A 72,089-nucleotide genomic window follows, 5' to 3' on the forward strand; every position below is an offset into this window, starting at 1 on the left:
GTGTGGGCTAAAAAAAAAATTTCGAAGTTGTTTAATATTCCAAGTATCTTCTCACCCTCAAAGAATTTGTAGGTAATGGAATTTTGTCTATTTAAATATTTAAAGTAAATAAATGAACTGTATGATATACACTGCCTTGTATCCCTTAAATTGTTTAAATAAAGAATCTTTCACACATTGTTTTGTGTATGAGAAACTTTTTAACTCTTTATTTGGCAAATGGTGAAAATAAAAAAAATTAAGTGCTTATATCTATTTATTATACTTAAAGAAATACAATTCAGTCAGTTTTAGAAATTTTTGACAAAAATTATGAAAATTATGAAACGTTGCTTACAAGCAACATTGCCAGCAGTAGATCACACTTATACATATTATAGGAAAAAGGAGTTTGCCGATAACCTGAAGCAAAATGTTTGCCGTACGTGAATAATTTAATTTATAAACACATTTATGCATTCCTGCTGTGTAATAGAACTGTTTCATTTTCCCTTCTTGTTCTTCTTGCAATGGAATTTTTGGAAACAGTTCCTCTTTGGATCGAAGTACAATACTAGATTGCAATTGGAACACATGACTGTAGAATATTCAGACGGACAATAACGACAACGACCTTTGGGACCGTATACAGGCCCAATGCTCCATATTATCAAATCGGGCATCTTGTGTAACAGTCGGAGCTGTTGCCTTCCTCCTCTTCTTTTATGGTGGTGGTTTGTCTGTTGAAGGTCTTCCTACTTTACTTTTACCTGAAAATATCAAACCATTGGCAGTATCTGCCCTAAATGACTTTGATGAGGTCTTTTTGTCCAGAGATTCTCTTCGAAAAATGCAGGCAAGCATTTAAAACACTCAGATCTAGAATAAATCTAAACCATCTCATGTACCATCGCCTAGTTTTCATTGGTACTCTGTAGAGCTCTATCAGCATACCAGCAAGATCAACTCCTCCCATGTGCTTGTTGTACTGACGTACATTACTGGGACAGGGCACATCAATTCTTTTTTGATTGCTGTCCCATCGTTTTCCTGTTGAGAGTGGTTGGACACCAAAAAACGAGCTTGCAAGTGTCACGATTTTATAGCCTGCCCACCTTACTAAAATGAGGTCGGAGTGACTGTCCTTCCTGTAGTCATAGCTGACTCGTCATTCAGTAACCGCTTCTCGTCATGTAGAGGACAGTTCTTTATTCAGTTCCTCCTTATGGTGCCCATGGACTCAATGTTTTGATGTTTTTTAAGTATGTTTTAAGTTCAAGGCTGCAAAATAAATTGTCAAAATAAAAGTATTCCAATTCCATTATTTTCACGTCATCAGCAAGATCAGTTATCATCCCCTTGCCAGTATAGGGAAGAAAATCATAGACAACTCTAGACACACCAGCACGAACAAAAATCTTAAAACGCCACTTGTGTGGCTTATTTGAATATATTGGCGCAAATTACCTGCTCTTGTACCTTTATATGCAACCATCTTCTCATCTGTAGAAAATGCCGACTCTTGTTTCTGCTCACGGCAGTTCTATACAATTGACTCAAGAACAGGTCTTATTTTCAAAAGTCTTTCAGAACAGTTCACAGCATTCTCATTGCTCGTAAAATGCAGGTATCGGCGGAGTTTCTGAAAGCGCTTCAAACTGAAAATGCTGGTGAATTTTTCACAGTTCATTGACTGAGACCAATAGTCAGTCTACTAAGACATAGAAACAAGACCCATGTATATCAGAACACCGAAAAATTGTTCTATTTAATTTATATTGCTGTTTACTGACGTGTAGTTCGTTGGTCAGAGTTTAAGTTCGTTTCCTGCACAATTTTGTCAATTAGTTCTGAATCAAAGAATCTTCTGAAATAACCCAGTGGTGTATTGCCTTCATCAGAAAACACAGGAGAGAGACTTTCTGCCCTAGCAGTTGTATCTTCCTTTACCCACATGTAAGTGACTGCTTTTGTAATTTACTTTTTCACTTGACTGCCACTTGCACTAGAAGGATTCACTGCAGAAGGTCCTTGCACATGTTCAGCTTCTGAGATTTCACTTCCTAAATCAGAATCAGTGTCTGGTATAACTTGGTTATGGAACTGAGATTGACGCTCTGGAATCACTACAGCCTGCCAAAGCTTCGAGTTCAGTGTCATCAGATTCACTTAGATCAGACAAAGCCGGGTTTTCTAGTGGAACTACTATTCCTCTCGCTTTTTCAATTCCATAAAATATTCTGGAATCCATTGCTAAAAAGCCCCTAAAAATAAAAATATCTTCTCTGTCACACCGTAAACATGTGTAATATACTAATGGCACATGTCCCAACTATAGGCAATGTTGCTCACAGGCAACATAAAAGTTTTATACTACTTACGTATTTCCAAACAAAGATTGAAATATTTCTGCTGTAAACTTACCTCTGGGTATATCTTGCCAGTAATCTTAGCAGTTTTTCTTCAATCTATTTAAATCCACTCTTTTAGAACCAAAATAAGACACCTCTGTTGCTCACACGAGGAGATCTCTGTAACACCACTGCACAAACTGCTATCTCGTGTGGAAAACCTTAAGCTATTACAAAAACTGGCGTTGACAGTGTGTAAAGGAATGTTGCCTGGAGGCAGTAATGCCAGTAAAATGCACTGGGAAGAGTTTGTTGTCCCATAAGGCCAAGGTAAATGTGATGTTGCTTGAAAGCAACACTGCCAAATAAAGGGTTAAACAATATTCCATACACTGCAATCAATTTTCCACCTGCTAGCCAATCAATTGGGTCTTTTTCCAGACAAATTCCTGGAGGGGGAGGGGAGGGGAGGGGAACTGCTGGGGGTGTCCCAGATAGGGAGGGGTTAATTAATTGGTCGATTTAATTAATTAGTCAAATGGGTCCATATCATAAGTGTGCTTGTATTGCGAGACAATTTCCAGAGGGGTGGTGGAGAAGGAGGAGAAGTGGGGAGAAGGAGAGGGAAGGGAGGAGTGTGGAGGGTTTCTTGGAATGACGGATTATCCTCAGGTGGACATAATCCACTTAGCAAAATAGTAAGTTAAGGACTTGTCAATCAAAAGAGACCAATAGGTTTTCCACTGAATGTATGCTTGCTCCTGATGTAGGCAACCTGCGCTAACAAAATGTGCTGATCCTTTCCTTACCCAACTACTCCTGTTCACAGACAAATGTGAGTTCACTGGGGAGGGATTGTGTTCTGAATTCGCTAAACAGCCATGTCTGGCAGCCAAAAAGCTCCATGCGAAGCACATTCCGAGGCTTCGGTGCCTGTTGGATATTTGTTTGTTGGCAGGCATTCCAGACTGTCGTGTAACTGGGCCGTACCTCCTTCCACTCTAACTGGTCTTGCATCTCTTATGTCTCTACAAAAGATATTGGGGCCGTCCTTGAAAGCTGTGCCAGTGATTGCCCATCAGGAAATGTGGTTTCAGCATTATGATGCACCAACTCGCTTGTATCGTGCAGTTTGCAGACATCTGAACAAACGATATGGTGACAGATGGACAGGGCGAGGAGTCTTAACACAAACAAATGTGCTTAAGTGATAAACAGGTGTTCCGTTATGTTTCATTTCGAATTGTTTTGTATTGCCTTATGCGTAATTTAATCCCTCAAACAGAAGTGGATGAGTTAAAAATCGAAGTTGAAACCATTGTAGAACTGAAACGGTACATTCCTGGGCATGGGTTTGTACTCAAAATATTCTTTCCTGTCTCCCTTCTACAAGTCCTAGAAGTTTGTCCGAACACCCGGCATTCAGATTTTTAGTTCGACTATCGATCGTTTATATGCTCGGACAGCGTTTTGTGTTTGTTCTTAGTTTTGACAATTATTAGCGAAAAGTGTTTTACCGTGGAACACACTTCAGACTTTCACACTTTAATAGACCTTTACTCCATTTTGTTATTCTATTTTGAAATGACAGCATTCACTTTAGGAGTGGTGCACTTTCTTTCTGAAATTACAATTACTCCGGAAAAGTAAGATTTTTGACAAATGAGAGACTGTTCCAAGATACAACATGGTCATGTACCTAGGTACAAATATCAGTTCAAATCGTTGCAATCGAGAAAAAATTTTGTCAGTAGTGTATTTCTCTATGAGAAATGTCTTACGTTATTACTCTACTACACAAGAATAATCAGCAAGCGAAATCAATCGTTTTATCAAAAACCAGTTAGAAGTTAACAACGATCTGAAATAGAAGCTGTTGCAGCTATCACAAATTTCCCTTTTCGAGACTGGTAACTTCGTTAATACATTACATAAACATACTTCTTTTGCAAATCTCATATACTCCATGGTGCAAGGTCTTCCGTTTGAAGGTACGAGATGGTTTGTGACCCACGAACTATAACTTATTCATCCACACGTTATGTAACTAGTCAAAATTAAACAATATTTTATTCACCACAAAATTCTTTAACCATAGAACAGACAGTATCCTCCAAATATCTTTAATATATTACACAACACTAAATATGTAGAACTCGTTATATTTGCAAACCCTGCAGAAAACAAAACCTCAGGCCCCACAACAGCAGCAGTCGAAAATGCCAGGAACTACTTACCGCGTCCTCTAGTACGCGTTGCTTCATTTAGTTCTAAAATCGGTGACTAACTGAAACACCGACCAAGAAAGAAGATGTGTTTGTAGGTACACTATCCTATGCCCCCCCCCCCCCCCTATTCTCATATTGTCATAAATGGAGCACCAGAAACAGATATTGCTTACATACAGTTGTAGTCAGTTGCGTATTCTAGGATCCCAGTCACATTTCTTTAGAATAGTAAATAGCGTTTGCAGGAGCTCTTTATTTTAGTCTCTGAAAGTACCGGTTCACATGCGATTAACTTTAATCTTCAGCATATACTCGACAAATGAAGATCAAGTACTTTCAACTAAATTCAGTCCTTCATACAATAAAGGAGCCGCCACAGTGGTATGGAATCAGCCCCCGTGGTCTCACTTCACCCCAATAGACCCCGTCAGACCTTTTTCGTTTTCGATTATAGTGCTTTGCGAAACTCCGGGCCAAAGTAACTTTCACATGTTGTGTCACTGTCAAGCAAAATAGAAATAATTGCTGCTGCATGGTACAGATGGTAACAAAGCAGCATGCAATAATACGAACATAACTGACGTTTTTGTTCAAAGACAGTAGTCACATTGCAAAAGGCGGAACGTGTTCTCCATGAAGCATGTGATCACCAAACACAGCTGTGCGTGCTCTGTAACCAGCTCCCAAGCTGGGCACGAGGTTGGTAAGGAAATGTGGTAGAGCGTTCCATTCCTCAACAAGTTTGACTGAGAACTCTGGATGGTCGCTGGAACATGTAGGCGAGCTGCGGTATGCATCCCCAATGCATAACGACGTGGCCCACGGTGTTTACGTTTGCCGAACATCCACTCATTCAAAGACCTCCTACACCAGTGCTTTCGATGCGATCACGCATTGTCGTCCTTAAAAGTACAGTGAGGGTCGCATACAGCCTGAAAAGATACGCATGGGAAACGAATGCAGTGTCACAATGCCGCTGACCTGCGAGTGTACCATGATCAATTTGCCCAACCAACGGTATGCCTCTCCAAAACATAACACGTGAGCGCATCGGAACGATTATATGGACAATTCTCGTCGTACCCTCATATGGCCAGAAGTGGGAGCACGTAATGCACCCAGGAACGTCGCCGAATTTCAAGATCACTTACTGCCCTCCAGTTTTTGAGGGGCAAGACGACCCGCAAATAATAACTATAACCTCTTCTATTCGTAAGCTGTTCATCGCAAGGAGACGGTATTTGCGTTGTGCACAGCGGCCAAAATGAACGATCAGTTACTTAACACAATTCGCTCGTGTTGTATGATTATAGAGATCGTTTATTTATTGGCGAGAGATAGTGATTTCGATTTTCCCTTGGTTTGTATTGTTTCAAGATACAGAGATCACAGCTTCCGCAGCAAAAGGAGCAAAAAAGGTCATGCGGACATATGGCCAGAAATGCGTTCCCAGTGAGGTAGGCCATTTTGATGGCGAAGGTAAGAGATCATTGTCAGAGAAGGTATCAATGACACTTGAGAGCGCACCAGACGAATGGGAATGTTCTGCCTCTATCAGTGTTCCAGCTGCACACTCTAGGGGGCGCAATGTTATCCACGAGGGCGGTGCACTCGCACTTTGTTATCAGGGGCAACGGCCGTGCACCGCAAAGTTATGTGCAGACTGTGAACGTAACTATACAGCCGATTTTGGTAGGCTTTACGTTAGTCAAATATTCGAATCAGTTACATTTTCTGAAAATTTGAAGCAAGCGATGTTAATAAGCCAGTATCTTTCACTAATACCTCATTTATCGCTTTTGCCGGCCGTTGTGGCCGATCGTTTCTAGGCGCTTCAGTCCGGAACCGCGCTGCTGCTACGGTTGCAGGTTCGAATCCTGCCTCGGGCATGGATGTGTGTGCTGTCCTTAGAACTACTTAAACCTAACTACCCTAGGTATAGGGGACTGATGACCTCAGATGTTAAGTCCCATAGTACTCAGAGCCATTTGAACCATTTATCACTATCTCTGTTGGTGTCTTGTTGTTTACATTGACAATAATTCATTAAGATCATAAGAAAGAACTAATTCATTGACCAGAGACTGTTGAATGACGTAAGTCTGTCACCTGTCATAATGTTTTTATTGTACACTAGCTGACAGCCGGCACTGTCGGTCGGGGTGTTCACTTTGCTAGTTTTCCACAACGAGGAACCTTGCACGCACACCTGCCAGTAGGCTCGGCGTGGGATGATGCGCTTGGCACAGCTGCTTCGAGTATCTGCACGCCTCTGTGGCGAGGCCTACAACCGTTTGCGCCTCATAGTTGAAAGCTGCCAAAAGCGCTGCCTGGAGTCACTTCACTCGACTGCACGAGTGGCTCGGCAGTAAAGAGTCCTACAACGATGCATTCATGTAGGCGCATTCAGCGGCGTATGTCGATACCGTCAGCAAAATATGTTGCTAACAGAGTGAGCAGCAAGGATAAATATAAACATTAGGCACACTCCGGCAGTTCTTCACACATCTTGGTGTTCATGACGTCGGATCTCCCGAATCATGTGTGGCATCATGATATAGTTTTGTATGTGCCTTTCGCTGCGAATGTCTGCGAAATTTGTTACGAATAGAGTTAGTAGTACAGAAGCAAATTTCAACATCAGGCATGGTGCGGCTGATTTTCATGCATCTCATCGTTTATGATGCCGCACCTCCTGAATTATGATTGTTACCTGTCAGTAAGTGGTATGTGCACAAACTTTGGTCCATATCAGTCCAGTGGTCTAGGGGGAGATGTGCCACATACGTACATACATCAATTTTTTGTAATATGTGTGGGTTCTTTCCACGTAAACAGTGCAGTTACAATCGTCTACTGTGTGTATCTGAATAACCCAATTACTGCTGTCCTTCACTTGAGACAGTTCCACACCACCAGTCAGAGACGTTAATCACACCCACCGTTATCTAAGATTAACACAGCTATTTCATGGAGACTACGAAAATATTCAGATTTCATAAGTCCCCCAAATAAAAAATAAGAGTAGTCATAACATTTGTGAGAGAACTAGTTCTGTATTTGTTTTTCGCATTTACCACTATATATTTCCCGTGTGTCTTTCCTAAAATAAGCTCGTATAGCATATTGAAATAGTACTGTGTTTACGACACAATAAATTCTTTTAAAGCTGAGGGCCTCATGAGCTAAATGAAGAAGAGAGTTTCAACTACAGGGTGAGGCATAATAAAGAGCGATTTTTGAAAAGCTGTTAAATAAAGACACTTTTTCTATTTCATAATCTTAAAATATACGAAAAAGTGTTTTCTGTAACAGTAAAACGTCAGTTACTTTTTCACCGAGTGAGGTGGCGCAGTGGTTAGCACACTGGACTCGCATTCGTGAGGACGACGGTTCAATCCCGTCTCCGGCCGTCCTGATTTAGGTTTTCCCTGATTTCCCTAAATCGCTTCAGGCAAATGTCGGGATGGTTCCTTTGAAGGGCACGGCCGATTTCCTTCTCCATCCTTCCCTCACCCGAGCTGGCGCTCCGTCTCTAATGACCTCGTTGTCGACGGGACGTTAAACACTAATGTCCTCCTCCTCCTCCTCAGTTACTTTTTTAAGATAACTGTCTTATTATGGCGTCCGCTTAGAAGCACGCATTCCTCCAGCCAGACCTTGTACTGACTCATCACACTTCCTGTCGCGTCCACTCTTTCAGGGCTTCAGTTGTTCGAGGTGGGTTATCTTGCTAAACTTTCCGCTTCAGATAACCCCAAAGAAAAAGTCACAAACATGTGACGTCCAGTGAACAAGAGGGCCATGCAATGTACCCATTTCGGGAGGCCATATCTTTGGAAACAAACGACTGACAATATTCATGCTTACTAGCGTATCTCTGCGAAGTCACTGTTACAACTTAAAAATCGTTTGGCCTTATGATCCCTAATTGAAGACATTACGAACCACACAGTAACTTTTGCCCAGTGCAGTGGTTGCTGATGCAGTTCTCTAGTATTAACGTCACTGCAAAATCGAAAGTTCTGCTTGTTCACATAACTGGAGAGACGGAAGTGAGCTTCATCCCTCATCCACAAACGGTTTACAATGTCCTGGTCCCGAATAATCATGACCAAAACTTTTAATTAGAAGCGGCTGCGGATCACATAATCTATTCCCTTAAGGACCTGTACCGTTTAGATTTTGTAGGGGTGAAAGTGCAAATCCTGGGGTTAAATCCTTCCTACCGTTCTCTTTGAAATCCCAAGTGTAGCGCTGTGCCGGCGAACTGAGCGACGAGTGTGTCTCTCAATGGCAACTCTAAAGGCTAGGCGCAGCGCAGCGCGCGTTTTTGCAACTTCACAGGTTCAAATGGGACCGCGCAAACTGCGACGCGACGCGACTGGGACGCGACACGCGCCTGCGCCAGGTCGCGCGGCTTTGTGGTAGCGGCGCAGTTTCTCGCGCCGCGCGTCACGCGGGTACTGACGGATGTGTGAGGCGGGGAGCGGGAGGGCAGTTCTGCCATATACTCACTTCGGCATGGCGCATACGGGCAGTGGAAGTATTGTCCATCCGAAGAGTACGGCCTGTAATGTAAACTGAAGTTTTCTATCACTGAGCAGTGTTCTTTTTTTCGCTGTTTAAGCGCTCCGTCCATTTTCGTTAGCACGTAATAGTTTTCATTTACATACATATGTACAGTTCTTTTGTTTTGTTTATTCTTTGTCAAAAAACCCAATGCACAGTTCAATAACCGGTGAGCCATTAGCCACTGAAAGTATATCGTCTGCCTCCACAATTTTTTCAGAACGTAAGAAGGGACAGACGATTTACCGTGAGGGTAGTGAATAAGGAAGTAAGGAATATTATAAAATCGTGTCATCTAGAAGCAAGACAGGAAAGTAAAACAAGGTTACCTACTTGCTGCCTCTTATGCTGAAGTATCTCTGCGATCCATTACAAAAAGTCGGGAAGGCATAATTTCCACAGGTATGACCCCTTTGCGCTCCTGGTAAAAAGCGTCCGAGATAGTAAAACTTAAGTACTTCATATCATCATGTGGATATGGGTCTAATAAGAGACGTTATACTTCGTACATGTGGACGTGACATTTCCATTGCAAGCCCGAAATAGTCGAGAAGCCCTCGTAAATAACGATGTTTTAATCGGCTCGTCGTGACGAGGAAAAGTATTTCAGTGGTTGCATACACGCTATCAGCATTAATAAACTAATTACACAACAGGCTACACAAAGGAATTAGTGGTCGGTACTATTATAAAAGTAGGAATATCCTGAAAGAGTGTGGTGATATGTAGAAATGTAATGGTGACAATGTTTTCGGAACGATGTGAACTCTTCCTCTCACAAAGCATACTTTCTGGCTTCCGCATTCCTGTCGCGCGATTTATTCCCAGCTGCTGACGATACACTGGCCATTGTGTTGTGCCACGTATCAGTTGTTTACTTTTCTCAGTAACAACTATTTTATTCGCGAACCACGGACTGTCAGTTTGGCAAGGCGTTGGTGAGGAACCGGCATCAGTGGTGTGCGTGGTATCCCGCCTGAAGACCACGCTCTTCATTACTTTGCTATTGCTCAGATGAAGGAAAGGAATAAAACTCTTTGGTAAGTTTCCATTTCAGTCGCTCGGTGTTAAAAATAAAATGGGTTGTGAGATTCAACAAAAATTCCAACAGAATTAGCGATTTATTTTCGTGTGAGTTGTTAACCTCGTCTCATTCGAAGATGCAATACCATTTGCGAGTAACGGTCACACTTCTCTTGTTGAAGGGTTTGAGAGCACTTCTTTTACCAAAACACAATATGATTTGCATAAACTCATTTTTGCAGCAGTTATTGTGACACACTGTTTTAGAAATCTGTCTCATTAAACAAGTAACTGGCGACCAGAGAGCCGAATATCTTATCAAAAAACTCATTGTGACGGTTTGTGGCAACATAAGAGAAGAAATTTCATGTTTACTTTCATATTAGGACACTCTTGTCTCACTAGCTGTCGATAACTCTAAAAAAATTAGACAGTGGAATGAAAAAAAATAAATAAATAGGGAAGTGTAACTACTGATATACCGTGATAGATAAGAAAGCTCAGTGTGTTTACGACGTGGCAAAGTATGGTTCAAATGGCTCTGAACACTATGGGACTTACAATCTGAGGTCATCAGTCCCATAGAACTTAGAACTACTTAAACCTAACTAACCTAGGGGCATGACACACATCCATGCCCGAGGCAGGATTCGAACCTGTGATCGTAGCGGTCGCGCGGTTCCAGACTGAAGCGCCTAGAACCACTTGGCCACACCGGCCGGCGTGGCAAAGTACTCTCTTCCTTGTATCATTATTAACCAAAATCTTGTTTCCATGTCTCGAGCGGTTTAGGAAATACCAGTGATGTAGGAATATTTCATTCCCGTGGCGTAAGATTGGGAGTGAATGCTCTACATGGGATCCATTTTCTCGAAATCGAAGACAGATGGAGACCTCCTCCTAAGTCTAAACAAAAATTTAATATGTTAGCTGAATTTCATACTCATAAACATATGGTGTAATACGCACCAAACGCTAAATCATAGCGCCCCCTATTTTTCATTGCAAACTTTTTGAGTTTTGCGTAGTGACTTACTAAAATGTGTAGATCCCAGTAAGCATGACCATTAGCGAGATGATGGGCACTTGGCCAAGACGTTCACACATAAAGCTACAAGTACGGAAAAAAATCAAATATTTTCAGTGAATAGTTTCTGTAAATTATTAGAGAAAGATAAAAAGGTGCGCGCGCTTCGGTTCTGTCATTGCAGAGCGTCGCCATTCGGCGCGTGCTAAGTACGGTGTACGTGTCGCAATATGCACTGCAGCCGCGCGACTCGTGCGGCACGTGCGTGTCGCGCTGTAGTGTCGTGTCAAGGCACACGTGCTATACGCGTTTCATTTGGCGTACACGTTCGATGTTTTTCAGGCGAGCGCACAGTTTTTGGTTTCCCAGTTGGCGCCGTCTCCTCAATGTTCCCCAGCCACTTTTTAATCGCCCAGGCAGGTGCACCGGCCGATTTCGATTAACGCTGAAGTGGTTGCGGATTGCACGACGTGGTAGCTGGTACGAACTATCGTTTTGATAAAATGCTTTGACAGTGTACGCTCCATTATGACTAAATGCTATTTCGCGTCAAACGTAACTGAAGCTTTCCTCTCCACCTCTATCCGACGCAGCTTGATTTACTCGCTTTTTAAAATCGCTAAATATTATATCTCACTGTGCATAAAACTATAAAAAGGTAGCACGTGCAAGAATGTAATGAATCATGAAGAAATCCCAAGAAAGATCATCGAAATGCCAGCAAGATTATTACCGAAGTAGACGCCTTGTGATTAACCGAAGAACCTTAACTTGGAAGCCACGGTCACATTATTTGCTACTGGTGGATGTCTGCTCATGTCCGAGAAAAGTGAACTAATAATACAAATTAAGCCCATAATACTGAAGTAGCCAGATCAGTTATTCATGTTTTCCGGGTGAGCTACGTGGTGTGCTTACAATTTAAAGCCACAGTGGCCACAAGACGGCAGCCTTTTCTGATGAACGGAGTGCTCCAGTATTCATCTACAGACAAGAAAAGGAAGTAAACGCGCTCTCATACGGCTTGTATTTGACTTTCTCTGCAGGAAAGCCACAACAAACGACAAGACTAAAAAAATACTTGCATTAAGGTCTATGTCCATTCTGTTTGAATGTTTTTTGTTTTGTCATATTTTGCCTGATAAAGAGGTGATAGCTCGAAACGCGTTGCAATATTAAATAATTTAAGTAAGTGAACTGGTAGGAATTTCTGAAAAACCTGTTTGTAAAGTCCTGTGATAATATTCTTTTGTACTCGCTTTCGAAAGATGTATTCGAATCCAGGCGGATTGCTTCGGTTTACGCTTTCGACGACACCACCTCAGAATGGGTTTTTGATGTCGCCGTAGAGAACGTCACAACTACTTCTCACCTCAGTTGTGTACAAAACGGTGGGACCCCGAGTGAGTAAACAAAAGAGTTACTATAACGGATTCAGTTTTTAGACTACAATAACGCACCGATAACTGATTACCGCCCGAATGCACGGTTATTGGTTGCGGGACTGAATTAACGCAAAAGATAACAGCAGGAACGAATCGCCTTACGTAACAGGTTAAAGAGTGTCTGATACGGCGCACTCGGAGTGTCTCTTAAAAACAGTGTAAATTACCAGTCTGTGTGAGAGGATCTCTTGAAAAATACTCAGCCAGTAAGCAACTACGTCGTTCCACTATACGAAAGGTATCGACTGGCTTTATTACCTAATTCTGCCTCAAGTAAAACGTGTGAAAATGTAATTTTATTTACGTTTCGTACTCCTAACACAAAGTACCTCTTAGAAAGCCACCGAATGATTTTATAAAATAAGGGCAACAAAATATATTAGGAAAATACTTTAATTGGTCTTAATGATCAACTCCATTAGTCACGATACACTTCTGGCTACATTTATAAAGCTGGAACTGTTCTTCGGACAGATTGAAGCATTACCGCCACACTACTTCGGATGTCTGTTCGGATACCAACCACACAGCTACACCCAACTACCGTAAAGGCTACCTAAACCGTTCTGGATTGAACTATTAGTACTACGTTTTTTTGAGGATCAACCTCAATAGCCACGAGGCTAACGATGTAGCTTGTATTCTTATGGGAAACGATTTCGATAAGGGAGAAACCACGAATAGATCTTACATCAAACCTCCTCCAACCTTTCTGGTGCGATAGAAACGCTTGCATATAATTTTATATGCAGGGAACAAAACCAGATCTAGACGTAGGGTGGAAAAAAGTTAGCATAAATCAAGAGAACCACCCACAACGTTAATAAATATTGAAGGCATCTTATGTTCGTCACTCTTCTTTCAACCTGTAGTGCAAAGTGTCGAATATTTCGAGAGGTGGGGCTGTCCACCAAAACAAGAAAAAAAATCCATTACACGTTGTAACATTACAGGACATATTGGGACATATTGAAGTATTCGATACTGTAGACTTTTAGGGGATGTCGATACAGATATGCAAAATGTAAAGGGAAACTTTGGTGATGTATAAATATTGTACTGTGTCAATATTAGGACTTTTGCACAGAAAGAACAAAAATAGAATTAATGTAAATATATATTAGTGTTAGTAATCTATTTTCATTCAATTTTGTAATTATATTTCATTTTGTAAAAGAAAGACTCACTGTTTGCTGTAGCTCTGATTAATTGTATAAATTATCAGTTTTGAGCTAAATTATTTCGTATAATATGGAGAAGATACTTTTAAAAACTCTCCAGCTAACGAGAAAGTCTGTAAATGAACGTTTAATGCACACTTCTGGAACTTTCAATGGAGAAATTCTATATTATGATCGCAAAAATAGGAAAACTTGTGGAAACTGTTTCATAACCTAATTTCGAAAGACGATCTGTATCAAGAACTATTGCTAAAAAGATTTATTTACGTTTTGAAACACGATTTAAATCATTTTACATATAAATAGTTGTTCTAAATCACTCAAGAAATATCCAGAATCAAATGTCAAAATATTTCTGGAAACACCGGTACAAATCTGGTGAAGGTTATCCAGAAGCTGGTAGAAAAATGTTATGAAATCTATTTGTAAATAATGCTTGTAAGAATTTATATGTACTGATCCTCTTACTTACTTTAATCTGTACTAAAATTCTGTAATGTCTAATTTAGTTTTAAGTCGTGAATTGCTATCGTGTTCTAAACAAAACATTGTCAAAGACTCTCATTGTTTGGAAAGATATTAATACACCTAGGAGTTATCAGTTGCCAGTTCGGATATGCAGTGCGGTTAGCTCGGAGAGTCAGTTGTTGAGTCTGTGAAGTCTGTCAGTTCTGTTTGTATATAAAGGTCTGTAACGAAGAATTACTTGTTGTCGTCAATATGAACTCAAGACCTTTTGCACGAAGCAGACACCTCCTAATGCAACGTTTTAACTTGGTGTTGAGGAGCTGAAATGTTATAATTTGGTGCAGAAAGTCCTGGGACGTTATAATTTGGTTGAGGAAGCTGGGATGTCATAATTTGGTGGAGGCGCTGGAGCTGGGATATTTTAATTTGGTGGAGGAAGCAGACTATTTGGCGACCACCCAGTGATTCTTCTAAATAAAATACGTCTCTTCTGGGATCACAAGAAGTAAATACGTCGATTCTGGGGTCACTAGAAGAGGAGTGAATCAACCGAGTGAAACCATCCTGGAATTGAAGAAATTTCGCAAAACACGGACACCAACGACCGCCGACGGACACTAAGATAAGTAACTGCTTCCTAAAATAATGGAAAAAGACGCAGATTTCAGTACTGACAGCGGTGTAGCGAGTACACCTATTAGGGAAAGTGCTTCTGACAGTGTAGGAATGTTGGAAATGTTAAAACAAATGTTTTCAGAGTTAAACTCGAAGATGGACGATTCTCGTGCCGAATTACGTCAACAAATTGAACAGACACAACAACAGATGGACAGGTCGATTTCGAAGGCTGTGTGTGATTTAAAATCAGAAATAAACTCAAATACAGAACAGATTGCTCACACTAATCAGGTTCTCGAAGAATGGCGAATTACTTTTGAGTCAAACCAAAAAGAAGTTAGTTGTCGTGTGGACACGGTTGAGTTCAAAATTTCTGTCCTTGAAACTGATTTAAGTAACGAAATTTCAAATAACCAGTCAAATTTTAAAAAAGTTGTTGATTTTGTAAATGAGGAAAATTCTCAATTGAGAAATGAATTTGACCAGACAAAACGATTTTTTGAAAACGAAATTGAATCTTTCAAATCTGATACGGAATCTGATACGGACAAAAAGGTCACAGAAATTTGTAGTAGAGTAGGTAATGTCGAAAAAAATGTAGACAGAAAATTTGTAGAAATACAAGAAACTATGTTTCAAAAAGGTTTTAGTAATAGTTGTAATGGGATATGGGGAAATTTTCCAATTAAAACTTATCCCGGTGACAAGAATATACACCCAAAAGACTTCATGCAATTCTGCAAGGAGCAGTTCACGTCCATAATGACAGATAGTGTTAAGATAAAATTTGTAAAGAAATTACTTGATGGTGAGGCGCTTTCGTGGGCCAATCAGAATTGTTATGCGGAAATGTCCTTTGAAGATTTCGAAAAAATGTTTTCTAACCAAATTTTGGTCTGAAACTGAGCAAGCTCGAATCAAAAGTGAATTCTTGAATGGTCCTAGTTACAGAGAATCTGATGGGTCAATGAAAGCCTATTGTGAGAAACAGTTGCAAAAATTAGTGCATCTGGATAAGCCATTTGATGAGCTAACTCAAATTGATGCACTAAACCGGAGACTTCCGAAAAGAGTACAATGGGGTTTAGTATATGGTCCAGATGAGTCCATAGAACAATTCTTGAAATATGTGGACAAACTTGATAGAGCCTTTGAACAAAACAACACATTCAACGACTTTGTAGGTTCAGCACACAGAGGGTGGGAACCGAACCGTGCAAATAATAACAGTAATAGTGAACGAAGAAACTTTAACAACAACAGGGATAATTATAATAGCAATGACAGAAGAAATTTTGGTAGGAATGATCAGCACTTTAATTCAAACAGAGAATGGGAAAATCGAAACAGGTCCTGGGGTAATGACATGAGAGAAGGTAACCCGAGGCAGGGAAACGACAGACATAGGCCTTTAAACGACTAAATGCTCCACTGGGAGTCTGTCAGTTTGAGGCAAGGAATTTTCAAAATCAGGCTAATTTCACTCGGAACAGACAGCACTATAATCAGAGACCTAACCAGTATAGACAGTATGCTATGATCGATCTGTAGATAGAGGTAATGAAAAAATTAAATTTGACAGGAAATTCTGGAATGTCATCAGAGAAAATACTAGAAACAACAGTAATAGGAACCAGGCTACCGTTGATGAAGTAGGCCTAGAAGATGATATAATTGCAAATTTATATAATCAAGAAGCAGCATCTAATGCTGAAATGAAAGGTAAGAATAACTTTGATAATTTTGGATTGTACAAACGTATGTGTGGTGATGTTTTAGATGTAAGTTGTCATAATGATGTTCGTACTGAAGTTTCTGGAGAGTCTGATATTCATGTGGATGTGGTTGGTGAAGATGGTGTTGTGAGTAATGTTGGTGATACTAGTAGTGTTTGTAGTGTAAGCTCAGGCAATGATGATGATAATGTTGATGTTAAGGCTAATGGTGATTATGTACTAGAAGATTTTGATGGTGAATTGGATGGAATAGTTTATGTTGAGGTTAAGGAGGATGTTATAAGCAATAGTGTTGAGAATAGTTGTGCCAGGAACTCTAACTACATTCCACATGAGAATCAGATTGTGCCAGTTCAGCTTAGTAATACATCAGGAGACAGGGGGGTTGATTGTGCTGATGCATCTGTGATTATTTTGAAATCTGTTTGGGACAAATTTAAAGATTACAGTGATGACAATGATGTTAAGATCAAATTAAGGGAAATTTGTGAACCAGTTTCTGCTTTTAAGCCTAATGAAATCATCAAACGGGGTACTAGTCAGGATGTGAGTGAGGTAAATAGTAATCCAGACATTCCAGTAAATTCCAGTAGACCTAGAAGTTTGAAGAAAGTATTGCCTAATAAAGGAAACCTAAATATGGAACAGAGGTATGATGAGATAGCAGAAGATCTTTTGTATGAAGAACAGGAAGAAAGGGAAAACACCACTATGGGTTGTCCATACATAAAAATTAAAGCTGCAGGTTGGGAAGGGTATTGTTTGATTGACACATGGAGTCCAATTAGTGCCATTTCAAGCAAATTAAGAGATATAATTAACCATGATCCTGACTTTGTTGAATTACCTGTTGTTGGAATAAAAATTAGAGGCATTACTGGCAAACTGAGCAAAATTGTTAATAGACAGATGTTGTTGTCCTTCAGTATAAATGATGTACAGTTTACTCAAGGATGTCCTGTAATAAGTGACCTAAATGAGAATGTACTGTTGGGTATGGACTGGATATTAAAAGCTAATGCAGCATTTGATTGGGAAAAGAGTTTGTTTACCTTTATTGATCTTAAGACGAGAGTATGTTCCAGTACTGACATGTCGGTTCAAAACTGTGCTGATAAGGGAATTGAAATTAGGGACGTTACATTTTCTAAAGACAGTGGTTATTGTGTAGATGAAATTACTGAGGATTATGATGATGGAGAATATGGGGATATAGTTCAAGAAAAATTACGGGAATCAGATAATTTGAACCAAGAACAGAAGGTAGAGGTAGAAAGATTATTGTGGAATTACTGTGATGTTTTTGATGATAGACCTGGCAGAGTAAAGAATTACCAATGTAAACTCAGGTTAAAACCACATGAGCCATTCTTTATAAAACCTTATAGTGTACCCATTGCAAAGAGAAAAGATGTAGAAAAGGAACTTCAAAAGATGGAAGAGTGGGGCATCATTGAGAGAAGTAAGAGCCAATACAATAATCCTTTGGTAGTGGTTGCAAAACGTGATGGCAGTGTCAGGCTTGTACTAGATTCAAGACACCTAAATAAGTATGTGGAAAGAGAGACCGATCATCTCGAGAATATAGACGAACTACTTCATAAATTTGAAAGAATGAAATATATGACCAGTTTAGATCTCACACCAGGATTTCACCAAGTAGAATTAGAAAATGATTCCAAAAAGTATACTGCCTTTTTGTATGGGGGAAGATGTTACCAGTATTGTGTGGTACCATTTGGGCTGAATGTCTCAGTAGCCGAATTCATTAGAGCACTTGACTTTGTTTTGGGAAAAGATCTTTTATCAAAATTAACTGTGTATGTAGATGACATTTTGATCACTGGAGAAACTTGGGAAGAACATGTTAATACTTTGAGGGAGGTTTGCAATAGATTAAGGAAAGGGGGAATGTCACTTAAATTATCTAAATGTAAGTTTGGTATGAAAAAAATTGAAGTTTCTGGGGCACAGTATTTCTGAGGATGGTATTTTGCCAGATCCTGAAAAACTCAAGGCAATTGCAAAATTCCCAATTCCAAAAACCAAGAAACAACTCAAGTCAATTTTCGGGATGTGCGGTTACTACAGAAAGTTCATTAGTACCCAAGCTCTAATTGCTCCAAGTCTTAACAGATTGCTGAAGAAAAACGCAATGTGGGTTTGGGATCAGGAATGTGAAGCTGCTTTTGAAGAAATAAAAACACAGTTATGTAACAGTAAAATTTTGTACCATCCTGATTTAAGTTTACCTTTTTGCATTATGGCAGATAGTAGTGATTATGGCCTAGGTGCTCACCTTTTCCAAGAAGTAAATATAAATGGGAAAATAGAACACAGGTCTATTGCTTTTGCTAGTCAAACCTTGAAAAAACATGAGAGGCAGTACACTGTTACTGAGAAAGAGCTTTTGGCCATTTACTGGGCATTTTCTAAATTCAGAAATTGTTTATTGGGAAACCAGGTAGTTGTCTACACAGACCATAAGGCATTAATTTATATTCAAGAATGTAGGTTGCATCATGGAAGGATTACCAGGTGGGCACTCTTGTTACAACAAATTAATTACTCAATAAAATATCTTAGAGGACCCGATAATGTAGTTGCTGATGCTTTATCTAGACTACCTGTGGGGGGTGACTTTGAAGATGACAGTGGGGAATGTGAAAAAGAATTCAAAATTATGTATTTAAGAGGGGTGGACAATGAACAAGAAATCAGAGACATTTGTAATGACATCCGACGGAATCAGAACCACGATGAGAACTGTAAACTGGTCAAAAGTTATTTAGGGAAATAGGGACATGAAAAAGTGGGAGATTATTACAAAATCTACAAAGGGATTCTATTCAAGAGAAACAGTGTAGATAGCGATGTATGGAAATTATGTTGGCCTGAACAGTACATCAATGTACTCATCAAGTACATTCATGAAAGTTTTGGTCATTGTGGGATTCAAAAGTGTATCCAGAAAATCCAAGAAAATGTGTACTTTAACAACATAGCCAGGAGGGTTAGAAAAATTTTAACGGGTTGTGACAGGTGCCAAAGAGTAAAAGTATCCAACCAAACTTGTCGAGGATTGATGCAAAACATCTTACCGAAAGAACAACACGAGTTTGTCGCTGTCAAATTATATGGACCATTACCGAAGACCAGAGGAGGCTATTGCAACGTTTTTGTTATGGTTGATGTTTTTTTCAAAATTCATTAAGTCATACCCTCTTCGCAAGGCAAACAGTAAGAGCATTATTTCAAAAATCAGAGGAGACTATTTTGGCAGGGTTGGAAAACCTCAGAAAATATTATCAGACAATGGGACTCAATTTACTTCTGGAGTATGGAAAGCTTTTGTTGAAGATGAAAATATAAGTCACATTCTTATTTCAGCTTATCATCTGTCAGGAAACCCTTCGGAGAGATACATGAGGGAAATTGGGCGATTCTTTAGAACCTACTGCAATACTGATCATGCTAGTTGGATTGACTATGTTGAGAAATTCGAAGATGTTGTGAACAGCCTACAGCATTAGTGTTTTCGCCGTATGAAATACAGTATAATAGCAAACCACCACATCCAATTAGTGATTTCATTGATTTTCCAGTCTGCAAACCATTAAGTACTCAAGAGAGAGAGGAAATAGTGAGAAAGACCATGAAATCTCAAGGTGATAAGAGGGAATGTAGACGTGACAAAAGATTGGAGCCTACTCAATTTAAAATTGAAGACTTGGTCCTTGTTAAAACACAAGAGAAGTCTAAAGCCATCAGTGGTGAATTAAAAAAGTTTTTTGACATATACATTGGACCTTTCAAGATTCAGGACAATCCTCATCCGAATGCTTACCATCTAGTCTACCCAAATTCTTGGAGACTGTTTGACCTACAAAACGTGACCGAACTGAAATTGTATAAAAAAATGTAAAAAAGTGTTTTAGATAATAGATGTTTATAGACTTTTATATGTAATCTTACCAGGATATTTTTGTATACTTTGTTATGTTGTATTTATCTGATTCCTCAGGGGAGCATACATTCTTTGTGTGCTAAGTGTTTGGCGAGCACTAGGTCCCCTAGCTATGCAATTGTCATATTTCATGTCAGTATTCTGGCATTGCATCTTACACTTATTCTGTGATCCTGTATAATCAATTTTCTCCACCTGTCAGTCTATCCTCTCTTAGCTTTAAGAAATTATTTAGAGTAAATTTTCTTGAGTAATTAGACTTTAGAGAATTCAAATTTCTGTGTCCTTAAAAACCGGTGCACCGACTATTAAATGCTTTTGCTAATGTTTAACTGGGTTTGACCACTGTGTGCTGTATATTCATAGCGGACTGTGCTATTGCAGCCTGTGATTGCATGCAGTGTATATGGAAACCATACGGACTGTGAAGATGAGACTGAAATACAGTGTGCGGCATTGAGGTATACCGACCTTTAAGGAAGAAGATCACTGACCTTCAAGAAAGAAGATCACTGGTCTTCAAGAAAGAAGACACCAAAGATATGTGTAAAACTTTTCTGTTTTGCAATGTAAGGACATCAACCCTTCCGTGTTTCACGTGGAAGTGCTGATGGGGGGGTTGTGTAACATTACAGGACATATTGGGACATATTGAAGTATTCGATACTGTAGACTTTTAGGGGATGTCGATACAGATATGCAAAATGTAAAGGGAAACCTTGGTGATGTTTAAATATTGTACTGTGTCAATATTAGGACATTTTGCACAGAAAGAACAAAAATAGAATTAATGTAAATATATATTAGTGTTAGTAACCTATTTTCATTCAATTTTGTAATTATATTTCATTTTGTAAAAGAAAGACTCACTGTTTGCTGTAGCTCTGATTAATTGTATAAATTATCAGTTTTGAGCTAAATTATTTCGTATAATATGGACAAGATACACTTAAAAACTCACCAGCTAAAGAGATATTCTATATTATGATCGCAAAGATACGAAAACTTGTGAAAACTGTTTCATAACCTGATTTCGAAAGACGATTTGTATCAAGAAATATTGCTAAAAAGATTTATTTACGATTTGAAACACGATTTAAATCATTTTACATATAAACAGTTGTTCTAAATCACTCAAGAAATATCCAGAATCAAATGTCAAGATATTTCTGGAAACACCGGTACAAATCTGGTGAAGGTTATCCAGAAGCTGGTAGAAAAATGTTATAAAATCTATTTGGAAATTATGCTTGTAAGAATTTATATGTACTGATCCTTTTACTTACTTTAATCTGTACTAAAATTCTGTAATGTCTAATTTAGTTTTAAGTCGTGAATTGCTATGGTATTGTAAACAAAACATTGTCAAAGACTCTGATTGTTTGGAAAGATATTAATACACCTAGGAGTTGTCAGTTGCCAGTTCGGATATGCAGTGCGGTTAGCTCGGAGATCCAGTTATTGAATCTGTGAAGTCTGTCAGTTCTGTTTGTAAATAAACGTCTGTAATGAAGAATTACTTGTTGTCGTCAATATGAACTCAAGACCTTTTGCACGAAGCACACACCTCCTAATGCAACGTTTTAACTTGGTGTTGAGGAGCTGAAATGTTATAATTTGGTGCAGAAAGTCCTGGGACGTTATAATTTGGTTGAGGAAGCTGGGATGTTATAACGTGGATCGGGAAACGCATACTTTCTGTGATCTGTACACTTGTCCATACGAGCCGTCCATCCTGATATCCGTTAATGACATTTCTCATATGAGGTGCTCAACGTGACGTTCCTCCAATGGAAATGTATCGCTCTGATCCTCAGCTTAAGAGATCACGCACTCTCCGAAATACGCTTGCTCGTAGTTGCGTCGAAGACGCGAACCTGTAGTGTCTGGGTATCATTGACCGGCGTGGCGTCGGCTGAAATGTTACAAGCAATCTGGGTTGCTCCATCCAGTGATAAACTAACACCACCCACTCCTTATGACGGAGAAATGCTGGAAGACGATTCTCATCACTTTATTAAACTCTCATTAATATACTTGATTTTCACTATTGTGCCTGATAAAAATTCCAGAGGTTGTGTGTCTTAACTTACATCACTTCAGCTGAGAGAATTCGTGGGAACCTCGGAGTTCGTTTCCCCAAGAGTTGTAGAACGTCCGAGGCACACAACAATGGGAATAAGGGAGGGACAGCCTGCTCACCGCTCAGAGCATTGAGTCCCCGGTTATAAGTCCGGCAGGGCAGCTACATTGGGGCCCGCAGGGGTCACGCGCCGTTAGGAGGAGGGTGGGATCTTTGGTGTTGCGTGCGCTACTGGCGGCTAGCAGGTCTGAGTCTCAAGACCCGGCGTTAATTCCTTAGCTTTCTGGGATTGTGACTCGCAACGTCGCGCCAAAGGTACCCAGTGCTGCCGCTAGGTGTCACACTCAGCGAGTCGGCACCAGAGACGGAGAGAGAGAGACAGAGAGAGAGAGAGAGAGAGAGGCCAACGCCGCGACTGTGCGGCAACCGGGTTTCTCTCCAAAAATGTAGCGGAACATACGAATGGATGACAGCCAAACGCAAACTCTGTTGTTGTACCTCTGACACTGAGGCAAGAACGTAAGATCAAATTGCGGAAAATGAGGTAGTAAACGAGTTTTGAAGTATTGTACGCTTACTGAATCTATAATGCACCTCCCTAGCGCTATTTACGCTAACAGTGTATACAGTTCTGTACAGACAAAGTAAAAATGTACATACATCAAAAAAGTTTCGCATCACCTCGGCTCCAAGAGCTCCGGAACCTGTACACAAAATTGGAATTGAGATCAACATGAATATCCTTTGCACCCTTTTTATTGCTAATGAAAGTCAGGCATTGCATCTTGTACCACCATACAGGGACACCTTCGGAGGTGGTGGTCAACATTGCTGTACGCACCTCTCCCTCTAATAGCCAGTAGCACGTCCTATTGCATTGATTCGTGCCTGTATTCGTAGTGGCATTTTAGCCATAAGTTCATCAAGGCACTGTTGGTCAAGATTGTCCCACTTCTCAACGGCGATTGGGCGTAGATCCCTGAGAGGGTTGGTGCGTCACGTCTTCCATAAACAGCCCTTTTCAATCTATCCCAGACATGTTCTATAGCGTTCATGTCAGGAGAAGATGCTGGCCACCCTAGTCGAGCGATGTCGTTATCCTGAAGGAAGTCATTCAAAGGATGTGCACGATGGGGGCGCGAACTGTCGTCCATGAAGACGAATGCCTCGCCAATATGCTGCCGACATGGTTGTACTATCGGTCGGAAGGTGGTATTCACGTATCGTACAGCCGTTACGGCGCCTTCCATGACCACCAGCGGCATACGTCCGCCCTCCATAATGCCATGCCAAAAGAGAAGGGAACCTCCACCTTGCTGCACTCGCTGGACAGTGTATCTTGAGGCGTTCATCCTGACCGGGTTGCCTCCAAACACGTCTCCGACGATTGTCTGGTTGAAGGCATATGCGACACTCATCGGTGGATAGAACGTGATGCCAATCCTCAGCGGTCCATTCTGCGTGTTGTTGGGCCCACCTGTACCGAGCTGCAAAATGTCGTGGTTGCAAAGATCGACTTCGCCATGGACGTCGGAAGTGAAGTTGCGCATCATGCAGCCTGTAGCGCAAAGTTTGAGTCGTAACAAGACGTCCTGTGGCTGCACGAAAAGCATTATTCAACATGGTGGCGTTGCTGTCAGAGTTCCTCCGAGCCATAATCCGTAGGATACGGTCATCCACTGCAGTAGTAGTCCTTGGACGGTCTGAACGAGGCATGTCATCGACATTTCCTCTCTCTGTGTGTATCTCCTCCATACCCGAACAACATAGCTTTGGTTCACTCCGAGACGCCTGACCCCTCCCTTGTTGAGAGACCTTGTTGGCACAAAGTAACAGTGCGGACGCGATAGAATACGGTATTGACCGTCTAGGCATGGTTGAATTACAGATAAGACGAGCCGTGTACCTCCTTACTCGTGGAATGACTGGAACTGATCTGCTGTGGGATTTCCAGCTATTTTGGTGGAACGAATTATGTTTGCAGAAACAAAATAATATAGTCACATAAAACTCTCAGAGTTCATGTGATTAAAGTGAAAGAGCAAATAAATATCGTGATAAGCATCCTTCACAGAAATAGATTATAGTACTTAAAAATTCAAAAGGATAGACTGTATCTGCAGAACGATCTGCTGGTCAACTGCAAATGTGTATTGATTGCCCTTTTTGTACATACTCTAGTCACTGTGAATGTCGAGTAATTCTTTTTTCTCCATTACATGGAGAAACGAACATATAAAGCGCACCAGTATTACTGATGGAACCATCTGGCAGATTATTCTAGTTCTGAGAGGACGTCTCATCGCAGCGCACTCTCTGCTGCAGAGTGATATTCTTTCTGGGAGTTTTATTAGTATTGACAAGTCATTTCACATGTCTGAATCAAATTTTAATTTATTTGATTTGACTCAAATAAAATCGTATTTTCATTAGAATATTATAATTCAGTATTTCCAGTTGACAAAAAAATACAATATTAATACAATTAAAGAAACTGCTGAAAATGAGGTTCTAACCTCGAGACTGTTTCAATATGAAACTCAAATACTTACGAATAGATTTGTATTTAAGTGAGCCGGAAAAATATCTCCCTTTTTTAGAATTAACAATTTTGAGTTTTACAAAATTGTCACGTTGTTTTAGTAAACTGATGTCTGGGCACAGATTTTCGAATTACATAAATGTACGTAAAGGAAATCGAACGGCCAGTCCACAAGCTCCTCTAGCCACATAACAACGTATATATACGCTCACAAGCGTAAAATCTATACCAGCTGCTGTCTGAGAAGGGTGAAAGCACATACAGAGCGCATAACAAATCCGGCAATAACTCACGCATTACAGTCATTTTCACGCCTTGAAGAAGAAAGTTTTTCCGAGTCTGACATCCAGTGGCACACATAGTGACGTCACGAGTCACGACACCAGGAAGCTCAGAATTTGACGCTGAGTGTCTTACCCGGTAACATCTGGAGAGAACTGACCAGTTCTTGACGAGGAGCGGCCTGCTGCTGTGTGAACCTGACCTGGTGGGGTTCCAGCGGCGTTTGCTTGGCTTGTTGGAAATTCTGAGTTGTTTATACAAGGCTCTGATTCGTCTGCTGTCATTGGACAGAAGTACATAACGTTTTAAATGACATGCTTGTTGCCATGACGGCCCAAACTGAGGAGTTGAATGTGGATGATCGAACACTCTTGGGTCGATCGTCGTAGAGGAGACTTCTCGTGCTCGATCGCTGAGGGGGGGCGAACATTCTGGTGTTCTGCACTAGGAAGTCGTCCCGACAACTTAGCTCGGTCCACAAGTTCCATGGGGGCGCAGATCTCGTGTTGACGCACACATCTTAGTGTTGCAGGCCCTTTGCTGTTCCTTATCCGTATAAACGATTTGTGAGACAATCTGAGCAGTCGCTTAGGTTGTTTGCTGATGACGCTGTCGGTTATCGACTAATAAAGTCATCAGAAGATCAAAACACATTGCAAAGAAATAGATAAATGGCTCTGAGCACTATTGGACTTAACATCTGTGGTCATCAGTCCCCTAGAACTTAGAACTACTTAAACCTAACTATCTTAGGGACATCACACATATCCATGCCCGAGGCAGGATTCGAACCTGAGATCGTAGCGGTCACGTGGTTCCAGACTGTAGCGCCTAGAACTGCTCGGCCACACCGGCCGGCAAACAAATTGCAACGACCATAAGTAACGAAAAGTGTGAGGTCATCCACATGAGTGCTAAAAGTAATCCGTTCAACTCCCGTCACACGATAAATCAGTCAAATCTAAAGGCCATACGTTCAACTAAATACCTAGTAATTACAATTATGAACAACTTAAATTGTAAGGAACACACAGAAAATCATGTGGGGAAGGCTAACCCAACACTGCGTTTTTAGCAGGTACATCGAAAAAGTGCAAAGATGGTAGCATGTTTTGCATCAACGCGAAATAGGGGGGAGAGTGTCACTGAAATGATGGAGGATTTGTGATGGAGATTATTAAAACAAAGGCATTTTTCGTTGCGGAGCAATCTTCTCACGAAATTCCAGTCACCAGCTTTCTCCTCTGAATGCGAAAATATTTTGTTGACGCCGATCTAGATACGAAGAAACGATCACTAGGATAAAATAAGGGAAGTCAGAGCTCGTACAGCCGGTCGCTGTGGCCAACCGGTTCTAGGCGCTTCGGTCTGGAACGGCGCTTCTGCTACGGTCGCAGGTTCGAATCCTGCCGCGGGCATGGATGTGTGTGTGGTTAGGTTCGTTAATGTTTAAGTAATTCTAAGTCCAGAGGAATGATGACCTCAGATGTTAAGTCTCATAGAGCTTAGAGCCATTTGAACCATTTGAAGAGCTCGTACGAAAAAGATGTAGGTGTTTGTTATTTCCGTGCGCTATACGACATTTGGAGAATAGAGAATTTTGAAGGTGGTTCGAAGAACCCTCTGCAAGGCACTTCAACGTAATTAGCAGAGTATCGATGTAGATGTGGATGTAGATCGAGATGGCTAGTAATTGGTGAGCACATTGTAGCGGCACCAATTTGTCTGGGAGATTACCATTTTGTAGTTGTACACCACCGCAGTACCGTAAGATTACGGATACGAAGAGAGGTTCTTTTCATTTTAGTCCCGACAAGGAATCACTACATAGTAAAATTCAGATTCGTACTGTTTATTCACATTGTAATGACACATTCCGACGCCGAGACATACAACACCTTAAAGGCTGCGCTAAAGATCAAATTGAGAGGGATGTAGGATATAATCTCTGTAATGTTGAAATTGGATTCTCTTTTGTTTCATACTCCACGAAGGAGCTGAGAGACACTTTCGATTGTTGCCTTGTGGAGGACGGACGTAATTTCGGACTGTGCGGAAAGGCAGCCATGTTGTTAGTAATCATGATTTGTGCGACGAGCAGAGCAAGTCTTATTGTCTTGTGAATAAATAATTTTCGTAACACTTCGATACTTCTCACTATTTTTTAAAGTGACGTAGCATTGTATTTCCTTGGTTTCCACCGTCTACGTGAAGTGAACCGATGCCGACTTAGGAAGGTACACACGGTCAACAAAGAGAAGAACATCGAGGGCGACTAAAGAATTAATATTGTGGCAGAAGGACTAATTCTACGTCTAAGGTGAGAACTCTGATTAAATCAACAGTGACGTAGAATTCAAAAATGTAATTAATCGGAATGGTAAATTATATTACAGGCATATTTCACGCAGCACTGAATTTGTCCGCATTCAAGCTGGTTAATACAGCCCGTAAAAAAACAAACGCCTTTCAAAAATTCTGAAGTTACAATTCCATGTCCACAATTTTTCCTGTTTACAAAAAACCAAGAAATTTAATTTTTTTTTATTTATTTCGCCTCAACATCGTGGAGGGAATGTGCAGCATGAACACATTATCCTTCCCTGGACATTATGCTTTTGCTGATTGTCAGTATTAGTCTAACATGATAGACAGTTAGTCTATTGGTTTTCTTGTGTACGAAGAAGACTTTTTGCAATAAATCACCAGTTCATTTTTTACTTGAATTTCATTTAAAGAATTTAGTGTTCCTTTCATTCGATTTGCATTATTAATTGTTTTTAAAATACAGTTATTAAGTAATTTTATACAAATTGTTCACCCTAGGACCTCATGTAAGGGCCAAATATCAAGTAGCATATTTCCATTGTATTATGTATATCAAAACTGTATCTAAAGGGATTTGTCAGAGTCTAAATAGTCTCCGACTCTGGTAACGATTTCTAATTTCACATACATGTGGTACTGCAAGACTAACGCCTTGAACTGTTCCCATAACCAAAACTACAGGGGACCGAAGTCGAGGGAACAGGGGACGAAGGTGTGCCCCCTCCGCCCCAACCATTCCAAAAGACATGAAGCGTCAGCATCCGATATTCACACACATTGCAGATGAAATGTGACATAATGCATAAACCACATCGGTAGTCTTTACTGATGTGGTACCTCCTCAGACAAGGTAAGCAAAATGTTAACAAGAAGTTGACGATAATGAGCTCCATTAAATGTTTGGAGTAGGATATATGGCCCTAGTAACTTATCACCAAGAATGTCTATCCATTAGTTGACGGAGAAATGAGGTTGATGTACTCTTTGTACACCAGCATAGGGGTTTTCATAAGCCCACACGTGCTGAGTATGGAAGTTCACAGCACGACCCTTTGTGAACCGCAAAGGATCAGAGAAATAAATTCTTCGTCGAAAACAGTGGACCTGCAGCACGCTTCTGTATGGGCCAATGACACAACTATGATAGGCTATCGTGGTCCTCTGGCATTAGTGCCTCGATGTGTTGAAGGTGTTACGGATACAGCAATAGCTCAAGCAGTACCAGCCGAACAACAGGATGACTTATGCCTTCTGTTGGTGTCAATCGCCAAATCCCCACACTGCTGTTGCACGTCTTTCGTCCAGCAAATCTGGTATGTCCCCCTGCATCTGAGGTGTGTGAACTGACTCATTCGGTCCACCATTCGTCTTTTGGAAGCTAGAAAATCCGTGTCCTTAAGAAGCCGAAAACTTTGGGTCAACAACTTATCGCATGGTACTCTGCAACGTGGGTATTTTTCTGCGTAGTGGGAACGTGCTTACGGCCTATTTCCAATTGCTAACCCATAGGAGATAATTATATCCGTCATGTCACTTTATGAGTAGTAAGCTTCCATTGTTAACAAGCAGAAGAGAAATGGAAAATTTACCAACCTATTCGTGCACAGTGCAGTACAAATATCACAGTGACAGTAAACATTGCGATATGACTTACAGGGACTAGATGTTTGTCTGTGAAAGCATGTAATATAGAATAACGTGATGCAATTCTGAAATGTACTTAAATGCCATACTCCGAATAAATAAATGCGATACATACCCATAGTTGCAAGCAATTTACTACAAAATAACACACACTAACAACGCTAAAACTATAGTACATGCAACACAACTGCCTGTAGATTACCCAGTGCTCAGACTTGTGTACACTGGAGTACGTCAATACGGAAAGACACGTACAGTAGTGAACGCTATTGACGGATCATGGGTTGGGGTTCGGTTGTTTGGGGAAGGAGAGCTGACAGTGAGGTCATCGGTCTCATCGCATTAGGGAAGAACGGGGAAGAAAGTCGGCCGTGCCCTTTCAAAGGAACCATCCCGGCATTTGCCTGGAGTGATTTAGGGAAACCACGGAAAACCTAAATCAGGATGGACGGACGCGGGATTGAACCGTCGTCCTCCCGAATGCGAGTCCAGTGTGCAAGCCACTGCGTCACCTCGCTCGGTTCACGGATCATGGGGGCAGCACCTGTGGCCATACGTCACTTGTTTATTTAATATCTACCTTGCGTGTCAGGCGGACATATTCACACCCGAACGTCTTCAGCCACTATGGACAAGTGTAGAGATCTCACAAAGTATGCATTTCCAGACCCACGTTCAAGGTATTTTTTTTCTTGTTCTTGTGGTTGGTATCACCTATCAAAATATTTGCCACTATTTCTCCAATATCCTGTGTAGGTATTCCACCCAAGAGTCTTCAGGCGCATTTGCTCTGGTGTTCCGACAGATATTTTCGATTTCGTGTTTGGAATGTGTAGGTGGAGTCAGTCGAAATTAATACTGTTCATTACGCCTGTCATGATGTGCCACTGTCGCCGCAAAGCGTCGGTTTGTTCCCCGTTAAAAAAAATAATATATTTTCAAAGCGGAATTTCACGTACCCATTCGGATGGACGGGCCACAAACTAGTCTACAACGTCATTCGCTTCATCCATTTGTATTAACAGGAGCGGGAAAACTCTAAGAATAACCGATACTCTAACAGCGACAACAAGGCCCTGGCCCAAATTGATAGCTACCGCCACTCTCCGTTTTCCAGTTTTCCTGCTAATACGTATCGCTAAAACGAATACCAAGCTGGACTAATCTCGGGCCGCTCTAACGAATGAGAATGTAAAATTCCGCTTCAAACAGCATTTCGCGTGTAACGGAAACAAACCGAAGCTTTCCGTCGACGTGATGACCATTACACGTTTGGACTGACTGCATCTACACATTTAAAATATCTACTGAAAAACCAGAAGAAATGTGCCTGAAGACTTTTAAGAGAGACATCCGGTACATTTATACACTGAAGTAGCAAAAGTCACGGAGCACGTCGTAGCATCGTGTCGGACCTCGTTTCACCCAGTACAGAGCATCATCTCCGTGTGGCGTGTACTCAAAAAGTCGACAGAAGTCCCTTGCAGAAATATTGCACGCTGCCTCTGTAGCCACACATAATTACGAAACGCTGCCTCACCTGTAATCGAACACAGGCAGATGCAGCTCAAGTGCGTTCTGGGTACTGATACTCTAATAGAGGTGGTGATATCTGGCATAAAAGCTGAAACCTTACTGCCTGCAGCCTCCTGTAACAAATCGTCCCGTGTGCTGGATTTTTTCACGTGTAGAACATTCGCACTTACCTTGCTCAGAGATCCGTCCTGTTCCGCACCATTCTGTCGCGAGAGTTCCCGCCACTCATTGTCGTTAAGTGGATTATGTTGTGGATCAGCGGGTTCGATTTTCTCCAACTGTGGTGGTCCCGCCAAGGCATTCCTATTCTGCTCACGGTCCCCTCATGAGCAGTCTCTGCTTTCGTGGTGTAACGTTTTCTGGCAGCACGCATCCAAAGTGAAAGTTAAAAGAACATTTCGATGTATAATGTTCATTGCAACAAATAATTTATATGTGTTTCTGTTAATTGTATTTCAAAAGGACATTTAAAAGATAATTATGAATTTTGCTATTATAAATGATTATTCAAAGACTGTTAAATACTATCTGTGGCGGAGGATGTGAAAATCGCTACAGAAGAAAGGATATGTTATCAAAAACGACAAAGACTGTACAAAAATTAGGTAAGATATAAATTGGCAATATATTGTAGTAGAATCGCTTGCCTTCTGCACAGACTGAATGGGAGAGGAACCCGTAACGTTGCATTAGGCTCTTACGTAGTCTTCATTTGTCATAAGTCGATGATCGACGCCATTTGTAGCTGGGATTGTAAACGGTGTGTAAAGATTTTAATTGTTTCTGTTAAAATATATTTATCTAATAAAATCTGTTTGTCACAATTACTGCAAAGTTCGCACCGGACATTACCCATTTTATTTTAGAATTTCCAGCATTTTATTGTATATCGCTGGCAGTACGGAGCTGCACCGTGAGCGAGCATTCTGGAACAGCGGCAGATTAAAATATACCATCGCAATAACGACCACATCCTAAAAAGGGTACAGGTAGAGGTGAACGAAAATAAAAACGTGTTTCTTTTCACAGCATTCCATAGGCAGAATACAAAGAGATAGTAGATTTTATCTTGTGCATTCACAGGTGGATACAAGCTGCAGCTCTTTTAAATTTTCATTCAAAAAGTGATAAATTCTGAACATAACGTGAAGTGTATTTAAAAGTGGATAATTCTTCAGGAGAGCTTAGAAATATAAAAAAGAATTCATAAAGTAAAGATAGTCTTACGCTTCAAAGCTAGTCGGGCTATATCCAGTAAACAAAAATCCAGTGCAACGTGAAAATCTTTGCTAAGTTCGATGAAAAATCATATTTTCATTCTTGTACAAACAGCTGTAGTCCTTGAATAAAAATATAACTTGAACATTATTTTGGGAACATTCAAAGAAATTCGTTTTTATTAATCTGCAATAGAATATTTCATATGTAAAGTAATAATCATAGATGAAAAATTTATTGCAACCTTTGAAACCTCCCTTTAGAAAAATTTATGAATGATTGTGCTGATAATCTCCTTTATGTTATTTGATTTTCAAACAGCTGAGCAAAACTCAACGTACTCAGACATTTCTCTTTACTTACTCTGATCATCACTAAACGGACTCACAATATTTTAGCGCAACGCAATCTGACTTATATAATCCCCACAAAAGAATGGCCCCGACTAACAATAACCTATACCTTTCACGAATCACTGACCTCATAAAAATCTTCGTTACTCGAACTACTGCAATATAGCGAGCGCCAGTACTGCCAGCTACATAAAAGATTCTAACTATTGAAGGCACTAACTAGAAATCCAGTCCTACAAATTTACTCTGATGGACACACGTCCAGATCATCCGCTCTCAAAACTCTGTCATCTCTCTCCCCACATCCAACACTGCTGGCGGCTCACCTCCAACTGCGCTACGCTAAGGGCTGTTCACATCCAACTGCCCAACACTACAATAGAGAATATTTCAACAATGCCAACCAGCCACAGACTGCACACAGCACAATCAGTGATTTTCATACAGAGTGCTATGTGGCGTTACCAACATAAAAACCTAAACAGCCTACTTACACCTTTCATTTCTCATGTCCATCCATGTATATGTTAAGTTTAATCTCAACGGTTTCCCAATCAAATTAAACGCAGAAAACAAAGTTTAAAACCAAACGGTCAGCTCCCGAATAATTAAATAGACAGAAAGGCCTTAAAGTGGTTTCTGATCCCACTGCTTCCAGGGTTTTGTGATTGCGTTCGCGTGTCTCTTCATTCCTGTACTGATTTTCCCTATCTTTTTCTATTCCCCAGTTGTTCCCAAATCACCGCCACCCGTTATTGCTATCACCACTCAGCTGATTCCAGCCCCGTAATCGAACTCACTACGACCGCCCGTTGTTGTCGCTACTACATCTACATTTATACTGCGCAAGCCACCCAACGGTGTGAGGCGGAGGGCACTTTACGTGCCACTCTCATTACCTCCCTTTTCTGTTCCAGTCGCGTATGGTTCGCAGGAAGAACGATTGCCGGAAAGCCTCCGTGCGCGATCGAATCTCTCTAATTTTACATTCGTGATCTCCTCGGGAGGTATAAGCGGGGGGAAGCAATATATTCGATACCTCATCCAGAAACGCACCCTCTCAAAACCTGGACAGCAAGCTACACAGTGATGCACAGCGCCTCTCTTGTAGAGTCTGCCACTTGAGTTTGCTAAACATCTCCGTAACGCTATCACGCTTAATAACCCTGTGACGAAACGCGCCGCTCTTCTTCGGATCTTCTCTATCTCCTCCGTCAACCCAATCTGGTACGGATCCCACACTGATGAGCAATATTCAAATATAGGTCGAACGAGTGTTTTGTAAGCCACCTCCTTTGTTGATGGACTACATTTTCTAAGGACTCTCCCAATGAATCTCAACCTGGTGACCGCCTTACCAAAAATTAATTTTATATGATCATTCCACTTCAAATCGTTCCGCACGCACACTCCCAGATATTTTACAGACAGAAATGCATAAAAATGGTTTTTCATCCCACTGCTTCCAGGGTTCTCGTGACCGCGTACGTGTGCCCCTTCATTCCTGTACTGATTTACCCTACGTTTTTCTATTCCCCAGTTCTTCCCAAAGGAACTAGGGTGGCCGCGTACGGTCAGTCACTCTGGTCTAGGTTTTCGACTGCGCCCGCAACTGGAATCGTGCGTTTGCGCACCGCGTGACTAGATCGTATACTTAGACACATAGTCCCCCAAATCGTACTCGAACTCTTATTGCGCCGCTTTAAATGCTTCCACATCACCCTTTCATTTTACAAAAAGATGAGGTATCAGTCCCCTATAACTTAGAACTACTTAAACCTAACTAACCAAATGACATCACACTGAAGCGCCTAGAACCTCATGGCCACACCGGCCGGCTGCATTTGGCAGCTGGGATGATGTGACACATGTGGGTTGGCATTATAGTCAGGCAGATACTGATCAGCTCTGCTGCTCCGAACGTATAAAATAAAAATTGATTAGCCTGTACCATGTGTTCGAGCAAACGGGCGGCGCTCGTAAATCCAGAATATTTAAGGAAGAGTATTACGATAGTGTTGTGTGGGCTCGTGCAGCCTCCGACTAGTAGGCTGAAAGGAATGTGTGTGAGTGAATTCCTAAAGTACCAAACTGCTGAGATCATCACTTACAATAACCCCACCTAAGAACAACACACAACCCATGCAAGAGGCAGGACTCGAACCTCCGGCAGGAAGGGCTCTCAATCCGTGACATGGCGCCTCAAACCTCGTGGCTACTCCGCCCTGCGCTGAAAGGAAAGCCTTCCGAAATTCCCTTACTGTCTCACAACGCCGCTATCTGGTCCTCATTGGCATGGCAGGTTCCCCTGCTAAGAAACAACGCACGAATTCAGTTGTGTGTGCTGGGCCACACTGGGGAAAGCACAAATTCGAACAGTTCCGACCAGGCATAGGGTGAATTCAGTTAACCGAGTTCAGGAACAACTCAAACTCACGTAGTGAAAGGAAATGCTTAAAACAGAAGCTTTGCTTTTCTCTCGCGAAGGTCTGTCCTCCGCCGCGAGAACCTCCCGCAACATTGCTTTCCCTGTAATTGCACTTATCCTCGCGTTCCGAGTCCCTCTTTGCAATTTATTCCCTGAGGCTCCAACTCCATCAGCCCCTATACATCTACATTTACATGGATACTCTGCAAATTATATTTAAGTGGCTGGCAGAGGGTTCATCGAACACCGCGCGACCGTTACGGTTGCAGGTTCGAATCCTGCCTCGGGCATGGATGTGTGCTATGTCCTTAGGTTAGTTAGGTTTAAGTAGTTCTAAGTTCTAGGGGACTGATGACCTCAGATGTTGAGTCCCATAGTGCCCAGAGCCATTTGAGCCATTTCGTCGAACAACCTTCACAATTCCCTATTATTCCAATCTCGTATAGAGCGCAGAAGAAACTAACATATATATCTTTCAATGCTAGGTCTGGTTTCCCTTATTTTATTATGCTGGTCGTTTCTTCCTATGTTGGTCTCCGTCAGCAGAATGTTTTAGCATTCGGAGGAGAACGTTGGTGATTGAAATTTCGTAGGAAGCTTCCTCTGCAACGAAAAACGCCTTTGTTTTAATGATCTCCATCCCAAAGCCTCCAACATTTCAGTGACACTCTCTCCCCTATATCATGATAATACACTTTTTCGATGCACCCCGTCAGTCCTATGTGGTAAGGATCCCACACCGCACAGCAGTATTCTAAAAGATAACGGACAAGCATAGTGTAGGCAGTCTCCTTAGCAAATGTATTACACTTCCTAAGTCTCCTGCCAGTAAAATGCAGTCTTGGGTTAGCCTTCCCCAGAACATACTCTGTGTGTTACTTACAATTTAAGTTGTTCGTAATAATAATTCCTAGGTATTTACGGCCTTTAGATTTTTCTGATTTATCGTGTAACCGAAGTTTAACGGATTACGTTTAGCACTCATGTGGATTACCTCACACTTTCCGTTATTTAGGGTCGATTGCCAATTTTCGCACCATCCAGATACCTTTTCTAAATGGCTTTGCAATTTGTTTTGATCTTCTGATGACTTTATTAGCCGATAAACGACAGTGTCATCTGCAAACAATCAAAGACGGATGCTCAGATTGTCTCCCAACTCGTTTATAGAGATGAGGAACAGCAAAGGACCCTAGAGAACGCCATGAATCACTTCTGTTTTACTCGATGACTTGCACCACCAAACTCTGATAGGAACCTAATTGGTATACACTCTGGGCCAGAAGACTTGCCTTTATTAAGTAATTCATGGTTCTTCACTACTCCAAGGATATCTACTTCGACGTTACTCATGTTGGCACCTGATCTTGTTTCGAATTCTTGAATATTTACTTCGTGTTCCTTTGTGAAGGCATTTCGGATAACTATGTTTAGTAGCTCTGTTTTGGCAGCACTGTCTTCGATAGTATCTCCATTGCTATTGCGCAGAGAAGGCATTGATTGTGTCCTGCTGCTAGCATACTTCACATACGAACAGAATCTGTCTGAATTTTCTGCCAGGTTTGGAGATAAAGTTTCGTTGTGAAAACTATTATAAGCATGTCGCATTGAAGTCAGCGCTAAATTTCGAGTCTCTTTAAAAGATCGCCAATGTTGGAGATTTTGTTTCCGTTTAAATTTGGCATGTTTGTTTCGTTGTTTCTGCAACAGTGTTTTGACGCGTTTGGCGTACCAATGAGGATGAACTGCGTCGTTTGTTAATTTATTTGGTGTAAATCTCTGAATTGCCGCCGATACTATTTCTTTGCATTCAAGTCACATCTGGTCTGCAGTGACATTATTAATGTGGAAGGAGTGGAGGAAGGTGTTATGTGAATTTTTATGTGCTTTTTTGAACAGGTATATATTTCGTTTATTTGTGGAGGACTTGGGGATCTGGGTACGTTCAATAATACCAGTATACGTTTTAATCCTCGTTACTAGTTCAGGATTATTCCTTGTTAACAGGTAAAGCGCGGTTTTCACAACCTTTTACTATTCATGAAGTAACTGCTCGAAATAGTTGTCGGAGAAAGCGTTTAGCAAAATTTCGGATGATGTTTTATGCGTACCTCCGGAATTAAACATGTATTTTCACTAACATATCGAGGATAGATTAAAGGCACCACGAACTATATTTGTATGAGTCGGGTACGCGTTTGAAATTAAACTCAACTCGTCTTTGAACCTTTCAGCTACTGTATCATCTAAATTGGGAGGTCGGTAAAAGGATCCAGTTATTATTTGATTCCGGTTGCCAAGAATGTCCTCTGTGCATACTAATTCGCAGGAACTGTCTACTTCAATTTCGGGACAACCTGCTTTGAGGTGAGCCACACGTTTCTTCAAGTCACGAGCTACGTATCGTCTCCTCTGGACCAAACCTGGGTGTTGCTCACAGTAGCCGGCAGTCTGTTGCTTTATCGCCACCGCCTGCGGCCGAACTGGTGCTCACTGTCTCTGCGACGTTAACTCCCGGCTCTCGGCAGCTCTTAGGAACAGGAACTCGGGCGCAGCAAAAGACAGAGTACGTATCGCGCTGATTCTCTGCTCTGCCTGACCCTTCGTGGCTTCCAAACGCCCGGCAGCCGCTCTCTCAGCTCGGGACAGTAGCTCTACGCGTTCACTTTGGCCAGCCACGAACGTCGCCATAACCCTGCTCTCCTGTTCTTCGAGCACTCTGTTTAGCGGCAACTGCTCGCTTTCAGCTTCACAGACGCTTCTCGACGACCCTCGACGTTTTCGCTAACTCGATCACTATTTCATCCCGTAGCATCTTCTAAAGTCATTCGCTTTACTTTCCACGTTCCGTTCGAGCTTAAGATTCGCAGCTTCTAAGTCATCAAATAGCTTTTCATTCACTTTCCTCGGCTCATTAAATTTCTCTTCAGTCCCTTCGTGAGTTCACCAACCGGCACAGAGGTTGTTTGAGCATAGTGGAAAAAAATTTGCATGCAGTTAATGCAATACTAAATCTAACCATAGTACATAACATCGTTAAATGAACCTGTATAATTAATCAATGGATTGTGAATTTGGCACATTAGTTCTACTCATTCCTCTCTCTGGGTACTTCGTTATCACTGTCTTTTTGTGCAGCATATAAAAATCAGGCTAATATTTCAAAGAAAGAAGCAGTTAAGAGCATCGAGTTGCAAGTCTGGCAGCTATTTGGTGCGTTCTGAAGTAGTTAGAGGACACACGATTTGAGTTTTCATGAAACACATTTATTCAAAAATAGCCACAAAGAATTATGGGTGGACATTCTGTAGATATACTTTAGTTGTGCCTGAACACGAAATAAACTAATCTGATCTGGCAAGAAGAAATTACATAGCGCAATTTAACTATGCATACGTGAGGGAAAAGAGAGGAAAGGGAACAGAAACATATGACTTCAGTTATCCAATCAAGCTTCACACGAAAACGACGAAATTCAGAGGAACATTACCTGCATTGCGTGCATGCACTAACATCAAAGGGGTTTACACCGATTGAAACATCTTGTTACAGCAAATACACCACCTGAGAATTCACGCAAGCATCATGGAAAGAAGTCACCTGAGTTGCACATCCAACTGTTTCAAACAGATGTGAGTGAAAATCGCTAAATGTATAAATCAATGAGAGTACACCACTGTAAGAACGAATAGATCATGAATCACACCGAATTCATAATAAAACCATCAAGGCGGAAGGCCCCAATGATTCGAGAAACATATGGCCCCCATTAAACAAAGGCAGCTGCTACACGTTCCCACAAAACACGGAAATGCAGTAACGCAAATATTCACCCATCACTTATCAGTTAAAATAACACGGACCAACTATTGAGATTCAGTAATAGAGCGCAACGCTCACAGAATAAAGACAACTCGAGATCACAGCAGAAAATAGAACATGTGATAAACTACAATACATAAAAAGAAATATCGCACATACACGAAAACACAAGTTCTGTCATATTCACAAAGCTTTAAAGCACATTAACTCAGGCTAACCATATCCCGTAGAGCGCATTGACACCACAATAGTAGAAAGGAACAAAGCAAACTCCGGACACTGACAAAATCATAGACTCAAGCATTGCCTATCAAGAGCAATATAAAGCAAGAAGTAATCGAAACACTTCATTCAGGCCAAGAGCTTTTCCGAACGGCTTCACGCATGAAGACCGCGTTTGAAGCTACGACCTATCTCATCACTGGCAGGAGAGGGCTCACTTAAGAGCACAGCTACATCCACCGAGTTCAGTACGGAACCGCGCGACTGCTACGGTTGCAGGTTCGAATCCTGCCTCGGACATGGATGTGTGTGATGTCCTTAGGTTAGTTAGGTTTAAGTAGTTCTAAGTTCTTGGGGACTGATGACCTCAGATGTTACGTCCCATAGCGCTCAGAGCCATACATCCACCGACAGCCACCGCTCGGCTCGGAGCGCATGGAAAGCCCACACGGGAAACGGACAATACCAACTTGACAACCACGAAGCTGTCGAACAGCACCGATAGACCTCTTTGCCCACGTAAGAGGTACAAAATTGGTTATCCTGTGCTTCTAGCAGACGAAAAGCAGCTCAAGTACCAAACCCAAGACAAACCTGAAAAGACACATAAAAAGACCTGGTCACACAAGGTAGGCTAATGGACGAACTTTATAACTATGGGGCTAGATTACACATGGAATATTAATGGATCACTTAAAGTACTGACATACTGATGCGCAGAACGAGTTGCTTGCACTTAACGTCAGATTATCACTGAAACTTCTCAGTCCTTCTGGGAGGGTTAGTAGAACCAACTGCAGACAAACAGAATCAAACAGGGCAACAGTCTTATAAAGCGACTCTACACAGACATTTCAACATATCATAAACACACTAATTATAATCCTTCATGCAGTGATTTTTGCGTTTTCTCCTGTGGAGTTACGGGGTACTTTTATTGATATGAGCGTCCACTGTCTACATCTATATCTCCATGGGTAGACTGCAAATCACACTTAAGTGCCTGGCAGAGGGTTTATCGAACCACCTTCACAATAATTCTCTATTATTCCAATCTCGAACAGCGTGGTGGAATAACTAACACGTATATCTGTCAGTGCGTGCTCTTATTTCCCTTATTTTATTATGATGATCGTTTCTCCCTATGTAGGTCAGCGTTAACAAAATATTTTCACGTTCGGAGAAGAAAGTTAATGACTGAAATTCCGTGAGAAGATTCCGCCGCAACGAAAAACGCCTTCGTTTTGATGACGTCCTCCCCTAACTGTGTATCATGCAGTGACACTCTCTCCCCTATTCTATATTAATACAAAACGAGCAGCGCTTCTTTGAAGTTTCTCGATGTACTCCGTTAATTCCATCTGGTAACAATCCCACACCGCGCAGCAGTACTTCGAAAGGAGACGGACAAGCACAGTGTAGCTAGACTCATCAGTAGATCTGTTACATATTCTAACTGTTCCGCCAAACAAACGCAGTCTTTGGTTTGTCTTCCCCGCATCATTTTCTCTCTCTTCTTTCCACTTAACTAGTTCGTAACTGTAATTTTTAGGTATTAATTTAAAATTACGGCTTTTAGATTTGATTTATCGTGTAGCCGATGTTTAACGGATTCCTAGTAGCACTCTTGCGGATAACCCCACACTTTTCATAACTTTGCGCTAATTGCCAACTGCCAACTTTCGAACCATACAGATATCTTTACTAAATCGTTTTGCAACCGATTTCGATCTTCTAATGACTTTACTAGACATTACCTACAAACAGTGATCGTAGATGGCAACTACTCATGATCGCAACAGAGTTTCACTGGACACGGGGAGAAGAACATTTTTCCATAACACATCCGTCAGTAGTTCTCTTTGATGAACAGGATGTGCTTCACTTCAGCAACTGCTTCATTTCTGCACTACAATAGGGTGTCTCACGGAGACCTAGGAGCTATAAAGAGCTTGGAAAATCTCTGTCGGCTAGTCTCATAGTCTTTAAACCGGAGATGCTTATTTTGCTGTAATTGGTTTTGTGGAACCGAGAATTCATTGAGATCTTCTCTTACAATGCTGCGTGGTGATTGCCCTTTAATCGCCTTAATGAGATCAGGTCTTATTGCCAAAGGTAATTCAAACTGAGTTCGAGGATGTTATAAATGCATAAGATCCAAAGATAATGAGATGTAGATTGTTTACATAGGAAAGTATCACTTTGCTTATGTCACCGAGAAATACTGGCAATGAGTGTTGTGTATAGAGTGACTAACTTATACTTCTCCACAGTACTGCTTGTGAGTCAGGTAGATCTGTGGTACATCTACATCTACATCTACATGACTACTCTGCAATTCACATTTAAGTGCTTGGCAGAGGGTTCATCGAACCACAATCATACTATCTCTCTACTATTCCACTCGCGAACAGCGAGCGGGAAACACCTAAACCTTTCTGTTCGAGCTCTGATTTCTCTTATTTTATTTTGATGATCATTCCTACCTATGTAGGTTGGGCTCAACAAAATATTTTCGCATTCGGAAGAGAAAGTTGTTGACTGAAATTTCGTAAAAAGGTCTCGCCGCGACGAAAAACGTCTGTGCTGTAATGACTTCCATCCCAACTCGTGTATCATATCTGCCACACTCTCTCCCCTATAACGTGATAATACAAAACGAGCTGCCCTTTTTTGCACCCTTTCGATGTCCTCCGTCAATCCCACCTGGTAAGGATCCCACACCGCGCAGCAATATTCTAACAGAGGACGAACGAGTGTAGTGTAAGCTGTCTCTTTAGTGGACTTGTTGCATCTTCTAAGTGTCCTGCCAATGAAACGCAACCTTTGGCTCGCCTTCCGACAATATTATCTATGTGGTCCTTCCAACTGAAGTTGTTCGTAATTTTAACACCCAGGTACTTAGTTGAATTGACAGCCTTGAGAATTGTACTATTTATCGAGTAATCGAATTCCAACGGATTTCTTTTGGAACTCATGTGGATCATCTCACACTTTTCGTTATTTAGCGTCAACTGCGACCTGACACACCATACAGCAATCTTTTCTAAATCGCTTTGCAACTGATACTGGTCTTCGGATGACCTTACTAGACGGTAAATTACAGCATCATCTGCGAACAGTCTAAGAGGACTGCTCAGATTGTCACCCAGGTCATTTATATAGATCAGGAACAGTAGAGGTCCCAGGACGCTTCCCTGGGGAACACCTGATATCACTTCAGTTTTACTCGATGATTTGCCGTCTATTACTAAGAACTGCGACCTTCCTGACAGGAAATCACGAATCCAGTCGCACAACTGAGACGATACCCCATAGCTCCGCAGCTTGATTAGAAGTCGCTTGTGAGGAACGGTGTCAAAAGCTTTCCGGAAATCTAGAAATACGGAATCAACTTGAGATCCCCTGTCGATAGCGGCCATTACTTCGTGCGAATAAAGAGCTAGCTGCGTTGCACAAGAGCGATGTTTTCTGAAGCCATGCTGATTACGTGTCAATAGATCGTTCCCTTCGAGGTGATTCATAATGTTTGAATACAATATATGCTCCAAAACCCTACTGCAAACCGACGTCAATGATATAGGTCTGTAGTTAAATGGATTACTCCTACTACCCTTCTTGAACACTGGTGCGACCTGCGCAATTTTCCAATCTGTAGGTACAGATCTATCGGTGAGCGAGCGGTTGTATATGAGTGCTAAGTAGGGAGCTATAGTATCAGCGTAATCTGAAAGGAACCTAATCGGTATACAATCTGGACCTGAAGACTTGCCCGTATCAAGCGATTTGAGTAGCTTTGCAACCCCTAAAGTATCTACTTCTAAGAGACTCATGCTAGCAGATGTTCGTGTTTCAAATTCTGGAATACCCCATTCGTCTTCCTTGGTGAAGGAAGATCGGAAAACTGCGTTCAATAACTCCGCTTTAGCGGCACAGTCGTCGATAACAGTACCATCGGCACTGCGCAGCGAAGGTATTGACTGCGTCTTGCGGTTTGTGTACTTTACATACGACCAGAATTTCTTCGGATTTTCTACCAAATTTCGAGACAAAGTTTCGTTGTGGAACCTATTAAAGGCTTCTCGCATCGAAGTACGTGCCAAATTTCGAGCGTCTGTAAATATTAGCCCATCTTCGGGATTTCGCGTTCTTCTGAACTTCGCATGCTTTTTCCATTGCCTCTGCAACAGCGTTCGGACCTTTTTTGTGTACCACGGGGGATCCGTTCCATCTCTTACCAATTTATGAGGTATAAATATCTCAATTGCTGTTGCTACTATATCTTTGAATATGAGCCACATCTCGTCTACATTCGCATAGTCAGTTCGGAAGGAATGGAAATTGTCTGTTAGGAAGGCTTCTAGTGGCACTTTATCCGCTTTTTTAAATAAAATTATTTTGCGTTTGTTTCTGATGGATTTGGAAGAAATGGTATTGAGCCTAGCTACAATGACCTTGTGATCACTAATCCCTGTATCAGTCATGATGTTCTCTATCAGCTCTGGATTGTTTGTGGCTAAGAGGTCAAGTGTGTTTTCGCAACCATTTACAATTCGCGTGGGTTCGTCGACTAACTGCTCGAAATAATTTTCGGAGAAAGCATTTAGGACAATCTCGGCAGACGTTTTCTGCCTACCACCGGTTTTGAACAAGTATTTTTGCCAACATACCAACTATAACCGTATGAGTCGGGTATTTATTTGTTACGAGACTCAAACTTTCTCTCAACTGTTCCGCAACTGTATCATCGGAGTCTGGGGGTCGGTAGAAGGAGCCAGTTATTAACTTAATTCGGCTGTTATGTATAACCTCCACAGACACCAATTCGCACGGAGTATCTACTTCGACTTCACTACAAGATAAACCACTACTGACAGACACAAACAGTCCACCACCAATTCTGCCTGATCTATCTTTCCTGAACACCGTCTGAGATTTCGTAAAAATTTCTGCGGAACTTATTTCAGGCTTTAGCCAGCTTTCTGTACCTATAACGATATCAGCTTCTCTGCTTTCTATTAGCGCTTGAAGCTCAGGGACTTTTCCAGCGCAACTACAACAATTTACAACGATAATTCCGACTGTTCCTTGATCCAAGCAAGTCCTGTATTTGCCAAGCACCCTTTGGCATTGCAGCCCATCCCGCACTTTCCCGAGACCATCTAACCTAAAAAACCGCCCAGTCCACGCCACACAGCCTCTGCTACCCATGTAGCCGCCAGATGAGTGTAGTGAACTCCTGACCTATTCAGCGGAACCCGAAACCCCACCAACCTATGGCGCAAGTCAAGGAATCTGCAGCCAATACGGTCGCCAAACCATCTGAGCCTCTGATTCAGACCCTCCACCCGGCTCTGCACCAAAGGTCCGCAGTCGTTTCTGTCAACGATGATGCAGATGGTGAGCTCTGCCTTCATCTCGTAAGCAAGACCGGCAGCATTCACCAAATCAGATAGCCGCTGGAATCCAGAGAGAATTTCCTCAGATCCAGAGCGACACACGTCATTAGTGCCGACATGTGCCACCACCTGCAGCTGGCTGCACCCTGTGCTCTTCATGGCATCCGGAAGGACCCTTTCCACATCAGGAATGACTCCTCCCGGAATGCACACGGAGTGCACACTGGATTTCTTCCCCTCCTTAGCCGCCGTATCCCTAAGGGGCCCCGTTACGCGCCTAACATTGGAGCTCCCAACTACCAGTAAGCCCACCCTCTGCGATTGCCTGGACCTTGAAGGCTGACAATGATCCTCTGAAATAGGGCAGGCAGCTGCATCTGGCTCAGCCAGAGACAGTGCCTGAAACCGGTTTGTCAGACACACCGGGGAGGCTTTCTGATCAGCCTCCGGGGACGCCTTTCGCTGCCTGCCAGGCCTTGGAACGACCTCCCAATCAACCACAGGCGAGGGCTCAGCCCCACTGCGGGCAGCAACCGGGGCAACCACAGCGGCAGACCAATAACTTAGGTTATCTGAACATGAGAGAAACTACAGATTAAGAAAGAAAGGTTAAACCTTTGCTAATTATCTGATAACAGAAAACTAATCGCTCAAATTATGTTGATTGTAAGATTTTACATTCTGTAAAGAATATCAAAAGGATGATCCACCTGGAAATACTTGAAATGAAGAAACATATGACTCAGAATGCCATGTTAGTATTAAATGACAAAACTCAGTTTCCTTGGGTCTCTGAGTGGAGGGCCATCCTGCAGGTGATGTGCTGTTCATTAGGTAGGTTTGTTGCAGATACTGCTCACCTCTCCAGAGGCATATTTTGTAGTGCTGTTGTACAAACACAGTAGCTTTGATTGGAAGCATCAAAATATCGCTATGACATCACACAATCTGACGATGTATTTGGTATTTATGTATCACAGTGTAGTATTTGTTATACATAGAATATCTTTGGTTAGAAATTCTTTATTATGTATTAGACGAGACGTCACTATTTCTACCAATTTCTTCATTTCTAACACTATGACGTAACACACACACTAGTAATGGAGTGGTGGCTTAGCAGTGATCCGTAAATCGGAACCACGCTGGACTGTGATTGGCAGATAGAGTCACAATGGCGACGTGACGCCGGGAAAAGTGTGGTGGAAAATACGTAAAATTGTGGAAAATCTGGTAGCAATAAGAAAAAGAAAGAAAAATACATAAAACTGAGGAATACACAAAAAAATATGAAAATGGGTAAAAACTACAAAAAAATATGGAATAATGAGAGTACTTCCTGGATGCGGCATCCGCTGGTGCCTCTAATTATATAATACTGGTATTAACAAATATAACTCAAGTGACATGACTTAATGTAATTCGTTACAAACAAATAGCCATTGGCTGATGCCCCCCCCCCCCCCGTGCTTTACAGCTCTGGAGTAGCCCCTCGCACTCAAGTGTCCCAGTTATAAAAGAGGGGAGGAGGTAATGCTTGATCCTCATTGCTTAGAGGGGAGAGTAAGTGAGCCGGTTGTCGTCACCTTTGTCACATGACAAAGTTGCCTCGATGACTACTCTGGGGACTTTAATCAATTCTCACTGGTTCTCGGGGAATAGGGTGGAGGGGGGGGGGGTGTTTACCAAGCATTCCCAAGTTGGTAACCTGACACCTAATGTAAGATATTTGCAGATTCAACACACCTATCCTGCAGTCCTCCATTGCCTCAATAGACATCTCTGCTGGCCAACGTCCCGTACTGAACAGAAAGACTTGCTATGTGGGTCCCATTAAATAATGTAGACGGCATTAGCACATCTGCATCTTAGCAGGATGACCAACTGAAAATAGAATGTTTGCAGTGGTGCACATGTACATTTAGATTGGAGATCTGCATCTCAAGATTGCACATAGACCGAGTATTGGGGACTGAAGACACCAAATAAACTGTTTCAGCGCAGTGGCTCCGGGGTAAACTGACCTTATGGCATCTTCCTCAACCGAATCAGTGCATAGCAGCTAGGAGAGAAGGAGCGCAACGTCAAACTGATAAATGGGCTCATACTGTCAAGTTCTTTGTAACTTGACAGTATTATGTAATCACTGAAAGAGCGTCACACATGCAGTAACCACTCACAGACAGCAAGTGCAGCTCTAGCAGTGGAGGGTGTACGCATAGCGTGTCAGGGGACGCGGTAAACGGTGCAGTCGTTGATAGGAAAAGGAGAAACTGAATTGGCGACCAAAAGGGCACGACAATTGTTTTTCGAGCCAGGGATAGAAAGGGCTAAGTTTAAAAATTGTTCGCTGTCACCGTGGCTGAAGGATGAAGTCAACGGTAAGACGGCGCTAACGAAACCTGGCGCCAGTGGAAGTGTAGTGCAGCGCGCCCCACAGATGACAGGAGTGAATGATGGCTGTGGAGACGTGTACGGCCGAAGAGACGAGCAGCTGTTGAGCAGCTGGCCGCCCATCTTAGCCGAGGGGCTGCCGACTGCGTCTCCTCAGCGGCCGTTCACCACACGTTGCTGTGTCTGAACCTCTACAGCAGGCGCCCGCTTCAGGTCAGCATGCTGACCGCTGTTCGTCGTCGACAGAGGCTGGAATTCGCAGCCCAGTACCGTAATTGGACGTCCACCCAGTGGCAACAGATGGCCTCATCACGTGGTTCCCGTTTTTATGGTCCACTAGACTGACGGCTGCTGGCGTTTATGGCTAGAAACATCTAAAAGAAAACACCCGGCAACAGTCGTCAGAAGAGTCCAGGCCAGAGGCGGGAGCGTTGTGGTATTGGGAACGTTTTCATGGCAAACCCTGAACAGTTTTGTGAACGAAACGGCATTCGTCATCTAACAAGTGCTCCGTTTCACCCGCAGACCAGCGGACAAGCAGATCGCTTCATACGGACTTGCAAACAACAGTGGCCAAGCTTCTCACCACCTACACATGTACTATAATACAGAATAAAATCTGATTAATAGTTTAAATTAAAAACCTCGGAATGGTGTTTTATTGTAAAATTATTAAGATTCTAATTCGGAACAGGCGCTGCAACTCTTTTCCGCCTCCTATCGCTCACACCCACGAGACGGACCATCACTGCCGGAACTTCTGCACGGCCGCAGCCATAGGTCAGTGCTTCACTTGCTACACCCACCACAGCATCCGGTGCCGCGAATGGGCCGCAGGTACCGCTTCGTGCCGCGTAATCTTGTTTTTTTTTGTACTGTTTATGGCAACAGTGAGCGCTGGTGCAAGAGGCGTGGTTCAGGAACGCATTGGCTCTTTACATATTTGATTGCAGCTCCGAATGGTTTGCACCGCCGCCATCAGAACCAAATTCGTGCGTGTCATCTCTCCACCATTCTGCTGCTTTCCTTCCCCCATGTTCACTGCCTCACAGGGGCGCACGGCCTTCGCAGATGCCCGCTGGTGCCACCAAGGAACAGATGGACGATACGCCCTCGCCCTGACCGTACCCGCTCGCCGACCCAATGGAGGTGGACATGGCATCTGCATCGCCGTCGCCCTCGTCGCCCCAGGACACGCCCTTAGGCCTGAATGTGCGGCCTGGCAGCAGTTTTCTGGAGTGCGTTGCTGTTGCCTCACAAGCCAGAAGGCAGGGTACAGCCAGAAGCACGCCATTCTCCACAGCTACGGCTCCTCGCTCATCTCTACGTCCAGCATCCTGCCTCCCTCCCCATTGTCATTAACTGCCTCACTACACGGCAACGGTGTGCCATTTCGGGGGGAGGGGGGGGGGGGAGGTAATGTGCTGGCATAAGATCTCGCCAGCACAGCAGGTGACACAGAGGTTGTGAGAAGATTGATTGTAGTCACCGGAGCAAGCGAGCCTATCGGGAGAGAGGCCAAAGACGCACTCGCAAACAATGCGCCGCCAGCGCCCTCTCGACCTCCAGTATTTAGATCGCCGCCGCAGATTTGGGGTGGAGAGGGGGGTAGTCAGCAGGCGTCCAGTGAGTCAACGAACTGAGTCATCAGTCACAGCCTAATGGGAGTCGAAATCGCAGTTAGCTCAGCCTCTAGCTCACAGTCAGTACCTAGCCATCAGAATAGTGTGCATAGTCCAGGTCTTGTGTGAAGTAAAAGTCGGCCATCTTAAGTAACTTCTTGTTCTTATAAGTAAAGAACCCTGTTAATACACCCATGCACTTTTTGTTATAGAAGAGGATACTGGCCACCAAACAACATGCTCTCCTTGCTTCGTACAATACAAGTCAACAGTGACAACAAGACGACACAAAATTCCTTGAATGATCTTGTCATTCTGGAAACCACAGTGGATCAACACAAATATGCGTCGATGTCAACCTCTACATGCAGTTTGTTTTTCCTAAGCGCGATGGCATCTACCAGCAGGACAATGCAACGAGTCACACAGCTCACAGTGTACGAGTGGTTTCAAAGAGTGGCTGGATGGGGCTGCTCGTTCCATGCTTGCTCAGCTGAGACAAGTAGCCAGGCTGGCCACGGCTGTAGACTTGGCACGGCTCCACATCCCTGCCGGTACCTTCCAGAACCTCAGCGACTCTCTTCCCACGCGTCTCCCAGCAGGTTTGTGTTGGGATAGCAACTTTCTAACGAAATACGACACAATTAAATAAGAAACACCTCGAATATGTCGCTCTTGAATATCATAAGAATTCTCTTCATTATTGAGTACCGTACAAAAAATTTATTACCATTAACGTATTCACTGGCATTGAAATGCATATTGTAAAGGCCTTGTCCATGTATGTGTGCAATGTCCATAGAACTACTTAAACCCAACTAACCCAAGTTCTAAGGGACTGATGACCTCAGATGTTAAGTCCCACAGTGCTCAGAGCCATTTCGTAGAGGCCTGTAAGCGTAAAATCGTTAGTTCGAATTTCGCTATTAGCATCCACTTTTACTTTTATTTAAATACCGAATTTGTGATGATATGGAAACGTTTCTTATCAACTATCGAATCACATTTTTTAATAAAAATAACGTCCTTTTTAAAATTTATTGGGTACAAAAATGCGAAACATCAGATACAAAATAAACCCTATTTTCATTTCTAGAGATTGAACTACGTTGTTGATGTACAACTTTCTTATTTAATAAACGCATTTCGCCTCTCTATATCAAATTTTTACGCGGTCAGTAATTCGAAATGGAGAGATTTTATTATCATTAAAGACTATGAGATAATGTCATTTTCATTTGTTAATAAATGTGAAACATAAATACTAAAAATAGACATTGTTACTAGCAAGATTCGAATCACAGCTACGCTCCTTTTTACTTTTCCCATTTAGCTCCGTCTTACGCTCACCATAAAAGAATTCCTAAGTTGATGGAGGCTTGTAGCTCGTAACGGTATTTTCCTCACAGGATTCGACCTGATTCCTCTTCCAGAATGCTTAAGTAACCCTCTCACAACTATAACCTGGTCTTTGTACAAGGTGAGCTGCTTCGTGAAAAGCAGAGAAACAACTTCTTCATACAAAAGAATGGAATAAACTGTGAAGTAACACTCCTCTTCGCAAAATTGTTAAACATTGTCACGCGAAGAAAGGAAGTTATAACAAATTACTCTGGAAGACAACAAGAAAAAGGCTCCTCTTCACAGGAAAAACAAGCAATAACAACTCTTCTTAAAAAAACAATCAAAATACATGTACAGCGGCTATTAATCTATTTTACTGGGAGAAATTTCTAGAAAATTGCAGGAAAATTATTTCTATTTCTGTTGTAAGTTGGTTATTAAAACTACTGTTGCATATTTAAGTAGTCACTAACGCCCGTTGTGTCTCTCGTTGAAGTGAGTATGTAAGGGACAATGTGAGTCACGTACCACACGCAAATGTTATGTTAGAACTGCCAATCCGATGGTAATATACACTGAAGAGCCAAAGAAACTGGTACACCTGCCTAATATCGTGTAGGTCCCCCACGAACACACAAGTGCCGCAACACGACGTGGCATGGACTCGACTAACGTCTGAAGTAATGCCGTACAGAACTGACGCTGTGAATCCTGCAGGGCTGTCCATAAATCCATAAGAATACGAGGGGGTGGAGATCTCTTCTGAACAGCACGTAGCAAGGCATCCCAGATATGCTCAATAATTTTCGTGGCTGCGCACCTTGGTGGCCAACGTAAGTGTTTAAATTCAGAAAAGTGTTCCTGGAGCCACTCTGAGGCAATTCTGGACGTGTAGGGTGTCGCACTGTCCTGCTGAAATTGCCCACGTCCGTCGGAAAGCACAATGAAAGTGAACGGATGCAGGTGATCAGACAGGATGCTTAGGAACGAGTCAGAGTAGTATCTAGACGTATCAGGGGCCCCATATCACTCCAACTGCATTGAAATTTGCAGCAATTTTCGAAAGGACTGCACTTCTGTCACATTGAACGATTCTCTTCGGTCGTCGTTGGTCCCGTTCTTGCCGAATATTTTTCCGGCCACAGCGATGTCGGGAATTATATGTTTTGCCGGATTTCTGATATTCACGGTACCCTCGTGAAATCCTCGTACGGGAAAATCCCCAATTCTTCGCTACCTCGGAGATGCTGTGTCCCATCGCTCGTGCGTGGACAGTAACATCCCGTTCAAACTCACAATCATGACCTATTGTAGCAGCCTTGACAGGTCTAACGACTGCGCGAAACACTTGTCTTACGTAGGCGTTGCCGACCGCAGCGCCGTATTCTCCCTGTTTACATACCTCTGTGTTTGAATACGCATGCCTATACCAGTTTCTTTGGTGCTTCAGTCTATTTTCTAGCGGTATGGTTGAAGGCGCCGTGTGCGTGACACGGGCCAATCATTTCGCAGCACACTCACTTGCGGAGGAATATATTAAGAAGATAATTATAAGAGTTCTGTGAAGGTTACAGAACTTCCGAGTATATTAAGCAAAGGCGATATTTCAACCTTTTTTGAGAACTGTGTCGTACTATACGTACGCAAGGAAGTACACGTGCGACACTGACCTTGAACTGCGGTAGGTATGAAGGAAGTGGCAGAGGGCAATTCAGCAAGGTCCTCTCGTCTGCCTCAGAGCAGGTTACAGCAACGGAGCGTATCCGGTATCGGGACATCATTGTCGTTTCTTTCGTGTCAGAAGCGCTACTTGAAATTTCTCTATAGAGCGTAAGAACACGTTTGCAGGAAATTGTTGGTCCACTTTATCAGTTTTGATGCAATTTTTGTGATGGCGTAGTGGCGCTATCGCAGGTCAAAAACGACATACTCAGAAAATGTTCGTTAAAAGAAATCGTTAGTAATGCGAGCAATATCGTTTCTTTTTTGCGAGTTAGTAGTATATCGGTCAAATATAGTAATGGAAATCCTAATCACTTACAGTCTTGACCAGTAACCCTCGCAATACTCGCATTACCAGGGGGGGGGGGGGTACTTTGTACCCACCTTTTGAAAATATTGAAATCTACTCGGGTACTTTATTTTCTTAAGTTTTGTAAAAAATGTTTGTTGTCTTTGATGAAATCTTCTTACAGATTTTATGATTGATTTACATTTTTCGTTTAAGCTTAATCCGAAATTTTAAGTTGAAGGGAGGTGGTCATAATGTCTTACCCGCTTGGTAGTAGATGAGACTTCCACAATGTTTGTCTTACTCCACAAATAACAGCATTATATGACCTTAGAACACATGGAAATTATATTTCTCTGGACTGATAGCAACAATGGTCCCAACAATGATTCATTTCCCTTTGTTTCTTTATTGTTTCCTGTTCAGTGGCACTTAGTTCAGTCTTAATACAACTGTGCTTCAAAACTTGTCGACATTCACTTACTGATGGAGAAATACCACAGATTTTGGAAGAAGCTACGGCTTCTCAAATGGAATCTGATCAAACTGAAGCTGTAGTGAGTGGACCTGAAGAGGATTGTGTTGTGCGCTAGGATGTGGACAATGATAGAGCACTTACAGAAGCTGATGATGAACTCTGGGTACCTGAAACTGATGACGTCGCAGTTTGCGAGGTTAGTGACAAGGATATTACAAGCACTGGAAAAATTTATACCTCCAAACCACCTCAAATTAGAAGACGAGTAGCAGAAAACACAGTGAAAGAAAGAGAAGGCATAAGAGACGAAGGTAAACTAGGAACAATAACAGACATATTTGAAGAGTTTTTGTCTCCAGAAATTGTCAACATCATAATAAAGCATACCAATCAAGAAGCATTGAGGCAGAAAATACCCAAGACAGACAGACAGACAGACAGACAGACCTGCGTTCATGGCGTATATAGGACTATTTATTATAATTGGGAAGGAAAACGACAGTAAGTCATCATTTACAGATTTATGGTTCTTTACTTAAGGAACGTTTGTTTATACTGCTACAAGTCGTATCAGATTCGAGCAGCTTACTAAAGTAATAAGATTTGATCACAGAGAGTCACGAAGCGATCGCAATAAACGTGACAAGTTTGCTGCAGTACAAGAAGTTTTTGATAAAAAGAATGAATTTTGTCCAAAATATTATTCTGTTGGGATGCACACTGTTATTGATAAAAAGTTTCCATTGTTCCGTGGCAGGTATCCCGTCAAGGTCTTCGTGAAGGAAAAGCATGGTAAATACGGTGTACTTACACGCATGCTCACAGACGCTAAAACTAGATATGTTATCTGCACGGAGCCTTATGCTGGGAAAAGAAATAATGGTACACAGCACTCAAATTCCGCTGCAGCTGTGGTCAAACGCCTGAAAGTTCCTATACATAATTCAGTGAGAAAGGTCACCACATATAGATATTACACTTCAATTGATTTGGCCGAAGATCTATAGAGGAATCACAAACTGACTCTCGTGGGAACATTACAAGCTAATTGGAAACACATACCTCAAGAACTGAGAGACATCTCAAGACGACAATTACATATTAGTGTTGGAAATATTCCAATAACAATTGTATCCCCCGTAAAAAACCCAAAAGAAATCTGCTATTTCTATCATCTGATCATAAATTTATACTATAATGAGACTAAAGGTGGCGTTGACACGATAGATCCAATGGTGAGGAAATATTCAACTAAGAGGGCTACAAGAAGGTGGGCGCTATCTCTTTTCTGTACTCTTGTGTGCATAGCAGTGGTGAATAGGTCTACACTATTTTTGTTGAACTTGCCGGACTGGGATAAGAAGAACCTAGTAAGTGACGACTTATTCTTCAAGAACTTGGACTACAGCTCGCGAAACCATACACTGAAGAAAGGGCTAAAAATATTTCTGGACTGCCAAAGCCTGTAGTTTCAAGAATGGAGGGTATTCTCAGAGGAAAATCCAGCAGGACTACGGTGCAAAGGAAGCTCATGGAGGTAAAGGTAGATGTCTTTTGTGTGTTAGTGAAAGCCTTTCGAAAGCAGAAAAGTACAACAAAGTGAACAAAACAATAATAGTCTGCCACAATTGTAAGAGGTACATATGTGCAAAACAGCAAAAAACTGTTGTATGTTCCAAGCCCAAGAAAGTCGTGAATAATTACTCTCACGACACTATGTTATGTACATAACATATATTTCTATATTACGTCAGGTATTTGTAACTATTTTAATTATAGTAAAGTGCACTTCAATAGTTTTATAACGAATTTTACTAATAATTTTTCTCAAGATAATTAGACTTACTTAACTTAAAAGTGATGTAAGTGAAAGGTTAAAACTGTTTTCAAAAATGCATTTTATAAGACATGTTGAGGTACTGGATCCTGATTATGTTCATAACGCAATTTAAAAACAAGTAATGAAACGTTTTTATTTTATAAATTCTTTACTGTGGGTACAAAGTAGCCCCCCGCCCCCCTCTCTTTGGTAATACACGTTACTGAAAATGGCTTGGTATTGAGAGTGTTAAAACTGCACTGGAAGGAGAGTAAATAACTAAATCTTCTCACTGTGTACTTCACACAAATTATATACATGTTTGTATGTATATGTGTATGTATGTATGTTCGTTCCACACCTCTGCCTAAACCACAGGACGAATTTCAACCAAACTTGGTGCACGTATCATTTACTGAGTGGAAAGGAGCACTGTGGTGGTAAGGACCACAAGGGTTGGGGGTGGGGGGTGGGAGTGCAAAACCAGCGCAGCCCACGAGCCAGAACACCCACTCTTCAGTCATCCAGCATTTGTAGCTCAGATCACTTACAGACTTGCAATAAACTTGACACATAATTTCAAATCTTTACGAAACTTTTTCTCTCTCATAACACCAAAAAATGATGAAAACAAAAAAAAATGTCGCTTACTACAGTGTTGCTGTTCACTTGGCAAGTGACGTTTTAATTAATTGGGTATTTGTTGCTAACGTTTTCGTGGCCAATTTTTTATGCAGACAGTATTCGCCTATAGCTCTGAATGTAGCAGAAAATTACATCGTGGAACGACATTTACACTCCTGGAAATTGAAATAAGACCACCGTGAATTCATTGTCCCAGGAAGGGGAAACTTTACTGACACATTCCTGGGGTCAGATACATCACATGATCACACTGACAGAACCACAGGCACATCGACACAGGCAACAGAGCTTGCACAATGTCGGCACTAGTACAGTGTATATCCACCTTTCGCAGCAATGCAGGCTGCTATTCTCCCATGGAAACGATCGTAGAGATGCTGGATGTAGTCCTGTGGAACGGCTTGCCATGCCATTTCCACCTGGCGCCTCAATTGGACCAGCGTTCGTGCTGGACGTGCAGACCGCGTGAGACGACGCTTCATCCAGTCCCAAACATGCTCAATGGGGAACAGATCCGGAGATCTTGCTGGCCAGGGTAGTTGACGTACACCTCCTAGAGTACGTTGGGTGGATCGGGATACATGCGGACGAGCATTGTCCTGTTGGAACAGCAAGTTCCCTTGCCGGTCTAGGAATGGCAGAACGATGGGTTCGATGACGGTTTGGATGTACTGTGCAATATTCAGTGTCCCCTCGACGATCACCAGAGGTGTACGGCCAGTGTAGGAGATCGCTCCCCACACCATGATGCCGGCTGTTGGCCCTGTGTGCCTCGGTCGTATGCAGTCCTGATTGTGGCGCTCACCTGTACGGCGCCAAACACGCATACGACTATCATTGGCACCAAGGCAGAAGCGACTCTCATCGCTGAAGACGACACGTCTCCATTCGTCCCTCCATTCACGCCTGTCGTGACACCACTGGAGGCGGGCTGCACGATGTTGGGGCGTGAGCGGAAGACGGCCTAACAGTGTGCGGGACCGTAGCCCAGCTTCGTGGAGACGGTTGAAAATGGTCCTCGCCGATACCCCAGGAGCAACAGTGTCCCTAATTTGCTTGGAAGTGGCGGTGCGGTCCCCTATGGCACTGCGTAGGATCCTACGGTCTTGGCGTGCATCCGTGCGTCGCTGCGGTCCGGTCCCATGTCGACGGGTACGTGCACCTTCCGCCGACCACTGGCAACAACATCGATGTACCGTGGAGACCTCACGCCCCACGTGTTGAGCAATTCGGCGGTACGTCCACCCGGCCTCCCGCATGCCCACTATATGCCCTCGCCCAAAGTCCGTCAACTGCACATACGGTTTACGTCCACGCTGTCGCGGCATGCTACCAGTGTTAAAGACTGCGAAGGAGCTCCGTATGCCACGGCAAAATGGCTGACACTGACGGCGGCGGTGCACAAATGCTGCGCAGCTAGCGCCATTCGACGGCCAACACCGCGGTTCCTGGTGTGTCCGCTGTGCCGTGCGTGTGATCATTGGTTGTACAGCCCTCTCGCAGTGTCCGGAGCAAGTATGGTGGGTGTGACACACCGGTGTCAATGTGTTCTTTTTTCCATTTCCAGGAGTGTAGTTTAGGCGACAAGACTTCATAAACACTGACTGCGTGGAAAACTACCATATCATGCAAGACGTTTAAATCTATTACTTAGTTGCTACTTATTCTATTTGCAACATTTTTTGCAGACAATATCCACATTTGTCGCTGAATGTACCTACAATGTATCATTCTACAGCTCATCTCAGTATTTGACATGTCTCCTGAACCATGAGTGAAAAACGTTCAGATTATGCATGACGTTTTAATTTATCACTTATTTGAAACCAACTCTAGTCGCAAACATCATCCATATATGCCGCTCAACGTACCTACAAAAATATATAATTTTATAACAAATAGTTCAAGAGATATTACGTCATAAACAGTGAGATGCGCGAGAAACTGTCAGATGATGTGTGACGTTTTAATTTATTACTTCTTTACTGCCAACTGTGTTCACAACGCATTTCGCAGATAGTGGCCACGTATACTGCTGGATCTACCTGGAAAATTATCTTTTTGTACAACACATATTTCAGGATATACGACGTCATAAACATTTAGCTATATGAAAACACAACAGCAGGGTGAAAATTCGCTAGGCATACAGGTGAAATATGTATACAAATATGATCGAAATTTGTCTGAAATTAGGTGACGTGTACGTATACGAGCAAACTAGCGGTAAAATGCTCATCCTAATCCTTGGAACGACTTCAGTTATATTTGGCACACATATTAGTCGCTGTCTAGAATGAAGAGCTAAAAACCACCAGCTTCCTGCTGGGGTGAGCGTGATAGCGTGGAGAGAGACGAGGGGAGGAGGAGGAGGACATGTACAGCAGAAGAGAGGAAATGGACAGAGAGAGGGGAGGGGACGAGATGGCAAGAGACAGGGGAGGTGTGGAGGCCGTGGATAAAGGAGGGACGGGGGAGAAGAGTGGATAAAGAGAGAGAGAGGATGGCTAGAGAAAGGGGGGAAGAAGGTGGACAGAGTGAAGCGGGAGGAAGAGATGGAATAACGGAAGACTAGAAGAAATAAATACTTGCTCAATGCCTGGTTTCTCTTCTAGTTAGAGTACTTAATTTTTTGTTCATTCAGGCTTCGAAAATTAATAGACAGTGAAGCTACATCAGGCAGTGACAAGCGGCAGCACATCGAGTCGAACTAAGCTCGTGTGACAGACAGGGGTGCCGCGAGACATTCCACGCTGATACGACTCTGTATCGTACTGAATGGATGGTGGTGATCCGCCACACAGAATACCAAAATATCACAAGAGTAGCGACTATGTTAAGGTACGGTCGCAGAGACCGACACTAGCGCTCCAAATGGCCTGGCGGTGAACATTGAATTCGGGGAAATATGACGTGATAATCTGTATTCTTGCTCTGCAAAATGCGAGTACTATATGATAATATTTTTCATTTATATGAGTGGGTCTGGTGCCAAAGTACATTTATTTTAAAACCCAATAATGCAATTTCTACCGTTTGGCTGTAATCGAGTTGAAATTATGTTCCCGATTAAGACATCTCTACCGCGCGACCGCTACGGTGGCAGGTTCGAATCCTGCCTCGGGCATGGATGTGTGTGATGGCCTTAGGTTGGTTAGGTTTAAGTAGTTTTAGGAGACTGGTGACCTCAGATGTTAAGTCCCATAGTGCTCACAGCCATTCAAACCACTTGAGGACCTCTCTATGTGTATTGCAGTCTTTGAATTGCATTGCAAATACGATGCTCGTATTCTGTTTAATTTTTGCTGACATCCGTATTATAGGGTGAACTAAATGCTTCTGTATTTGTTTTTGTTGCATGCTAAAGGACACTGGTTTTGTCTCGCGGTGTTCTGCAGACTCACGTATTTTTGTTACAGCTTAAGAACCTCGATTGAAATCCATTGTTAGTGTACTCTTCGTATCCTTTGTTATTTTTGTTCCCATTCGTTTTTCGTACTCCACCAAAATTTTCATTGACTTCTGCTAAAATGCACTATCTGCACTGCCTGTTAATAACGTGTGAAAACATTTACTAGTTACTGAGACTACGAAACAGACATCTACACCTACATCGACACTCTTCGAGCCATTGTGAAACGCATGGCATCCAGTGACGAGAAGCAACAGCACTCAATGCAGAATTAGATACAAGTTCCGCAACAGATGTAATAATGTGGAGTTGCAATACTGTCGACACCCGATAAGATGGAGTTCTTCATTAAAAGCGTGAAAGTACAGGACACGTATGTAAACAGATATAAAGTGTTGTGTTGGCAGAAGAGCCAACACCGTGTTACAAGAGGAGGCCAAAATGCACGCGTTTTAGCACACGCAGGCTGGCGTGAGGAGGAAAGAACTATACTGACGTCAGATCTGGAACATGACAAGGAATTAGAATTCAGAAAGCGGACGCAATTATTTTGATACTTAACTTTAATCCATTAATGATGAACGTCGCTCTTGACGGTACATGATTCACAATATTATCTGTTCAGAATACATTCATATTAACTGAATATGGCGCCTTGCTAAGTCGTACCAAATGACGTAGCTGAAGGCTATGCTAAACTGTCGCCTCTGCAAATGAGAGCGTATGTAGACAGTGAACCATCGCTAGCAAAGTCGGCTGTACAACTGGGGCGAGTGCTAGGGAGTCTCTAGACTATACCTGCCGTGTGGCGGCGCTCGGTAAGCAATCACTGATAGTGGCGACACGCGGGTCCGACGTATACTACCGGACCGCGGCCGATTTAAAGGCTACCACCTAGCAAGTGCGGTGTCTGGCGGTGACACCACATAAAGTATAATAAAAGCGGCGTTCTTAACAATTGTCTAAATCGCGTAGTTAACACACAGATTCGTAAGTGGTAACAAAAATCATAAATCTCAGAACATCATGTGAAGAAACTAACTTCTGTTTTATATGAACAACAACCAAATATGGAATCATTTACCCGACCCAGTATTACTGATGTCAACAGAGCTCAATCAGAATATGAGCAACATACTTACAACGTAACTCAAAGAGTGCAAAGCACACAATAAGGAATAAGAAGCACAATGATTTGAAACGAGCATCTGTTAAGTTCCGTTCACTACGGAACGAAAACAAACACAGAACCTAACGATCATCCAATAAGAAAGCGACATGATGCATTAATAAACTTGCAGCACTGCAAGTGGCCTGACAGCGAACCGAAGTCGTGTTACGTGTAGCCCCTACACGGGTTTCACCCCCTGTTGTGGCTGTCTCTGCACAGTTCGTAGCCAGTGTTTCTGGTGTCTGTTTAAAGCAACAGTCTGGAACGCTCTGTATCGACTCAAAGAGGATTATATACTGAGCATGGTGGCGCAGTGGTTACCACACTGGACTCTAGTTAGGGAGAACGACGGTTCAAACCCATTCCGCCATCCTGATTTAGGTTTTCGGTGATTTCCCCAAATCGCTTCAGGCAAATGCCGGGATGGTTCCTCTGAAAGGGCATAGCCACCTTCCTTCCCCATCCTTCCATAATGTGAGGGACCGATGGCCTTGCTGTTTGGTGCCTTCCAACAATTCAACCAACCAACAGTGGATTACATGTACCGAAATCCTGGCCAAAATTATTTTTGATAGTTTCAAACCTTTAAAGCACTCCCTTTCACTACTAGGTTAACTGTAGTTGTGAATACCCCTAAACTACTCCACTGCCGTCCATAGAGATGGGCCTGGGATGACTCGGCATGCATTTGTTAGTTTGTCTGCCTGTCTTTCAGTTTGTACCATGCCACTTTGCACTAGTTCTTAACCTTTTGTACTTGAAAATTTCAAAGTAGATTCGTGTGATACCCTTAATTTGCTGTACCGATTTTACTGGTGACGTGATGACAGGACTGCTTCTACTAGGGCACCGAATTGCTCGTCACGTGTGTGATTGTTCCATATGTAGTTAGTTTGCCATACTTTTCTCGCAATTTTTAAATGCGCCTTCAAACTAATTATAGCTATGTACTGTGTTATATATGTGCGTATTGAGAAGTGAATGTTAGTGTGTGTAATCTAGGTTGGTTCTGCTACGTTGACTTGTCTAATGTTACCGATCACAGCAGGTGATTGTCCCAGGCCTCTCGCAAAGTTCTTTTCAATTGCACGTTGGTTTATTTTCTTACTTCTCGCAGTTCACAGCGTGATGCGATAGATGGTGCTGCATGCATCGCTAGATTGCAAGCAAAATCTATCTACGTAGGGGGGCAACATATCTGTATGCTCCACCGTGACGTAATCCAGCAAATCAGATGCCTTCCTATGAGTATGAAAGAGGGAACCTTGCCAGTTCACGACAGTCAGTTTTAGTCCCTGACGACGATGGTGGAGGGTATCATCGAAAGCGTGGAATTTTCTGAAAATTTGACGAGGCAAGTGAACCGAGAACCTTTCATGTACTTGCTACAATAGTTGACCAAACGTCCATTTTTGCCATTTTGGCCATAATTTCGGTAAATATACTCCGGTGTGCGGCACAGGTCAGCACAGCATGGGCAACATGTGATGTTGGTGTAATGTGTTGAAAGATAATGTCACGAAGATCTCGGAGAAGGGTCATAGCATTCGTCCTTAAGGCGCCAGAAATGTGATAGGTACAGTCCAAATTACCATCTGTGTGGACAAGACGCGATCATCTTATTTACCCAGTGGTACCCCATACCAACAAGTCAGATGATGAGCCCATGAGAAGATGACGAAAGCAGCCTGGCAACGTTCGTCCTCCTCAGAGCTTGCATGCATGGATACGTCCAATGTGATGTTGTACACAGGACTGGGACTCGTCTGCAAAGACGACATAGTGCCACTCTGGTATGTCCAGTCTCCTTGTTGGGAGTTCCACTGTCGGCCGCCTCGGTCTCCTGCCGCGTCGATGTGGGCTTCGACAGCAGTTGTCGCTGGACGTCGCCGCACTGTCCGTGAGGGCGCTCTTCTGGCCACCAGTGAGCTCGCTGCGTTCCATGACACAGGGAACCTGGTGTGTCTGTGTGGTCCTGCACAGCCAACCAAACAGCACGTCGAGCCTCTCAGGCGCTAGTCACGTAGGGCCATTAACAGCCTACGTGACCCTCGCGAACCGATGGGCACCGTATTCACGTGACAGCGCGAGCAGCGTAACGACAAACTGCAGTCTCGGACTTTGGTAAGTGCTGGTAGACGTTTCCCCTTCGTACACAAGGTGTCACACAGTCTTCCCACAAACAAACAACACTCAAATGCGATTTCTGAACGACAAACCCGCTGTAAAATCTTTACTTACATACAGAGCATAGTGGCAGCTGTGGAAAATCACTGGTCCACATCTACCCTATACCTTGCAAGCCGTGTAATATGCTGTGGCAGATGGTGGAATCCGTGCTGGATACAGTGGCCGATGCGCAGGGAACAGTTACTGAGCGATTTCATTTGTTTCTTTAGGCGGGGCCGACCTTGTCTGGTCACTTCCAGCCGGCTGGCGACACACTGCGATGGCAGAAGCGAGCCACACGCCCTGCGTTCTTCCTCGAACGATTTTACAGATACTATTCCGTAAAAAAAAATCTTTTTTCCCTACTTATAGCTTTATATGCCAGCTTCGTGTGACGTGCCCATCATTTCGTTAATGGTGACATTTATTATGGTACTTCGATTTAAGTAAGACACTGCATGAAATATGAAAAAGTTTAAAATAGAAAATAGGGGTTGCTAAGATTTTGCGTTTGGTACACATAACATAATATGTTGTCGCGTATAAAATTCAGCTGAGATAATGAATTTTTCTTTAGACTTTGGTGGAAGTCTCAGTCACCAATGACGGAAAAATTAATCTGATGTAGCGCACTCATCTGCAACCGTCCGAGCCAGCGAAAGAGCCAGAATGAGATATTCTCAACATTCCTCACATCTCAAACGGTTTGAGATATGGAAACAAGATTTTCGCAAATGACAGCACGCAAAGAGAAGAGTGCTTTGCCGTATGGTTAACATGCAAAACTTAATTATTGACCTCATTATACGATGAAACAATGTAATTATTAAGGGGCATCGATAGCTGGTGAAACGAGACATACTGTGGGATATAGTACAACGTAAGTGAAGACATTACAAGCTCATTTTTGAATCGGCGATGTGCTTTTTCATAAACGTTTCCTCCCTATTTTTCCTCAGTTTCTCACTTAAAAAACTTCATAACCACTGTCCATTTTCAATTTCTCGCCGCGTAATGAACAGTCCATTAAATTTTGGGCACGCAGCCGCGCAAATAAAATTTCCTCCGCTGATATTTCGGCCGCGTATCGTCCGGCCATCCTCAGAGTGAGTCATAAGACTGACGACAAGATGCCAAGCGCGGCCTTAGATGCTCCACCGCGGCGGTACTGCGCATGCGAGTGAGAGATGTTGGTCGGCGGCAAAGAAATACGCTTATACATGCACCGCCTGTGGCGAAGGCGTACAGACATTTGATTCGCTTATCGATGTATGAGCGGCGGCGGTGACACCGTGACGACTTCTCTGCAGTTCAATTACCCCAAGAGCCGGATTCCATGCTTTGTCCAAATTAAAACAATTATCTCTGTTTATTAAATTATTAGCTGCTCTAATCTCTATACCTTGACGGCAGATTCCCAAAAGGAAGACGTGGATGTTAAAATATTCACATCACTGTAATTCATGGAATGACCTGTACCAAGACAATGTTCGGCCACAGCTGACTTGTCTGGCTGTAATAAGCGTTTGTATCTTCGATGCTCTACACATCTCTCATGAACGGTGCGTGTTGTTTGATCTCTGTACGATTTCTCACAATTTCCGCTATAAATCTGATACACACCCGCTTTACGAAGCTGTAAATCGTCCTTCACAGAGTAAAGCTGCAGCAGTCTTCGTTGGGGGGGATGGGGGGGGGGGGGGGTGAAAGACCACCACAACACAGAATTTCTCAGGAATACACCCACATCGGCAAAAAAGTACTAGATTTGAAAGAATTACTATCTTCTTCCTAGGTTTTACATTGAATGCTCTACAAATTTGTTGCGGAGAAAATCCATTCGATTTAAAAATGCTCTTAAGGTATGTGAGCTCTTGTTGCAAATTGTCTTTATCGGAAATACAGTGTGCCCTATGCACTAAGGTCTTAAGAACACATACGGTCTGTGAAGGGTGATGGCAGCTACTGGCATGAACATTTAGATTTGTATACGTTGGTTTCCGGTATACGGCGTGTCCTAATGTGCCATCAACTTTACGGCGAGCGACAACATCCAAAAATGGGAGGTAGACGTTTTTTTTATATTTCCATAGTAAATTTGATACTAGAATGGATGGAATTCTAATGCTCAAGAAATCGATGTAATTCATTCATCCCGTGCGTCGATACCACAAATGTGTCGTCCACGTACCTCCAGAAGACCGTTGGTTTAAAACTTGCTGAGTCCAGTGCCTTGTCCTCGAAGTCTTCCATGAATAAATTAGCTACCAGTGGGTAGAGGGGGCGTCCCATGACAATACCATCGATCTTGTATGAATGCATGGTTTCTCGGCGATATGAATTAATAAAATATTCTCAGGCTTCCAGCGGTTAAAATCGCACGAGCTTCCGACCGAGCTCTCCCCGGTCATTGTCAAGTGGTAAGACTGACTGCTGTGTCGACGTGGCCGCGTCGTTATACAGCCGCACTGCTAGCTGTGACGTCACTGGTGCTCTCTTCCTCGACAAACAGGGTGTTGCAAAAAGGTACGGCAAACTTTCAGGAAACATTCCTCACACAAATAAAGAAAAGATGTTATGTGGACATGTGTCCGGAAACGCTTAACTCCATGTTAGAGCTCATTTTATTACTTCTCTTCAAATCACATTAATCATGGAATGGAAACACACATCAACAGAACGTACCAGCGTGACTTCAAACACTTTGTTACGGGAAATGTTCAAAATGTCCTCCGTTAGCGAGGATACATGCATCCACCCTCCGTCGCATGGAATCCCTGATGCGCTAATGCAGCCCTGGAGGATGGTGTATTGTATCACAGCCGTCCACAATACGAGCACGAAGAGTCTCTACGTTTGGTACCGGGGTTGCGTAGACAAGAGCTTCCAAATGCCCCCATAAATGAAAGTCAAGAGGGTTGAGGTCAGTAGAGAGTGGAGGTCATGGAATTGGTCCGCCTCTACCAGTCCATCGGTCACCGAATCTGTTGTTGAGAAGCATACGAACCCTTCGACTGAAATGTATAGGAGCTACATCGTGCATGAACCACATGTTGTGTCGTACTTGTAAAGGCACATGTTCTAGCAGCACAGGTAGGGTATCCCGTATGAAATCATATTTACGTGCTCCATTGAGCGTTGGTGGAAGAACATGGGGCCCAATCAAGACATCACCGACAAATAATGCCTGCCCAAACGTTCACAGAAAATCTGTGGTGATGACGTGATTGCACAAATGCGTGCGGATTCTCATCAGCCCACACATGTTGATTCTGAAAATTTACAATTTGATCACGTTGGAATGAAGCCTCATCCGTAAAGAGAACATCTGCACTAAAATGAGGATTGACACATTGTTGGATGAACCATTCGCAGAAGTGTACCCGTAGAGGCCAATCAGCTGCTGATAGTGCCTGCACACGCTGTATATGGTACGGAATCAACTGGTTCTCCCGCAGCACCCTCCATACAGTGACGTGGTCAACGTTACCTTGTACAGCAGCAACTTCTGTGACGCTGACATTAGGGTTATCGTCAACTGCACGAAGAATTGTCTCGTCCATTGCAGGTGTCCTCGTCGTTCTCGGTGTTCGCCAGTCGCGAGTCATAGGCTGGAATGTTCCGTGCTCCCTAAGACGCCGATCAATTGCTTCGAACGTCTTCCTGTCGGGACACCTTCGTTCTGGAAATCTGTCTCGATACAAACATACCTCGCCACGGTTATTACCCCGTGCTAATCCATACATCAAATGGGCATCTGCCAACTCCGCATTTGTAAACATTGCACTGACTGCAAAACCACGTTCGTGATGAACACTAACCTGTTGATGCTACGTACTAATGTGCTTGATGCTAGTACTGTAGAGCAATGAGTCGCATGTCAACACAAACATCGAAGTCAACATTACCTTCCTTCTATTTTGCCAACTGGAGGTGAATAGAGGAAGTAGGGTACATACTGACGTAACTAAAATGAGCTCTAACATGGAAATTGAGCGTTTCCGGACACATCTCCACATAACATCTTTTCTTTATTTGTGTGTGAGGAATATTTCCTGAAATTTGGCCGTCCCTTTTTGTAACACACTGTATATAGTCATGTTTTCATTCCGCGTCCGTCGCGCCCGTTTTAACATCGCGATAGTCGGGTTCCGTCCTTGTTGATGGTGTTTTCAGCGGTTTTTATTTCAATAGCTTCTTTTATGACGCTATCGCAAAATCCCTCCTTCATATCGACATGTTTCGTCGAATAGAATTCGATGTCCACTTTCTAAGGCGTGTTCTTCCACGGCTCACGGCTGAATTTTCTGGATAGCGTAGGTGTAAGCACCTCTCGTGTTCCTTCCCGACGTTGCTCTACCATGCGTACTGTTTGGCTGACGTAGTAACAGCCACACTGACATGGTATCTTGTACACTCGAAGCGTTCTAAGATCTAGATCGTCCTTCACAGGCCTCATGAGCTGACGAACTTTTGCTGGGGACCTGAACACCGATGAAATGTTATATCTCTTCAGGAGCCGGCTAATCTTTCCCGACACTGTACCACAGAAAGGCTAAAACACAAGTTTCTTGTTTGCTTCTTCGGTGGTGTTCTCACCTCTCTTAGTTTGTTTTTTTGCGTGTCGCGCCAGATATAGCCTGTGATACCTGTCCGTGGCTGTAACCGTTTTCCCGGAAGACGTTTCGGAAGTGGCTCAGTTCTAGTGGCAGACTTGCTGCGTCTGGGACGACTTTAGCAAAATGGACGAGGGTATTCAGAAGGCCACTTTTTGTGCCGGATGGTGGTGGCTGAGTTACCGATCTGTGTGTGTAGGTTTCCTGCGGGCACTGTGGCTGAGGTGCCCGTTGGTTTTCCGTCGAACGAGTACGTCAAGCAAGGGCAGTGCATCATCTGTCTCGACTTCCATCGTAAACTTGATGTGGCCGAGGAGAGCTCGGTCGAAAGTTCGTTGGATTATAACCACCTGACGCGGCTGGAAGCCCGAGAAAATCTTATTAATTCATATCGCCACGAAACCACGCATTCATACATGGCGTACCTCTACGGGGGGGGGAAACGTGGCGCCTAGGGAACCTGCTTGGGAAGAAGGCTAACCTGTTAAGCTCTCTAGCCTTCCTGCTACGCTGTCGAGATGAGAACGCGATTCCACGATTTACCTCGGCAGCCAGGTGAATCTACCGTTCAGCCAGCTCTGCCCTGTTGCGGGAAACGATACACTTCACTAGGAGGCAGCTGGATTTAAAAGGTCGCGAACTGCTGGCTATACATCTGCAGTTGACAGAGGTACTCTCACAATTAGATTTTGAGTGGGTCGACGCGGCCACCACAGCAAAAGAAGGCCACAGAGAAACAGAAAGGGTAGTTCGCGCGGATTTCTTAACAACAACACGGTGCAGAACGGAAATCAACAGAAGGAACTGTCATCAATATGACGGAGAAAGAGGTCGATGCGGGTGCCATTTCGGCGCTTAAGAAAGGTATTAACTTCGCACCAGCGCTTCAGAGCATCCCTGTCTGTGATGATATAAGTGGGGTTGAACAAACAATCCGTAAGATGCCTAGTGAGAATGCTGACGAAATTCATCGCGAAACGTGTCTCATCATTTCAAAATCTAAACCACCGAGGTCTAACTTGACTAGGGCTAAACGCAATGGTCTTCACGCACTCCGCAACGACGCACTCATCGTGGTTCTGCCAGTCGACAAGGGCAATGCATCCGTCATTGTAAATAAAGCTGACTACGATGCCAAAATTCAGTTAATGCTTGAAGAGGATATATAGCGTTAACTGCCACGGGACCCGACGTCAAGAATAATGAGGAAGACATCAGAGCTTCTAAAACAGTCAATGCTGGAAGAGGGCGTTATTAAGACTCTCCTCCCTCAGGCGCCGAGACCACCTACGCTTTCTGGACTACCAGAAATCCACAACCGGATTCTCCTCTTCGTCCCATTGTGAACACCATTGGGTCACCCACTTATAGACTGGCAGAACACCTGACCAGCCTCCTTGCACCGCATGTGGGTCGTTGTGTGCATCACATCAAGAACACCGTCGACTTTCTCAACAGAATTAAACAACTGCGTCTTAGTCAAGGAGATATGATGGTTAGTTTTGGTGTGGTCTCCCTGTTTACACGTGTTCCGGTCAAAGACTGTATAGATCTCCTCTCCCAATTATCTGATAGCACAATTGTGGGACTGTTTAAGCACACAGTGACATAGTCGTACTTCCTACATGACGGCCAGTATTTCGACCAGTTGGACGGCGTGGCTATGGGAAGCCCTCTGGCTCCATCCATAGCCAAACTTTTTATGGCACAATTTGAAGACTTCGCCTTGGACACGGCTCCAGCTAAACCAAGTTGCTTTTAGCGTTACGTCGATGACACTTTCATCATGTAGCCCCATGGTCGTGAATTTTTGGAACACCTGAACAGCATTCACGGCCACATCAAGTGTAAGATGGAAGTCGAGACAGAGGGTACATTGCCCTTGCTTCACGTCCTCATTCGACGGAAAACCAAGGGGCCCCTCAGCCACAGTGTCTACAGAAAACGGAGACACACACACACACACACACACACACACAGATCAGTATCTGCACGCTCTCAGCCACCACCATCCGGCACAAAAACGTGGCGTTCTGAATACCCTCGTCCATCGTGCTAAAGTCGTCCCAGGCGCAGCAAGTCTGCCACTAGAACTGAGCCACCTCCGAAACGTCTTCCGGGAAAACGGGTACAGCCACGGACAGGTGTCCAGGCTATATCTGGCGTGACACGCAAGAAACACACCAACAGAGAAGAGAACACCACCGAAGAAGAAAGCAAGAAACTTGTGTTTTAGCCTTTCTGTGGTACAGTGTCGGGAAAGATTAGCCGACTCCTGAAGAGATATAACATTTCATCGGTGTTCAGGCCCCCAGCAAAAATTCGTCAGCTCATAAGGCCTGTGAAGGACTACCTAGGGCTAAGAACGCCTGGAGTGTACAAGATACCATGTCAGTGTGGCAGTTACTACGTCGGCCAAACAGTACGCATGGTAGAGCAACGTCGGAAAGGAACACGAGAGGTGCTTACACCTACGCTATCCAGAAAAATCAGCCGTGGAAGAACACGCCTTAGAAAATGGACACCGAATTCTATTCGACGAAACATCTGTCGTTATGAAAGCGGAGGGATTTTGCGATAGCGTCATAAAAGAAGCTATTGAAATAAAAACCGCTGAAAACACCATCAACAAGGGCGGATGTTTGCAACTCAGCACAGCCTGGGACCCGGCTATCGCGATGTTAAAACGGGCGCGATGAACGCGGTATGAAAACATGATCATATATGGCGTGGAAGAGAGCACCAGTGACGTCACAGCCAGCAGTGCGGCTGTATAACGACGCGGCCACGACGACACAGCAGTCAGTCTTACCACTTGAGAATGACCGGGGAGAGCTCGGTCGAAAGCCCGTGGGATTTTAACCACCCGACGCGGCTGGAAACCCGCAAATTTTTATTAACTATCAATCTTCTCATAAAATTCACCATTAAACTGGAAATAAGATGATAAAAGCACATGATCAAATAAGGCCGTAATGTTCGTATCAAGATGTTGGCTGATAAGAGAAAGAGTCCTTTAAAGGTACCGGTGCATAATGACAGCAACGTCAGGCTAAATAATAATGATGTGCTAGTTAGTTTTGACGTGTTAAGTCTCTGAATAAAATCCATAGAATTACGAATGTGGTGACTCCATTTTCCTACCAATTGTTTTAATTAGGAAGTCAAGTGTTTGGCAGAAAAATACGTCGGTGAATCAATAGCGCTCGTTATAGGTCTCATAGACCTCTACACTCTCATACTTAGACATTTTGTGAACTTTAGGAAGACCATAATATCTCGGTGGTACTTCTTTTGACTTCCTTTGGTAGTGATGAAGCGTTCAGCAAGGCAGCAGTCCATACTGTCACCTTGATAGTAGGATCTTTGTTAATCTTCCGTTATGCACCAGAACTAAGTAGACCACATAGCTCTTCCTTGTAGACTTTCTGAGGCAAAAGGACGGGAGCATTACCCGCACGCGCTGCAGTCGGAAAACTATAAGCGCGATGCCATAGATAGTACAAGGGTACTAATATCGATACGCGCTGCTGCTGCGACTCACGGAGAGAGAGGATAACAGCTTAACCGCGAGAGACTAATCACAGAATATCAACCAAAACCAATATTTAATGGGAAGCATAACACGAGCCAGCCACGGCTCAACCTCCCGCCCTCAAACAAACACGATGCTGGAAGGGGGGGCGGGGGGGTGGCTACTTAACCATCAGACTAACTAACTGGATTTAACCTGGCTAAGGTGAACCCAGTACTGGTTACCGGAATGGTTATCCTTAACCAGCAGATTCACCGGGCCTAAAATGAACAAATTGGTGCTAGGCCCCAGAAAATGAGGAGTAAATTTACTCATATTTCCGACACGCAGCTGCCTACTGGGGAAACTACGGACATAGACCTGATCTCCTAGCCTCCCTCTAAAGGTTCGCCGATTACGATTGTAACGCTCACCTTGATTATTATGGACCCTGAGTATATTACGTCTGGCACGGTTCCAGTTTTCATTGATGACTTGAGGAACTAGATCTTGAATTCCCCACAAGTTCTAAAAAGGGGAATTAACCAGATAGGAAAGGATCAAAGAGGCGGGAGTAGCTCCCAAGGCTTCATGATTGGTGGTATTAAAAGCAAAACTAAGCCAAGGAAGACTAGAGTCCCACTTACTAGGCGTTTTCTGAAATCAAAGCGGATTTACGATTTCGGTTAACCCTCTCCGTAAAGCATGCCTGCGGATAATACGACGCAGTCGTGATATGCTTGACACCGTTCTGAAAATAGGACGCCTTGAAAGGAGCCGAAAGGAAGGCCGGCGCATTATCGCTAACAATTTTCTTAGGGGGGCCAAAAACAATGAAAACTTTAGTTAAATGAGGAATAGTGGTGGTAGCAGTGAGCCAAGTGAATCCGGAGAACGCATCAATAATAACTAACACGTATCGATGACCTTTCTTAGTACGAAGAAAGGGTCCTAGATAATCGATATAGAGCTTGTGCGTAGGACAGGACTCGCGCTCAGAGCTCAGCAAACCCTGTTGAAGAGCATTCTTGGGTTTGACTACATTATACAGCCGATATTGCTATACCATCTCTCTGACATTTCGCTCCATGGTGGGCCAAGTCAAATGCTCCTTGACTTTTTTCAGAGTCTTAGGAACTTATAAGTGGCTACCCACCAACGAATCATGAAAGTACCGAAAAACCGGGCGCACCAGAGCTACTGGCAAACTTCTTTAACTGCTTCGCATGCCCGACCCTTTTACGCAGAATGCAACTGTTAATAATATACTCATGCGACAGTTCTCCAGCCAAATAGGGTCCTGATCCCGACGCTGAGCGACATCAAACTAAAGAGGAATTTCTCCCAATCCTGCCTCCATCTGTCTCCCGGGTTCCCTCACTAGGTGTAGATTCGGCGAACTACCGGCTGAGGACATCCGCAAGGATATTTTCAGTGTCTCTCACGTGTTTAACTTCAAATTAAATGCGTACCTCTCATCTGGCACTACGGCCAGTTTTACGGCTAAAATACCAGCATTAGATGTGTCATTTTGGACAATAAACCTTTTATTAAAGTATGGTACTCCTAGAAATGGACGATTGGCTACAGCTGCCTTAATATACTCAAACGCGGGCTCCTGGACAGGTCCTTATTCAAAACGCACTCTCTTCCGGCACTGTTCGTTTGAGGTCGCGGCCAACTAAGCAAAATTAGGGACAAAACGCCTAAAGTAGTTCAACATGCCTATGAACCTAGCAATTCCGAGTTTATCAGTAGGCGGAGGCAACGCCCGTATGGTCTTAGTTCGCTCTTGTTCGTTGCGAATACTCTGACCTGACACTAGGTGACCTAAGAAGAACACCTGCTGCCTTTCTAATGTCATCTTACTGGGTTTAACAGTCAGCCCGGCTCCCTGAAACCTCGAAAGAACTTTCTGGATATGATCCAAATGGACTGAAACGAACAGCTATAGATGACTAAATCGTCCAAATAATTATAGGCAAACACTAATTTCAAGTTCCTAAGGATATTATCCAGCAAACGAGTTGCCAAACCAAAAGGAACTCCGTCAAACAGATTCCAATGAGTACAAAATGCGGTAACATGTTTACATTCTTCAGCTAATGGAATCTGACAACAGGCTTGGTTCAAACCAAGAACAGTAAACCAATTAGTACCGGCAAACCAGGTAAAAGTTATGCAGATCAGAGGCAGAGGTACATTCGAAGACAACCTTAGTGTTCAAGCACCCGGTAGTTAACCACAGGTCTGAAATAGTGCTCCTGATCCTTGGGAACATGGCATATGGGGGAAGCATAAGTAGATGTAGAAGGCGTAATAACTCCTTGTTGGAGCATTTGTGATATTCTCGCCTTCAGTATCTTCACCTTAGGAGGTGAGAGGCGACGTGGGGGCTGCCTGACAGGACTATCGTCGGATAGAAGGATATGGTAATTAAGA

This window comes from Schistocerca gregaria, unplaced genomic scaffold (genome assembly GCF_023897955.1).
Source record: "Schistocerca gregaria isolate iqSchGreg1 unplaced genomic scaffold, iqSchGreg1.2 ptg000308l, whole genome shotgun sequence".
NCBI lineage: Eukaryota > Metazoa > Arthropoda > Insecta > Orthoptera > Acrididae > Schistocerca > Schistocerca gregaria.